At 35.4% G+C, this 64,922-nt stretch overlaps 10 protein-coding genes and 1 pseudogene across 11 annotated transcripts; 6 read left to right on the top strand and 5 right to left on the bottom strand.

Moving 5' to 3' along the window:
* Window positions 1–8,604: 8,604 nt before the first annotated feature.
* LOC107491443 (uncharacterized) lies at window positions 8,605–12,576 on the bottom strand. Its single transcript, XM_016112286.1, has one exon. It carries the CDS (start codon window positions 12,574–12,576, stop codon window positions 8,605–8,607), a length of 3,972 nt encoding a protein of 1,323 aa, XP_015967772.1.
* A 1,319-nt stretch (window positions 12,577–13,895) lies between these two features.
* LOC127739575 (sucrose transport protein SUC8-like) lies at window positions 13,896–15,591 on the top strand. The gene is made up of 3 exons (XM_016112287.3): window positions 13,896–15,125; window positions 15,207–15,314; window positions 15,412–15,591. The coding sequence occupies exons 1-3, from the start codon at window positions 13,896–13,898 to the stop codon at window positions 15,589–15,591; spliced, it is 1,518 nt and encodes a 505-aa protein (XP_015967773.1).
* A 6,645-nt stretch (window positions 15,592–22,236) lies between these two features.
* Window positions 22,237–24,427, top strand: LOC107491543 (sucrose transport protein SUC8-like; annotated as a pseudogene).
* Window positions 24,428–30,316: 5,889 nt separating this feature from the next.
* Window positions 30,317–32,081, top strand: LOC107491541 (sucrose transport protein SUC8-like). Its single transcript, XM_016112400.3, has 3 exons — window positions 30,317–31,551; window positions 31,633–31,740; window positions 31,843–32,081. Exons 1-3 carry the CDS (start codon window positions 30,322–30,324, stop codon window positions 32,020–32,022), a joined length of 1,518 nt encoding a protein of 505 aa, XP_015967886.1. The 5' UTR covers window positions 30,317–30,321; the 3' UTR covers window positions 32,023–32,081.
* A 7,083-nt stretch (window positions 32,082–39,164) lies between these two features.
* LOC107491542 (GRAS family protein RAM1-like) lies at window positions 39,165–40,722 on the top strand. Its single transcript, XM_016112401.3, has one exon. The coding sequence runs from the start codon at window positions 39,285–39,287 to the stop codon at window positions 40,704–40,706; it is 1,422 nt and encodes a 473-aa protein (XP_015967887.1). The 5' UTR covers window positions 39,165–39,284; the 3' UTR covers window positions 40,707–40,722.
* A 2,369-nt stretch (window positions 40,723–43,091) lies between these two features.
* LOC107491544 (protein SENSITIVE TO PROTON RHIZOTOXICITY 1) lies at window positions 43,092–45,409 on the bottom strand. 2 transcript variants are annotated; one of them, XM_016112403.3, is made up of 2 exons: window positions 45,297–45,409; window positions 43,092–44,718 (listed from the first exon to the last, which is right to left on the bottom strand). In XM_016112403.3, the coding sequence occupies exon 2, from the start codon at window positions 44,685–44,687 to the stop codon at window positions 43,179–43,181; it is 1,509 nt and encodes a 502-aa protein (XP_015967889.1). In that variant the 5' UTR covers window positions 44,688–44,718; window positions 45,297–45,409; the 3' UTR covers window positions 43,092–43,178. The 2 variants fall into 2 exon arrangements, with proteins under 2 accessions (XP_015967889.1, XP_020999321.1); XM_021143662.2 differs by lacking the exon at window positions 45,297–45,409 and adding an exon at window positions 45,185–45,275.
* A 1,154-nt stretch (window positions 45,410–46,563) lies between these two features.
* On the bottom strand, window positions 46,564–48,737 carry LOC107491445 (uncharacterized). Its single transcript, XM_052262441.1, is given in 6 exon segments — window positions 46,564–46,843; window positions 47,326–47,548; window positions 47,691–47,743; window positions 47,745–47,935; window positions 48,033–48,204; window positions 48,376–48,737. Coding segments are annotated over 4 exon segments (459 nt in total). The 5' UTR covers window positions 47,903–47,935; window positions 48,033–48,204; window positions 48,376–48,737; the 3' UTR covers window positions 46,564–46,818.
* A 130-nt stretch (window positions 48,738–48,867) lies between these two features.
* On the top strand, window positions 48,868–50,187 carry LOC107491477 (mediator of RNA polymerase II transcription subunit 21). The gene is made up of 4 exons (XM_016112314.3): window positions 48,868–49,176; window positions 49,253–49,330; window positions 49,478–49,529; window positions 49,885–50,187. Exons 1-4 carry the CDS (start codon window positions 48,970–48,972, stop codon window positions 49,959–49,961), a joined length of 414 nt encoding a protein of 137 aa, XP_015967800.1. The 5' UTR covers window positions 48,868–48,969; the 3' UTR covers window positions 49,962–50,187.
* A 518-nt stretch (window positions 50,188–50,705) lies between these two features.
* LOC107491546 (LRR receptor-like serine/threonine-protein kinase GSO1) lies at window positions 50,706–54,389 on the bottom strand. The gene is made up of 2 exons (XM_016112404.3): window positions 51,620–54,389; window positions 50,706–51,307 (listed from the first exon to the last, which is right to left on the bottom strand). Exons 1-2 carry the CDS (start codon window positions 54,195–54,197, stop codon window positions 51,009–51,011), a joined length of 2,877 nt encoding a protein of 958 aa, XP_015967890.1. The 5' UTR covers window positions 54,198–54,389; the 3' UTR covers window positions 50,706–51,008.
* A 6,342-nt stretch (window positions 54,390–60,731) lies between these two features.
* On the top strand, window positions 60,732–61,967 carry LOC107491478 (uncharacterized). The gene has a single exon (XM_016112316.3). It carries the CDS (start codon window positions 61,165–61,167, stop codon window positions 61,678–61,680), a length of 516 nt encoding a protein of 171 aa, XP_015967802.1. The 5' UTR covers window positions 60,732–61,164; the 3' UTR covers window positions 61,681–61,967.
* Window positions 61,968–62,452: 485 nt separating this feature from the next.
* On the bottom strand, window positions 62,453–64,451 carry LOC107491547 (isoliquiritigenin 2'-O-methyltransferase-like). Its single transcript, XM_016112405.3, has 4 exons — window positions 63,619–64,451; window positions 63,068–63,381; window positions 62,922–62,986; window positions 62,453–62,836 (listed from the first exon to the last, which is right to left on the bottom strand). Exons 1-4 carry the CDS (start codon window positions 64,029–64,031, stop codon window positions 62,540–62,542), a joined length of 1,089 nt encoding a protein of 362 aa, XP_015967891.1. The 5' UTR covers window positions 64,032–64,451; the 3' UTR covers window positions 62,453–62,539.
* Window positions 64,452–64,922: the final 471 nt, after the last annotated feature.

The following is a 64,922-nucleotide window of genomic DNA, read 5'->3' as shown; positions in this document are numbered from 1 at the left end:
TTCCCTCTCTCCTCCTCCTCTTCTCTACTCCCTTGCCCTGTCTCTCCTCCTTTATTTTTTTCTCTTCTCTTTCTCTCTCATTCTCTCTCTTGTTTTGGAGAAAAGAAAGGGAGAGAAAGAAGAGAGGAAATAGAGTGAGAGAAAGCTGAGAGAGAAAGAAAAAAGAGAGAAAGGAAGGAGAGAAAGAGAAGAAGGAGAGAGACGAAGGAGAAGAAAGAAAGAGAAAAGGAGAGAGAAAGAAAAGAAGGAGAGAGAGAAATAGGAGAGAGAAAAAAATAAAATTTTCAAGAACTAATTAAGAATTTATTGTTATTCATCATTTAATTTACCTGAATTAATTAAGAATTTATTTAAAAAATGTTTCAAGAATACTTAGCTCGTTATATTTAGCCATAAAAAATAAAATTTTTAGTAATGCAATTAAATACATTTTTGAATATTCTAATTTTAATAAAGTCTTTTGAAATTGATCATTTTATCAACTTTTTTTAACTGTAGTTAGACAAGATAAAATACGCAATTTATTATTATACTAAAATTTTAATTTTTTTCTTATTATTTAATTTTAGCATCACTATATCATCATCATCGTTCTACCTTTTTCATTCTTATTTTAGAATTATTAAAAGCTAACACTATCTTTAAACAAAATCCAAAAATTACAAAACTCTGATTTAAACTAAAATTCAATATGTATAATAATAAAACTAAATTCATAACAATGTGGTATTCGGAGTGATTTAAAAATATTTATTTTTATTTTTACATAAATTCAAATTAAATTTAACGGAAATAAAATTAACAAAAATTTTAATTTTGATGGACATATATGTATTTCGGTGTACTCTTATATTTATATTTTGATTGACATATATATTAAAAATAAATCAAAAACAAACGTTGTTCAGAGACTTTATTAAAAAATGGATCAGATGACGATTAATTAAATAACTAAAGTGTGAAACATGTATTTAAGAGGAAGCTCATATCTTATCTATAACAACAAACTGATGTAAGCAAATATTGGATTTTCTCGTCAACACTGACTCATCGTCATCTCCACCGAAAAATTGCCACAAAAGTTCAAAATTTAAGGAAAAAGAAGGGAGCAAGCCCTTCTTGCTCCACGTTTTTAGTTTCGTTGTTTTGTTGGTCTGTATATATAAATTAAAATTTAAACAATAATCAACGTATATTTCGCATTGTTGTTTTGACTTTTGTGTTACATATACATAACATTATTTAATACTGTCACCAAAATTCAAACCAGAAGTTGCCTAGCCAGCTTAGGAGGAAATTAAACAAGGCTTATCAAAAGAAATTGAATGAATAAATAGGGTAAGAAATTGGCCGAAACTTCTGAAAAAAAAAACTGTCTCAATAACATTCAATAAAAGGTTAAATAATTTATTATTTTTAATTAAATTATTATTTTATTTTACATATGCAGTTAGTTAATTAGTTTGATTCATTTGCAAATGCATTATCTTTGGTGATAGGATTTGAAGAGTATAGTGAAAATCCCAAGTTCTTGTATGGAGAATCCATGTATAAGAGTACCGTCTAAAACCCTTAGTACTTGCGAGAAGATTCCACCCTCTGACTTTCAATGTTTTTTATTAACTAAATCAATATGATGTTCTTATCATTAATTTTATAATTTAAATATTAAAATAAACTTTTAAGCTGTTTCCTTTCTTAAAACACATGTCAAATTAAAAAAAATGTCTAATTTATGCCCTATTAATAATTAATAATGAATAAAGAATAAATATTCTAAACTTATGAAGTTCTGTATTAGCTAGTGCTCTCAGTAAGTAAAAAGTACTATCTTTAAGGCAAAATTCTAGCATTTTGCAATTGCAGATTTATTTTTAGCATTTAACTACAAATTTTATTACGATAAATAAAAAGTAGTCTTTTATAATTTAATTTTATATAAGACTGAGATTGGTAAAAAAAAATCAAATCACACTATCTCTCTAGTAAGTATCCTCTTTTTTTTCGAAGTTGTCAGAATTATTCATAATAAGACATTAGTTACAATAGAAAAGTCTTGTCAATAAAATTTTATTTATCTGAAATCTAAAGATAGGTAGGAATCTATTCAAAAATTGAATTCTTTATCGCGCGAAAAAAAATTCCACAAACAAAAGAATTGTATAATACAAATAGTATGAAATAACGTAAAAAAATGACTCATTAATGAATTTTTTAGCCTACAACCTAAAAGTTGGTTTTTTTTATAAAAAAAATTATTTCGTATAGGTAGTGATAATAATTGTACAATATTAGTGTAGCAATTATAAGAGTATTTAGAGATCAAATATAGACAAATTAATTTCCAATCAACTAAGAACTACAAAATCACACATTTCATAAATACAAAAAAGTAACTAATAGTAAAAAATTAACAACTTATATCACTAGCAGTATTATTAGTTGCATTTGCAATATAACACCTATCCTTTTTACTTTATCCTTGAACTAAATACTCTCTTAGTTACAAGGAAAAAGCTACCAGAACCTTTGGATTACACTGTAATGAAACGGGCAGCGCCTTGAATTCAAAGCCAAACACCAAGATAATCAATAAATATGTTAATTCAATTCCTCTAATAATTCATACATGATTACTACTTTAAGAATATGGTGAAAAATCAATTTGCAGAGAAATTAAAAGTGAAGCTTAATTAAAACTTTGAGAGGTATAAATCATGAATTAAGATTAGTGGCACTATGTAATCAGTTATTGTTACCTAAATCAGTAGTATCCCTCTTTGACAATTCATACTCCTTATAACTCTGTTGAATAAACCCTACAAATTAGGTTCATAAATTACACCCAAAAAAGGCATACTTACTTTCAATCGATGGAAACCAAAAGCAAAAAGACACATCTTTTAATTTACTATCAGTAGTGTCTCTGAAATGCCAAACACATGATTTTTTGTATCCGGAGTTCTCCTGCACACTCATGGGATCTTGAGTGTATTGGATTGCCTGACGAGGAACCTAACATTTCTAGTTTCCTTGTGCATCAGGAACTTCACGGTTCCAGCATTCGCTACTTTTGTTGATTCCCATCTTCCACCAATAGCAACACTTTTGTTTTTCTTGCACGTGAGCAAAGTTAAGACTGTAGGAAGGAGAAGCAACCAGTAGACAATAGCAATGACAACGAGAGATTGGGGGTTGGATTTGAGGGAGAAAACGATATCGATAGCGAGACACACTCAGGAGATCAGATGACACCCACAAAATTGAAGCAAAAAAAATAGAAATTTGATTTGAAAAATTCTAAGAACAAAAATTAAAATAGAGAGAGAATAATCCAACAAAAATAAAAAAGAATGGAGGAAACAATGTAATTTGTTTGGCCGCCCAAATAATTAGTCACGGTGATGATATTCGGGTGGCAAATCGAAAAGTCCAAAGCACAATTCTACCACAGAACCCTTTTTCGTAGCAAATTTCAAGCACGGTAATATAATTTTGTCACTTTAATGCATCGGTGGACATTTTGTCATGACAAATTCTCGTGTTTCTGATAGTGATTTATAGATTTCAATATATATAAACATTGATTTGGATATAGAAATATCTTTTACAGGTATATATTCCCGCCAAATAAAACAATGTCTCGATGACTAAGCAACAATTGGACAAATTAAATTATACCTTGGTGCGGTAAGTTGCAAGAATAATTATTATCTATATTTTATTTATTAATACACGAGGTTAACTTCACTCTCAAGTAACTAACAAATAGAATTGTCTATCAAGTAACTGATTATGTTTAATTTTAGGGAAGCACTACTGTAAAGATTTGTTTTGTACAGATTAAATTTTTGTGGTTAAAAATAACTACACATCTATATCAACAGTGACACTAACATTATTAAATAATAATTTGTTGTACAGAATGTCTCCGGTACGGTTTCAGGAGGAGGATCGGGAACCTGCGGGTCGAGGCGGATGTCGGACAGTCCAAATGGAGCGGAGGGGAGGTACCTGCAAAGATACTCCGACGCTCAAGTCAGAATGGATCTAAGAGGTAGAAAGTGTCAGGGATGAATGAATACCTGGAGGAACTTGGGTCCTTTTATTTATAGGAGATGGGGACCTGTCTTTATCTTATCTTATTTTGGTTAAGAGAAGGGAGGTGTTTGAATTTGAAAGTTGGTTAGGAGCTCCATAGGGCCGGTTTTGGGCCTTTCGGAAGGGGGAGACGGGTTGGTCCGAGGAGTCGGGTTCGGGTCCGGTCTCGGGTCCGGGATCCGTGGGCCGGATCCGTAACAGTTGCCCTCGCAGCGGGAGAGCGAGCAAGGTCGGTTTGTCGCTAGGAGGCGAGGCGTTTTCAATGCATCTTCAGTCTTTCTCGAGTGTCCGTTTGGTGACGAGGTCGGTCTCTTGGTTTCGTTTGGTGAAAGATTCGTCTGACCGTTTTTGGTCTTGACGTGACCTTTCCGTGTCTGCTGCGCCCGTTGCGTCCTTCGAGACGTGATTTATTAGTTTGTTTTTCCAAGGGGGCATTTATTGCGAGAGGGTTTTTTCTCTTTCTTGCCCCTGTGAGTCTTCATTATGCCTAGGGTTAGTTGTGTCTTTTTGCTTTCTTTTGAAACCGTTTTTGCTTTTGTTCCATTTCCCTCGTCCATTTTTTCTTCTAAAGAAAAACTCTTCATTTCTGAAAGGGAACTCCTCATTTCTCTGTGGTTTTTGCTTTCTGGTGCCGCTCTGCTCCTTCTGTCTTCCTAGTTCTCCTCAAGCTTCCTTCTGAATTACCAGGTTGGCATGTTTTGCCTTTTTTCTTCTTTACTTTGTGCATGCTTGTTCTGTTTTTGCCATGCGTTGTTCTGCCTGTTTTCCTCTTTTATTGCTTGTTTATTGTGTTTGGTGTTTTGTTTTTTTGAGTTTTGGGGGAGGGGCTGAGCACCGCCGTGTTTACCTTAATTGTAGTGGTGGGTCATCGCGTCGGGTTGGTAGTGGTGTTAGGTTTTTGTCTTGTTACTGCGTAGAGTTAGTAGGCTGATGGTGGTGCTCCTCCCTGTTTTAGGTATGCAGCGTCGGAGAAATGAGGGTGTGGGAGCCCCAGTAGCCCCTTCCAGGGGCGTTCCCAATCGCTATGGTTGGGTGACCAGCGATGTATGGGGCGTTCCGTCGCGGATGACGGAGGGTGATCTCCAGCGGCTCCGCGATCAGGGGGCAATCTGTGGTGGTGGTGATGAGGAGGGGCGATATGAGCTTGTGCTCCCTGATGCCGACGAGCGCGTCTGTTATTTGAACCTCCATTCGCCGACCGTGCCGGCTTGGCGTGCGGTTCCCGTTTTCGCCGTTTGTCCAGGGTTTGCTTAGTCGGTGTTCCGTAGCGCCGTCTCAGCTTCACCCGAATAGTTGGGCTGCCGTGCGATGCTTTGAGCTGGTGTGCCGGTATCTCGATCTTCCAGCTTCTGTTCCTGTTTTTCTCTTTCTTTCCTTGTGCACTCTTCCGACTAAGGAGGGAAAGCATAAGAAAGGATATATGTCTTTTCGTGCTCAACCTCATCGTCGGATTTTTGGGTTGTTTGAGGATTCTTTTCACGGATTTAAATGGGAGTATTTTAAGGTGCGTCCCGTTCAGGGGCACCATCCGTTTTGGCTTACATTGGAGGGTGAGCGCCAGTTTCTGACGTATTGGAATTTTGGTGCTGGCCCGTCGGTTCTGACTAAAATTTCTTATGATGATTTATCTCGGGAGGATAAGGACATTGCCAGCGTTTTGTGGCATTTGTTTGGCGAGCGTCCGTTGAATCCTCGAGACGTTATGGGGGATCCTGAGGCTTGTCGGACATATATTGGTGTGTTCCCTTTTTTTTTAACTCTTCTCCTGTTTTCTTTCAGTTGAGATGGCTGGTAGCACTAGTCCGGGAGGAGGGGTCGTCGTCTCCATCTACTCCTGTTTCGAATCCGGCTGTGGATTCTCAGGTTGTTTCTCAGGGGGTGGTTTCTTTGGGGGCGCCTACTGGTGCTCAGGTTCCTCCTGGTCCTGCGAGTTCGCCTGAGGTCGTCGTGGTGACGGCTGCTGAGGCTTCTCCGAAGAGGAGTAGGCCTGAGGAGCCGGGCAGTGAGACCTTTGTGGAGGAGGGTTTGGTACCTAGTGTGATGGACCGACGCTTCGATGCCACAGGGTTTATTGATCAGCACTTGATGCCTGGAACGAAGTCATTTTTTGATGGCTGTGATGTCTCGTTCCAGGCCAAGTCGGTTTATCGTGCCCTTCTTCGCTCTGCCGTAGTTGTTCGGAAGGCCGAGCCCGTGATGGCTCAAGTTGGTTTGTTGGAAAAGAAGCTTCGGTAGGCTCAGGCTGAGGTGACTAAGCTGAAGGAGGAGCTTGAGGCTGCCAATGTTGCGAAGGAGAAGGCGGTGAAGTCTTCAGAGGATGCCGGGGCGGAGATTCTCCGACTTGCCGGTGTTGAGACTTTGTTTCTTTCTCAATTGGCAGAGGAGCGGACGCGCGCTTCGGATGCGGGCTCTCAAGCTGCCGTGCTTCTCGCCGAGTCGGAAGCTCTGAAGGCCGGGGTTGAAGCTTTGAAAAAGGAGAAGATGGGGCTGTTGGCTGACGCTAAGGATGCTATCGCTGCTACCGAGGAGACGATGAAGGCGCAGGTTCTGGTGCTGGCGCCTGGCGTGGACGTGTCCGTGATGGGAGCGTTTAAGGTTGTTCGTGATGGTCGGATTGTCGACCTTGAGTAGTTCTCTGTAATTAGTCTTTTGAACTTTGCTTGTTTCTGAATATTTCGAGTGGCTAAGGGCCGTAACTTTGTTTTAATGGTATTTTCGGCCGTCTGGGCCTTTTTGTATGATCCGTCTTTGTGGTGTTTTTGGCCGTTCGGTCCTTCTCGTGTATTCTGAGTTATTCCGTTTGTTTTCTCGTTTTCCTCGACCGTCGTTTGGTCGGTTTTTATGGATATCCGTGTGTTCGGCCTGGGGGTGATCAGTCCTCCAGTGGTGGCCGTGTCTTTTGTTCCGTATATGGGACGTGTTGAGAAGTGGAAATAACTTATAATGGAAATGAAGTGGAAATAACTTGTAATGGAAATTTTATTTGAATGGTTGGGCCTCGTTAAAACCCTTCGTTAGCGAGGGAAAAGAGTACCTGGGGTTAAAAGACGAAAAGAAAAATAAAAATGAAAGAAAAACAAAGGGTGACCTATTTAATTTTGGTTTAAGTGTAGTATCTTCGCAAGTTGGCTGCGTTCCAAGTTCTTGGGACTTCGCTGCCGTTGAGTCGTTCGAGTTTATATGCTCCTTTTCCGATTACGGCCTTGATTCTGTATGGTCCTTCCTATTTGGAGGCGAGTTTCCCTTCCCCTGGGGTCGAAGAACCGATATCGTTTCGTCGTAGGACGAGGTCAATGGTCGCGAACTCCTGTCGGATAACACCGTGATTGTATCTTAGGCTGATTCGTTGTTTGAGTGCTAACTCTTTGATGTGAGCTATGCTTCTTTCTTCGTCAATAAGATCTCGTTCGGCTTCCTCGTCGTTGCTTCCGACTGTTTTCCTGGGGCTGGGGTCCCCGATTTCCACTGGGATGACTGCTTCTACGCCGTATGTTAATCGGAAAGGCGTTTCCCCCGTGCTCGTTTCGGGTGTTGTTCGGTACGACCATAGAACTGACCCTAACTCGTCTGCCCATAGTCCTTTGGCTTCATCGAGCCGTTTCTTGAGTCCTTTAACGATTATTTTGTTTGGGATTCCACCTGTCCGTTTGTTTGGGGGTGTTCTACCGAGCTGAAGCGATGGGATATGCGTAATCCTTCTAGGAATTCTCTGAATTTTTTGTCGGTAAACTGGGTTCCGTTGTCTGAGATGATGACCTCGGGGATTCCGAATCGGGTGATGATCTGTCGCCAGACGAATTTTCGACACTGGGTTGCCGTTATGGAGGCCAGAGGTTCGGCCTCGATCCATTTGGTGTAGTAGTCTATGGCGACAACGAGATATCTGAGTTGGCCGGGCGCTGCGGGGAAGGGTCCGACGAGGTCGATTCCCCAACTGCCGAACGGCCGTTCTGCCGATATGGTATTGAGTTGGTGTGGGGCGGCTTGGTGGATATTGGCGTGTCTTTGGCATTTGTCGCAGCTTTTTGCCAATTGTATGGAATCTCGAATGATTGTAGGCCAGAAGTAGCCAGCCCTGATGATCTTTTGGGCTAGCGTTTTTCCTCCGATGTGGTGACCGCAGCAGCCCTCGTGGATCTTGCAGAGTACGTACTCCGTGTCCCCGGGTTCGATACATTTGAGTAGGGGTTGCGAGAATCCACGTTTGTATAGTTGTCCTGCTATGATGGAGTAGTTGGCGGCTTCCCTTTTTATTCGCCTTCCCTCTTTTGGGTCTGGCGGTAGGGTTTCATCGAGGAGGTACTGTAGGATAGGGTATGTCCAAGACTCCCGGTTTGAGGATGCTAGATGCGCGTTGATTATCGTTGATACGGAAGGCGACCTAACGACCTCCTGAATTAGCGATTTGTTACCGTGTCCTGATTTTGTACTGGCTAGTTTGGAAAGTAGGTCCGCCCTGGCGCTTCGTTTCCTGGGGACGTGTTGTATGGTAATGCTTTCGAATCATTCCTTCAATTCGTTTACTTTGTTGAGGTATTGTTGGAGCAGGGGATCCCGTGTCTGGTAGCTTCCGTTGATTTGGGAGCTGACTACCTGGGAATCGGTATTTACTTCAAGGACCTTTGCACCGACTTCCCGGGCTAGGGTCAGACCTGCTAAGAGGGCCTCGTATTCTGCTTGGTTATTTGATACTGGGAATTCGTATCGTATTGATTGTTCAATTGTGATCCCGTTTTGGTTTTCGAGTATAATTCCGGCGCCTCCGTGAGTGGAGTTTGATGAGCCGTCGACGTGCAGTTTCCATGGTTCGGGGGTGAGCGTAATCGGAGTCATTTCAGCGATGAAATCGGTCAAGGCCTGCACTTTGATGGCGTTTCGAGGTTCGAACCTGATCTGGAATTGGGATAACTCGATGGACCATGCTAGCATTCTTCCTGCTAGGTCGAGTTTTTGTAATACCTGTTTGACCGCTTGGTCGGTTCGGACTGTTATGGGGTGAGCTTGGAAGTATTGTCGCAGCCGACGGGAAGCTGAGAGGAGTGCGAAAGCTAGTTTTTCTAAGCGTGAATAGCGAGCTTCTGTATACTGTAGGACTTTGCTTATGAAGTATATGGGTTTTTGCTCCTTTTTCTCGTTTTCCCGGACGAGTGCTGCTGCGATTGCCTCTTCTGTTATGGAGAGGTACAGGTAAAGTGTTTCCCCTGTTTGGGGTTTGGCGAGGATCGGTGGTTCCGCTAGAACCCTCTTGAAGTGTTGGAACGCTTCTTCGCACTCTGTCTCCCAATTAAAAGGGGTTTCTTTTTTCATTAGTTTGAAGAAAGGGATTGCCTTTTGGGCCGATGCCCCGAGAAACCGGGATAGCGCGGTCAGTCGGCCGGTAAGTTTTTGGATGTCTTTGAGATTTTTGGGGCTTGTCATCTCGAGGACGGCACGGCATTTCTCTGGGTTTGCCTCAACTCCGTGTTGCGTAATCATGAAGCCGAGGAACTTTCCTGCTTCCATTCCGAAGGCGCATTTTGCCGGGTTGAGCCGCATTTGGTGTTTTCGTAGGGTGTTCATTATTACCTTGAGGTCGTCGGTTAGTTGCTCACCGGATTCAGTCTTGGCGAGCATATCGTCTATGTAGACTTCTATTTTGTTTCCGGACAGGTCGCGAAATATCTTGTTAACAAGTCGTTGGTAGGTGGCTCCGGCGTTTTTTAAGCCGAAGGGCATTACTGTGTAGCAGTAGGTTCCGTCCGGGGTGATAAATGCTATTTTTTCTTCGTCTGGTCGGTGCATCGGGATCTGGTTGTAGCCGGAATATGCGTCCATTAAGCTGAGGTATCGGTGGCTGGATGCTGCGTCTACTAGCCCGTCGATGTTTGGTAGGGGGAAGGCGTCCTTCGGGCAGGCTTTGTTGAGGTCTGTGTAGTCGACGCACATTCGCCATTTTCCGTTAGATTTTCTTACTAGTACGACGTTGGCTAGCCAGGTTGTGTAGGGGAGTTCCCGGATGAAGTTGGCTTCGAGTAGGGCTTTAACTTGATTTTTGACCTCGGCGGCTCGGTCTGGTGACATTTTTCGTCTTCTTTGTGCTACTGGCTTAGCTTGGGGATCCACGGCTAGATGGTGAGATATTAGGTCGGGGTTTATTCCCGGCATATCGGCTGGTGTAAATGCGAACAGGTCTCTATTCTGTTTCAAGAGTTGGGAGAGTTCTTCTTTGAGGTCGTACGGGAGGTTTCTGTTAATGAAAGTGTATTCCTCTTTGGTTGGCCCTATTTGTAGCTTTTCCATGTCTCCTTCTGGTTCCGGTCTAGGTTGGCCGTCAAGTCGTGCGTCTAGGTCGGCAAGGAATATTCCGGCCGCGTCCCGGGATTTTTTCCTTAGGGCTAGGCTATTGTTGTCGCATTCGGCTGCGACTTCTCGGTCTCCGTGAATGGTTCCGACGGTACCGTCGTCGGTTCTGAACTTCATGAGGAGGTATTTGGTAAAGATGACTGCAGAGAAGTCGTTGATCGTTTTCCTCCCAAGAATGATGTTATAGGCTGTGGAGTCTTTTAGGACTACGAATTCAGATAGGATTGTCTTTCTCTGATTGCTTGTTCCTATGGTGATGGGGAGGGTAATCGAGCCATCTGGTTTGAGAAAGTTGTCCCCGAGGCCCGTGACGCCGTGGCGGTGTGTTTGGAGGTTGTCGTTGCGGAGCCCGAGTTTGTCGAAGGCTCCTCGGAAGAGGATGTTGGAGTCTGCGCCGGTGTCTACCAGTATTCTTCTTACTAGTCCTGTTCTGATTCGGGCTGAGATGACGAAGGGGGCATCTTCGGCCGAGGTGCCGTGTTGGCATTCCTCCGGTAGGAAAGTTATCGTGTTGTCAGCTGTGGCGACTGGGTCGTGGTGTCTGACGGCCATTATCTTGAGGTCTTTTTTCATTGTTAGTTTTGATTTGCTTGATACGTCATTGCCTGTGATGACGTTTACTATGATGGTCGGGTTTTCTTCGGGGCTTTCCCTGGGGGGTAGCTTTTGAGTTCTCAGGTTGCGCCCTTCTCTTTCTGGCGACTTGTCTCTGTCGGCGCGCCTTGGTTCTCTGATGATTTTGACGAATTCTGGGAGTTTGCCGTCTCGTATGGCCTGTTCGAGAGCGTCTTTAAGGTCAAAACAATCTTGTGTTTTGTGGCCGTAGCCTCGGTGGTAGTCACAGTAGAGGGTTTTGTTGCCTCCTGTCCTTTCCTTGAGTGGTCGGGCTCTGGGGATGACGCCTCGATCTGCTATTTGGTGGTATATCTCTGTAATTGGTGCTGTTAGGGGCGTGTAATTAGAGAATTTTCCTATTCTCGGTGGTCGGTTGGCCGGCCTGAGGTGGTCTTGTTGGTTCTCTTTGGGTGGTGGGTTGTGACGTGGGGCCGGGTTGTCGTGTTGGGTAGCGGCGTGCTGCCGTTTGTTGGCAGCGACGACCTGGCTGACTTCCTCGTCGTTGATGTAGTCCTTGGTGACGTTCTGAATTTCGTGCATGGTCCACATTGGTTTGGTAGTGAGGTGTTTGCGAAAATCTTCATTCATGAGCCCGTTAGTTAGGCAGAGGCTTGCAACGGAGTCCGTAAGTCCGTCGACCGTCAGGCATTCATCGTTGAAGCGGTCGAGGTATTTTCTTGTGGATTCTTCTTGCTTCTGTGTGACCCCTAGCAAGCTGATAGGGTGTTTGGCCTTGGTGATTCTGGTTGTGAATTGGGCCATGAATTTTCGTGCTATGTCGTGGAAGCTGGCTGTGGATCCGTTTGGGAGGGCGTTGAACCATTTGATCGCTGGTCCGGCGAGGGTTACCGGGAAGGCTCTGCATCGGACCGCGTCGGATGCTCCTTCTAAGTTCATTCTGGCCTCGAAGGCCGTTAGATGTTCTTGAGGGTCCTTAGTTCCATCATACTTCATGTCGGTGGGTTTGTCGAAACCTTTGGGGAGTTTTGCTCTTAAGATTCTTTCCGTGAAGGGCGTGGCTCCCATTATGATGTGGTCGTTTCTCGTGCGTTTCGTGTTTCGTCGTCTCGGGTCTTCGTCCGAGTCGTGTTGACGACTTAGATCGTGGGACGCGCTGCGGTGGTGTTTCTTATTGTATCGCCGTTCTGGCGATTTCTCGTGTCGATGGTTACGTAAGGTACTGCGGCCATCTCTCCTATCGTGTCGCCGGGTTGGCGACCTTCCGCGGTGGGATCGTGGCCTGGAAGTTGCCTGGCTTCCGTGCTCGTTGGCGTATTTTCCTCTGTCGGTCAGTTTGCCTTCAAGTTCCTGGACTCGGAGGCAGAGATCCTGGATGATCTGTGCCGCTTTGTCCCTTGCTTTCTCGGGATGTTGTGGGTCCGTGCCTATGTGTTCGTTCGTGCGGTGGATGGTGCTTGCTATCCTTGCTTGGTTCGTGACCTCCTGCTGTTCTGAGGCCGGATGACGTGGTCGGGAGTCGTCCTGGCTTGACGGGTTTTCCTCCAAGATGCCCTCCATCTGGTTCGATTGTCGCAGGTCCCCACAGACGGCGCCAATGTACAGAATGTCTCCGGTACGGTTTCAGGAGGAGGATCGGGAACCTGCGGATCGAGGCGGATGTCGGACAGTCCAAATGGAGCGGAGGGGAGGTACCTGCAAAGATACTCTCAAGTCAGAATGGATCTAAGAGGTAGAAAGTGTCAGGGATGAATGAATACCTGGAGGGACTTGGGTCCTTTTATTTATAGGAGATGGGGACCTGTCTTTATCTTATCTTATTTTGGTTAAGATAAGGGAGGTGTTTGAATTTGAAAGTTTGTTAGGAGCTCCATAGGGCCGGTTTTGGGCCTTTCGGAAGGGGGAGACGGGTTGGTCCGAGGAGCCGGGTTCGGGTCCGGTCTCGGGTTCGGGATCCGTGGGCCGGATCCGTAACATTTGTATAGTTTAAAATGAATATCTGTATGTCTCTGTATGAATTTACATCTATATGCTATAATTCACCTTAATTTTATTAACAGATTCTTAATGAATCTTAGAATTTTGAGTAGCTTTTTCTCTATCAAGTTCAGATATGGGAGAAAATAGAATGAAGTATATATATCTTTATTTAATTAAATAAACTTCAAATGTTAATTATTGATCTAGATTTTTATCTGAATCTCCAAGTATAAAAAATATTAAATAAAAAAAGATAAATATAAAAAAGAGTACTCGATGTTTATTTATTTAATTTGTTGGTAGATTCATTTTTCAATTGATATGACAATGAAAGTATTACAAGTATAATTTATGTCGATCTCTAAAGTGTGTATTGATATATCATCAATAAATATATTTAATTATTTTTATAATTTATATAATTCAATAATAAATAAATAATGGATATATAGTTACGTCTGTTTTTTCTTTTTCTCTCTCCTTGTTATAAGTGAAAAAACATTTTGTAGAGATGGAATTGGTTACTTACGCGAAGACTTATCCAAAAATGGAATATGAACAATTTCACTATTGCTCCGGTTTCGGGTCATATATGATTGAGGAAGACATGGCCAGACTGGTTCAAAGCCAAGCATTGAAAAACGTGATATATGTGTTACCATATTAAGAATTAAGATAAACATTAAGCTATCCTGGATTATCGGTTAACAGCCATTACTTTGGGGTGAGCTTGGAGTTGTCTCTGCAAAGCATAAACTATAAATAAAAGCACTTCTCATTCGTTCTCCATAAGCAACAACTCCGAGTCCTTCTTTGATTCAATTCCGAAGCAATTAATCCATTTTTTGCTTCAAAGGAAAACCAAGAACTGAAGGGAACAGAAGGGACGTGTTTCTAAAATGGAGTCCCCAACGAAGAGCTCACTTCAGCTGGAGACGGCTACAACGACGAATATCACACCCATTTTGAAGATTATTTCAGTTGCATCCGTTGCAGCTGGCATTCAGTTTGGGTGGGCCCTACAACTCTCCCTCCTCACACCATACGTCCAACTGTTGGGGGTTCCACACGTATGGGCCTCCTTCATTTGGCTGTGTGGGCCCATCTCCGGGATGGTAGTCCAGCCTATTGTGGGATACTACAGTGATCGTTGCAACTCAAGACTCGGCCGTCGTAAACCTTTTATCATCACTGGAGCCCTTTCTGTCATCATCGCCGTCTTTCTTATCGGATACGCTGCTGACCTCGGTCACTCCTTCGGCGACGACATTACGAAGAAAACCCGCCCTCGAGCTGTTGCCATATTCGTCATCGGTTTTTGGGTGCTAGATGTGGCCAACAACATGCTCCAAGGGCCTTGCCGCGCCTTCTTGGGCGACCTGTCTGCCGGAGACGAGGGCAAGATCCGAATGGCCAATGCCTTCTTCTCCTTCTTCATGGCGATAGGTAACATCCTCGGCTACGCGGCAGGTTCATATGAAAACCTACACAAAGCATTTCCGTTCTCGAACACGGAGGCATGTGAAAAGTTCTGCGCTAACCTCAAGAGCTGCTTCTTCATCTCCATCCTTCTCCTCCTTACCCTGACCGGCCTCGCCATGTTCTTCGTTGAAGACGTTCCCCTCTCAGAGGCCAAGAAAAATGAAGACATTGAAGGCACTGAGGACTCTTCTCGTTCGGCAGGATGCTTTGGAGAAATCGTTGGGGCGTTGAAGGAGCTGAAGAAGCCAATGTGGATCTTGATGCTTGTAACAGCATTCAACTGGATCGGTTGGTTCCCATTCTTCTTGTTCAACACCGACTGGATGGGGAAGGAGGTGTACGGAGGTAATGTGGGTGACGAGGCCTACGACAAGGGTGTCCGCGCTGGATCGTTGGGTTTGATGATAAACGCCATCGTTTTGGCAGTTATGTCATTGGGGGTTGAACCGGCTAGCAAAATCATGGGTGGAGCAAAGAACCTTTGGGGTATTGTTAACTTCATCCTTTCCGGTGGTTTGCTTTCTACTATTTACATCACCAAGGTCGCTGAGTTTGACCGCCATCTTGCCGGCCATTATGTTCCTCCAGCTACCGGCGTAAGGGTTGGTGCCATGACATTCTTCGCCGTCGTCGGTATTCCACTTGCGGTAATCATCGATCCTACTTTCTCCTTTCATTAATTTATCGAATTCGTTTTAGCTTATGCGGTGGTTTGTTTTTGTTTTCAGATCAATTTCAGCGTTCCATTCGCTCTAGCATCAGTCTACTCAGCTACCAGTGGAGCAGGCCAAGGCTTGTCTCTTGGAGTTCTCAATCTTGCCATTGTGATCCCACAGGTTTGAATATATATATTCTTAATTAATTGGGATTATGGAACTAATTTAATAAGATATTTAATGACTCAAATTTATATTATATAAAATGTGTATGTAGATGATAGTGTCAACAGTAAGTGGACAAGTGGATGCCTGGTTCGGCGGTGGAAACTTGCCTGCATTTGTGATGGGTGCGATAGCGGCTGCTGTGAGTGGTGCAATGGCAATTGTCATGCTTCCGTCCATAAAGAAATCTGATGCAGCCAAAGCTTCTATGGTCGTTGGTGGCGGACACTAATCGTAAAATAGTAGGAAATTCACTACAAGAGACCCTTTTGAATAACACTTCGCATAAGATACAGAATGTTCATCATAAAATACAGAACGTTCATATTAAGATGATTATGTGAGTGCTATCTAGTTTTTTTATGTACATTGAAGTATGTATCACTAAGACAAAAGGTCCAATCTTACTGTTCCCATTATTTCTCTAAATTGAGATGATAGAATAAGTTTTTACGTAATTCATATTCCAAAAGTGTACTTGTGAGATGGATTGAATATACTCAAACGCCTTGCCCCAAAATTTATCTCTTGTGTGTTAAGTTTGGTTGGTCTTGTATGCATTTATTTATTTACTTCTTCAACTTTAACTTCGCAGCAAACATTTGTTGTTTATCTATCACATATACGCATAGGAAAATTTTTAGATTTTAATAGCTCTTGGCCCATTTTTTTTTATTATTATAATTGTGCTCATATATTCCAGTTCATCAATAATTTTGCTTTCCAAAGCCACTAAAAGAGTAGTAATGCTCTAGCAATAAAGAGTTGGATATTGAAAAAAAAAATCTATAAACCCTTCAATCTTAAAGATTTTTTTTGAAATTTATTTTATAATTTTCTCTTTTTCTAAAACAATTACTTAAAAATATTGGAACTAAAATAAAAATGTTAAAAATATTATCTACTGATGAAACTTGAATATTATTCATAACAATATTTTACAAAGGAAAAATACTAATCTACAAGAATCGAATAGAAATTCTATTTATTAACATACTTTTTAAGTGATCTGTCATATAAAAGCTAGTACTAAATTTAGAATTCCGATTTATCATCTAAGATTTTTTTTAACACCAAATATAATCCACTATTATTAGTAATCTTTAATAACAAATGAAGTTTTTAGTAATCTTTTTACTTTTAATATAACTGCTTGTTTGGGTATTATTATTTTAATAAAAAATATTTTTTTAATGAAAAAAGAAGCTTTTATTTTTTATTTTTTAGTGTGTTTAGTAAATTTCTAGTAGTAAAAATAAAGCATTAGAACAATAAAAAAATATTTTTTTCAGAAAGTAATTTTTTATATCTTTTTTAAAAGATTTTTTTAAAAAAATATTTTTCTTATAATAAATAAAAAATACTTTTATATTGTTATATCCAAACATAATTGATAGATAAAAAATTTTTTTTGCATAAGATACCCAAACATAAAATTACTTTTACTTTTCTATAATATCTTTTAAAAAATATAACTCAAAAAGATATTTTCTTAAAAATTCACCCAAACAAACCCTAAGTCATTGTGTACTTAATCTTAATATAGCTCGTCTTTTAACTATTATTTTTTAGGTCTATCTTTAGTAAGCTCAAGTCTTCTGAGCTTTTCAAATATCCACAAGAATCGAATAGAAATTCTATTTATTAATATACTTTTTAAGTGATATGTCATATAGAAATTAGTATTAAATTTAAAATTTCGATTTATCATCTAAGGTTTTTTTTTTAACACCAAATATAATCCACTATTATTAGTAATCTTTAGTAACAAATGGAGTTTTTAGTAATCTTTAATAACAAATGAAGTTTTAGTAATCTTTTTACTTTTAGTAATCTTTAGTTTTTGCTTGAATTGTGTTCACTAAGATGTTGTTCCTGGTTAAATTTACTTTGATGCTTAATTAAAGGCTTTTGCTGATACAATCCATAGGTTCATGCAGAAATAAATGATCATAAAAACATGAGAATATGTTCCACATTGAAGCATGAAAAGTTGTCAGCTGAAGCTGTGAGACATCTTAGTAGGAAAACTTAACTTATTGCTTGAGATTAGTTTACTTGTCAAGCAGATCTGGAAGATTTGAGGACAGGTTCTGTCAGTTAAGCATTGGAGAAATTTCATAATTACAGTGATTTGGAAGATGAAAATCTAACAATGCGGTTAGAAACATCATCAATTCGGACCAATTATTAATGGCAGTCACTAATTTTTTTTACTATTAACGTCTAGAATTTGATGTAGCCATCGTGTCTTTTCTAATATATAGGAATTTCGTTTGTATTTTGATGCTGTTTATTATTACTTCTCAAAAAATGAAATGTACACACTCCATTGATTGTCTATTCAAGAAGTTTATGCATTGTTCACAATAATCATAAATGACTTGCTTACAAGCCCATATGGTATCAGCATATTGCTGGAATCTTTGTTTGAGCAATGCTAGGGCCAGCAATATTTGTGATTGGTAGTTATCAACTAGCTATTAATGATGATTTGATGGTGTGAGATTAGTGTGAGATTTCATCCAATGGCTCATATTTCTTTGCTAGTTACATGCTGGCCAAAATACAATAAAATTGGTGGCCCTAGACTTTTCCTTTTTAATAATATAATTACGAAAAATGAAATTATGCACATTGTAACGTGCATAAGAATCAATACTAAGATGAGGTACTCATACATCTTGTGATATAATTTCTTAGTCTCTGGAATTGAGGAAGTGTACAGCACATACTTTATATTTATCTATTTGGTCATGACTACTGCATGTGTGGAAGCTTCTCTTTTTTCCCATGGTCATGGTCAAAATAAGCAAAGCACTGGAAAACAGGGAACTAATGAACGAATAATACTTTAATGGAGTGAATGGAAGCCAAAGGGAATTATAATGAAGAACATCATTTACAAAATTTTTAGCTGTTATCTTCAATATCTTATGACAAATTTGGTTGTAAGCAATAATGAAGAATCAAATTTTGTGTAAAAGGGTGTTGTTTCTTTTTAGTGATTACTGAGGTAGAAGATGTTCTAAGAGAACTGGGAATTGATAATCCATTGAAGTGCTAAATCAATGAGGGACTAAATAGGCATCTTGATTTTTGAAAACCAACAATTTCAATGTCTTAGTTATCTTTGCATCGGTGATATAACTAATATTATTTGCGAAGTGTAGAACTACTATGATTATGAATAAAAAGGCATTTCTTTTTTAATGAAGTGCATAGGATAGTAATAAAATAATACACTTGGGTGGAGTGATACTGGTAAGTTGAAAACATATAATAGTGGTTCTTTTCAAAAATGCTTCCCAAGACAAGCATTCTTGTTTAAAAATTGGTTTCAATAGATTAAGTATACAGCAAAAATTTATCTATGGTAAATCTAATCATTCTGCAGAATAAATTCTCAATATTCGATCCAAAAAACCACATATATAATGAAAAGGATACTAAAAATGAAAGATCAACGGTTTGATTGTTGCCCTACAAATTAAATATATACACACAATTATTTTGATATTAGAAACACAACACATAAAAGCAATAAATAAATAAATTAATTACATGCCTTGCCTACTGGCTACTGCACCTATACAACAATAAAACCAAAACCTTCCACTAAGTAGATACTGCCATCACATGACACTATATTATCCTATTGTGAATCATGTCTACAGAATATTCATGACCCCTACATATACCTCAATTAACTTTGTATAAATCATCTCTTAATTAATTGGATCAGTTGAAACTTTAAATAATACTAAGTTAAGGGCATCATCTAAATAGTAAATACATAGAAAGTTTTTTCATTGGGTGTGAATCCTGATAATGAAGCACATACTCTAAGGCTATCAAAACACTAATGAAAAAATTCAGCAACAAATCCTGAAGAAAACTTTGTTCTTTCACATTATAATAAATCATCCTATCCTTAATTGTCAAGGGAGAACTTTTATTTCATAATCACTTGAAAGAACAAGCACTCTACTTTCTTGCTAGCGTTTGAAATTTTAAAAAATTGACATCTTCTGTTGTTTTCCTGTAACAAGTGTCTCACATTAGTTCTTCATTTGGTCATAAGGTACTAGAGCTGAAGAAATGGATAGACTTGTCACTTGTCGTACAATTTTCAAAACCTGCCAATACGATAATTCTCTTAGCATATCTTTAACAATAGAAAAACAATCAAATAGCCAATCATCTAGCCCTAAATATAAAAGTGTATAAACTTTTACCACATTCTAAAGTTTATTAACACTTAGGATATCAGGGTTCTGCATAGATAATAATGACATGCGATCCGACTGACTTCCACCTCGTTCAAGGCCAATCTCTTTATCAGCCACAGTTATTGAAGCCACAATCTAAAAAACAAAATCATTATAAAACTAATAACAAAAAATATTAAACAACCACATGAATATAGACAGTATTTGAACAATTTTACCTCATTAAAATCTGGAAATTCAATCTGAGTTAGTGGAGAGTAGATGAGCAGGAAAAGTCATGGCGCGGAGGAGGATTTCGGAAGAACTGAAGAGGCACTGCGTCTGAAACAAATTCAAAGAAATTCGGTGAAATCAGAAGAAAAAAGCATCGAGAATCAAGAGAATTTGGATGAAAACGAGAAATTGGATTTAAACAAGAATGCACCTGGTGCAAAAGAGCGTAGAGCAATAAACACCAAGGTCACGAAGGTCTTCTGGTAGCAAGCAGCAGAATTACAGAAACGAGTTTGGGTTTTAAATTTTATATGGAACAATTTTAAAATATCAAAAGACTTGTTATTTTTTAGTGTAATTCTTAATAAGTTATTTATAAATTAAATTCTAATGATTAGATTATTTATTAATTTAATCTAATGGTTCAAATTTTATAGTACATCAAATAAATTCAAACACTTTGACTGATTTTAGACAAATCTTTTTTTTAGTTTTTAAGTGGAATGAGTTATATATCGACTGTCAAAAAAAAGTGTATAACTATAAAGATATTTTGACGTTTAAGTTAATATATAATTAATAAATTTTTAAAAAATATATATATGATGTTATTTTTTTAAAAAAAAATTCATTGATAAGTGTAGCATGTCACTAGTTATTATCGGTTATGATCACGCTAATAATAAGAAATAAAGACGCTGAGAATGGTTATTAATCGTTGATTTGTAATATTTGAATTCGAATCATGGCGCGTGTAGCTGATCAATAATAGGTTTATCAGTATATAACTTACCAAACTATAAGTTGAATAATAAGTGATAAGAAATGATTTGTAGACACTCAATTAAATTTATTCAAAAATTAAGGTATTTTAAAGCACTTTTCAAATATATGTGTATAATGATTAATGATAGTTGAACATTTATTTTGGATATGCGAGAATAATAAGGAGGGGGTATAGTTGGAATAGTATTGTTAAAAAGACAATAATAATTTAAAATTATATATGTATTATTTCTACTGTTATTTAAAATTATATTTTTATTATCAGGAATGGACCAATAAATAATATTGTGGAAGGCCAATAATATATATAATATTAAAAAATTATGTAAAAAATTATATAATGTAAAATGCATTACAAAAATATACTGATAGAGAATATATTTTAAAGTATAAAAAATATGTATGTACTTTTTATTAACGAAGTGGTCGATTATTCGTTTCATAAAATTCATCGATAATAGAATTTGTGTCAAATTTTTCAACAATTTTCTTTTCAATATAATTAAAAGATAATTAGTAAGAAATTTATCTTTCATTTTATTTTTAAATTATTCTTCACAATATTTATAGCTGAAAAAGAACTCTCAGTTGTAGTAGAGAAAATTAATACCAAATAAATCAAGAAGGACACTCACAAGAAGAAAAAAATATATTTTATGGGATTTAAAAAATTTTATTTAATTAAAAAATATTAATAATAATATCTTTTCATATTTTTTAAATATTATTACTTACTTATTAGATATTAGAAATCATTAATATTTAAGTTAGACTGAATTTTTATTTATATTAAATTAAATACTAAATAAATTTTTAAAAAATTAAAATGATATTTAATAACTTATTACTATTAATTATTTTTTAAAAAAATTGGGAGCCTCCACTAGCTCCGGATAAGTCCTTCCCTGTTTATTACATCTAATATTATATATTTATTTTATAGTAAATTAATAAATATAAAATAAAATAATTTTAGATTCATTTGGACTGATTTTTATTGTCTCTCAAATATTTTTATAGCAATAATATTAAATAGACAATAATCTTAAATTATCTTAATTATTTAACTTAGTATCTATAATTTTATGCATATAACATTTAAAATTGTATATTTATTATATTTAATACTATATATCTATTTTAGAAGTAATTACTAAATATATAATAAAAAAATTTTAGACTGACTTTGACTAATTTGCTAATATGCAAAGTAAGAATATATTTTATGACTAGTTTAAAAAATTTTACTAAAATTGATTAAAAAATATTTTTATATATTTTTATATATGAAATACATCAAGAATTTAAAAAATATTATTATTCTCTTAAAATATGTCTTAAAAAAATAAGTTATTTAACTAATAATAATCCTAAACTGTTGTTTATTCCCTATTTTAAAAATTGGTTGATAGTTTTAAAAAATGAAGTCTTAATGATATAGATTTACACGCTTACAAAAACAAGTTGATAAAAGTATTTTGAACCGAATATGGTATAGAGATGTGGAGTGTAAAAATAAAGGGAGGAGCGACAGTAGACATTAGACAATTGGCAAAAGCTTTATGAAGAGGATTACTCAGCTTTGAATAAATGGATAAGGACGACTTTAATTGGAATTCAATTTCACTTTTCTTTTTATTTTCTTTTTTTGTTTCCTTCAGCCTCTGACGTTTCCATGCAACATAACACACCCCCTCACCCTCTTCATCCGCTTATAAATTCACCAACACTCACTCTGCTCTCTCTCCATTCAAATACTTACCAGTCCTTCCCCATTCTCCTTTCTTTCTTTCTCTTCTATATTTCTCGCCATGAGCTCCTCAAACAAGAGCAGCATTAAGAATGGTGACACCCATAACTCCCTTCAGCTGGAAGCGGGGTCACGAGAACAGCCAAGTCCAATCTGGAAGCTGGTGGCGGTGGCCTCCATCGCTGCTGGAATCCAGTTTGGCTGGGCTCTACAGCTTTCCCTCCTAACACCTTATAGCCAGCTTCTCGGAGTACCTCACCAATGGTCTTCTTTCATCTGGCTTTGTGGCCCCATCTCTGGCATGATTGTCCAGCCAATAGTGGGTTACTACAGCGACAGATGTACATCCAAACTCGGCCGCCGTCGACCTTTTATCCTTGCAGGCGCGGCTGCTGTCGCCATAGCTGTTTTTCTCATTGGCTTTGCCGCCGACATTGGCCACGCCTTTGGGGACAATCTGACCAAGAAAACCCGTCCACGCGCCGTAGCTATTTTTGTGATCGGGTTCTGGATCTTGGATGTGGCGAACAACATGCTCCAAGGCCCCTGTCGAGCGTTTCTTGGTGACCTTGCCGCGGGAGACGAACGGAAAACGAGATTGGCAAATGCGTTCTTTTCATTCTTTATGGCGGTAGGAAGCGTACTGGGTTACGGCGCGGGTTCCATTGACAGCCTCCACAAAGTGTTCCCATTCACGCAAACAAAAGCGTGTGATGTGTTCTGCGCAGACCTGAAAAGCTGCTTCTTCTTCTCGATCCTCTTGCTGCTGGTGTTAACGGGTGTGGCTCTGTTCTATGTGAAGGACAAACAAGTATTACGTGAGAAATCACGTATGGGAGAAGAGGAAGATGAGAGGTCCGTAGTGGTTGCATGCTTCGGAGAAATGTTAGGGGCATTGAAGGGGCTGAAGAAGCCAATGTTATTATTGATGGCAGTTACGGCAATAAACTGGTCGGCGTGGTTCTCATACTTTCTGTACAACACTGATTGGATGGGTAAAGAGGTGTATGGTGGGAAAGTTGGCGATCAAGCGTATAAAGACGGTGTCCAGAAGGGTGCTTTGGGTCTTTTGATAAACTCAGTGGTTTTGGGTGTTATGTCTTTGGGTGTGGAGCCTATTGGACGTGCTGTTGGTGGCGCCAAGAACCTCTGGGGAATTGTCAATTTAATCCTTGCCGCTGGTTTGGCCATGACTGTTTATATCAGTAAGGTAGCTATGCATGAGCGTCATCTTAACCCCCGCTATATTGGTCATCCCTCCACTGGTGTTCAGGCTGGAGCATATTTATTAGGATATACTTTTGTTTTAAATGATTATTTATTTTATTTCATTTCTTACTTTAATTCATATTAATTAATGATATTTTTGTTTGAATTTCAGATAACATTTAGTATTCCATTTGCATTAGCATCCATCTACTCAAGTGAATCGGGTGCAGGACAAGGTATCACACTATACTTCAGTAAAAAAAATAAAATAAAATAAAATTTGTTTATAGATAAACCATAAGCATTAGGCAATATACAAGTCACTAAAATTCTTTACAGAAGAGGTTAAAAACCAATTATTTTTTAGTCAAAACCACCTGATTCATATGGGAAATTGCAGAGAAAAAGAATTGACCCCTTTTTTTGTGTTAAAAATGTTCAGGTTTATCTCTGGGAGTTCTCAATCTTGCAATTGTGATTCCACAGGTTTATTTGGAGGTGGTAATTTGCCGGCGTTTGTAGCAGGTGCGGTGGCGGCTGCCGTGAGTAGCATAATGGCAATTTTTATGTTACCGTCTACGAAGCAATCAGAAGCGGCTAAAGCTGCACTTCCCATGGGCGGTTTCCATTAGGTTGCAATATTTTTGTGAAGATCAGAAGGGAGCATTTAATTTTCAAGGTTCCCTTCTGTTTTTCCTTTTTTGGGGTGGAAGCCATACTTTTTACTGTAATTTTAGATTGCCTTTGGTGCTTTAATTGATTAATTAGGGATTGTGCTTGTTGTAATAATGTAGATAACGCTGTTCTTGCAAGAGTTGTGTTATGTTCATCGCTTGTTTTTGGTCTTTTTTCGGTTCTAATAATGCACCTTATTACCATGTTCTTCTATCCTCTTCTTCGTAATCCTCTTTTTTTGTGTACATTTATGATTAAATAAATTTTATATCTATTTATGAACAAGTTTCAATTTTCAAGATTTTTCAGTAATACAATTCTCCTTTTCAGGTCTTAACAATAATTTTTATTAATTCAGTTGCGAAAAAATTAATGGCAATTCAATTACAAAATTCACATTTCATCATTTTCCCTATTTTAACATTTGACTATTTGGCCACACAAAATTCTAAGAGTAGTTGGCAACTTTTTTATGCCTAAAATAGGGAAAGGCAATTAAATTCATCCCAATCTGTTTATGTGTGAAATATTTTGTTAGGATTAACATTTGACTAAAATCAAAGTAGTAAGTTTTGGTAATTTTAAAATTTTTGTTATACGAGATTTTCCGTATTAATATGAATATATTTTGACAAAAATGGCATAAATTTCCTTTTATAACCAAAGAGTGATAAACGGGGTGAGATGACTGATGAGGTTATGAAATCAAATAATAAAAGCTTTAAAGGTTAACGCGTTTTCTTTATTAGCTAACAAGTAATAACTTACTATATGTAAATACTAAGTCACCAAAAAATATGTGTAAATAGTAGATTAAAGCGCATGCCAGTCAATCAATTTATATTAAAATTTTTGGAGTCCTGTCACCTAATTACTGAGGTCTACAATAGTAATTCAGTTACTAGTTACAAGGGCAGTTATGACAGTATCGCTATATAGTTATCCAATATTCATTGTGGCTAAATATTGGATCGGGTAGGTATGGTGACTGTTAATTTAGCATGTTTATAATTATAAGTAGGATCGTATTAGTGAAAACTCAGTTTAAGGGGAATTGAGATATTTTAAATTTTAAATTTTTATTTTAATGAGTAAAATGTTATTTTTTATTTTTAATTAATTTTTTTAATTTTTTTTTAGTTTCAGTGTCTTATCTATAAAATAAATAATAAGAGATTATACTTTATTCTCTAAAATAAAATTTAAAATTTAAAAGATTCAAATCTGTTGAAGAGGGATCATCAATTATGAAGTGACTTCAGAGATAATTATAAAAATAATTATTTTCATTTTTCAGCACCATGCTTCTTTTTTTTCCCCTTTTACATGCATTTTAGTGCCATGCTTAACTGACTAATATATGCTAGTTTGAATCTCTTTTGTATGTCTAACGTTTCGGAATTTTATTCTCCCTGATTTTATTATTTAATTTTCTGGATTTCATTTTTATCCATAATCATGTTTCAAAAGTGATTATCAATTATCTCACGGATTGAAGCCCATTAACTGAGAAATAGTATTTGTATTATTCTTTGTATATATATACCTTCCTTGTATAGTATATCTTCAAAGTATATTTTAAAAAAAATAACTTCTTATAATTACTTTTAATATTAAAAATAAAAATATAAAAAAGAAATATATACAAAAGATAGCACATATAGCATTAATCCATCTAATTTTATTAGCATTCACATGTTGTGCGAGTTCTTTGCCTCTTATCTGCCATTGTATATATATCTATATCTCTCTGGCTTGTTCTACGTATGGTTGAACCTTATTCATACAACACAAGTGCATATTAAAGAGAATCATGAGTATCTTGTTCCATGCTGACCCCTTACTTTTGCTTTCATTATTGTTCCTACAAAAATATACATAGTATTTTATTTTATATGATTGAAAATCCGCATTTACGTGAGTTAACACAGGAAGGGTAGTCATAAATCATAATCTTATCTTTATATGTAACCACTGTAGAATCACATGTTAGTTTTTCTAATTGCAGCTAGTAAATTTACATTTTTTGTTTTAAGATAATTCCATATTTTATAAGAAGAACCTTTAATTTTTTTCATGTAGATGTATTGAAGTTTGATGCTGCAGACTTGTGGTCATTAAGCTCAGCAACTTTTCTGCATGTGATAGTAAATATTTTTAGGATGTTCTCGTCCTCATCTTTTCCTTTTGCTTTTTCTTCTTTTAATCCAAATTAGGGGCACGGGCGTTTGAGAGGGAAATTAGATGCGAACAAGTCTCATTCACTGTACATGAATTTTATTTTTGTTTATTTTAGAATAAAGTATCGTTTTTGTCTCAACGTTTGGGTAAATTTTATTTGTGTTCCTAACGTCGTTTTTTTTGTATTCCTAACGTTTGTAAAAGTGATTTAATGTTATCTTGCCATTAATTACACATCATAAACACTTTAGTTTGAGTTTTAAAATTTTTTTTAAAATTAAAATATAAATATCTGAGATAGAATTGATGATTCACTGAAAGAACAAACATGTATAATAAGCCCACAGTAGAAACATGAGTTAGGTACATGGGCTTTCTTGGAGAGCGTGTCAATAGAGAGTACAAACATACAAATGCAATTTTCCGATGAATTCTTTGATTTCTTAGTTAAGAAATATAGTGGACAACTAAAATTTTGTTGTGATATTTAATTTTTTTTGTGTTATATCATCACTAATAAAATTTAAAATCTAAAATCATTTTAATACAGTTGATTTTATTATCTAACGGTTTAATTATTTTATTGGTCTTTATAGTTTTGCGAAATTTTTAATTAGATTTTTCTACTTTTTTCTCTTTTAATTAAATCTTTGCACCAATTTTTTTAATTGGGTCCCTACACTTTTTTTTTATTTAGATCCCTGTACTATTTTTGTTTTTATTTGGATCTCTATAAAATTAAGCCAATTACTATCAACAGGGACATAATTAAAAAAAAGTTGGCGCAGGGATCCAATTAAAAGGAAAAAAAATTATAGGGACCTAATTGAAAATTTCGCAAAACTATAGAGACCAACAAAATAATTAAACCTTAAATAAATTGTAACATTTGGCGACGGATTTGTTACTCGCACTTTTATGTGAAAGTATCCTTAACCACCATAAAAATATTTACAAATAGAACTCCATTTTTTTGTTTTTAAAAAAACTAATAATTAAAATTTGCCTCTCTCTTTTTTACTTTTTACACATTCTCCTTCTCTTTATCAAAATTCAAAGAGATGAATCAGTTGTCTCTACTAGGATTTATCATTCATTCTTCATCCTTCCTCCAAATGAGACAATCCTATTTCGCATTGCTCATTCTCCCTTCTCTTTTTACATTTTGTTGCTTTGTTCTTCTTTGTCACTACTAACTCTGATTTCGGTCCTTCTCCTACACTTCTGCCGTATGAACTACTCTTGTAAGGTTTTATTTTTATTTTATTTTATTGTCTTTTTCTATAAAAATTATGTGAATTTAGATACTTTTGTTCTAGTAGAATTTCATGATAAATTTGAGACTCGATGCAAGTATAATTTTACCTAACTCAGTATTTTTATTTATGTAATGATCTATGTAAATAGACAATACTTATGCAGTCAATTGTAGCAAAAGTGAAATCTTTCAATAGACTTTGTAATAATTTTTAAGTATCCATGAATAAATATTTCTGACTAGTAAAGATTGATGCTCTGTTTAAAATTGTTTTTCTTTAGTTAACAATGGCATAAGATGGCAAGCATTTATGAAAAATGCATTTTATGGCTTTCATTTAACCCGTGAAGCATCCACCCTTACATTTGGAACATAAAATTTATCATGCAAAATTTTAATTGGCATTTAAAGTTTCGATAATGTTTGGTAGTATTTATAATACAAATGTTCTAGAAATACCGATTTGAGAAAATCTTTAAGATAAGGTGTGAATTATAGCAAGACACCTAAATTACTTATAAAATTTGTCAAAATTTAGATGTTAGTAAAACAAAAATGATGTTAATATTTTACTTTTAAGATAGTGTAAGATGGTATCTCTTAGTATAAACTTATGTCTATTATGATGAAGTGTGTGAAGAAGTTAGGTTGCGATCCCTATATTTTCTAATTGTAAGAAAGTATCAAGTAGCACTTTGTTTTTTGTTTGCATTTTGGAACTTGTACCTCTTATTTATTCCATTATTATTTTTTTTTTTGTGCTTAATTTGTGACATGCCGTGATTTTCAGGTTTTTTTTAGTTTTGAAATACTAAAGCAAAAAAAATGATTCTTCGGTGTAATAAAAATAGTCTCACAATCTGAATTATATAATAATATTTATTTATCTATTAGTAGTTTTTCATTTTGAATCCATTTATCTGATAAATAAGTTAAATATTACTTTACTGCATTGGACTTCATCTTAAATATTTAAGCCTGTTTTCTTCCTTACTAAGAGTGAATATTAAATACATCTCTACCACATTAAGATGACCGAAAGTTTATTGATTGTGTATAACTAAAAGAAAATGATACGAAAAGAATCCAAAATTAATTAAGATAATTTTTTTGTTATAAGAGATTAAGATTTTTAATTCTCATGAAACATGTTTGATCAATTAATTTTTTATGCAAACACATTATACATTACAAAATAATAATTAATCAATTATTAGGCCTAACAACCCTATAGACAACAAGATTTAACTTCCAATTGATAAAGAAGACCAATTTTACATAATGTATCTCTTAGATTCATGTCTCACATAATGTATTAAGATTGTTTCACAAAAAAGCAAAAAAGCAAGGCAAAGGGATATAAAAAATAAAATAAAATAAAATAAAAATTGTGGTGCGAAGACAGTAAAAAAATCTCTAAATTTTCAAAAATTACCATAAAAAAAGTAATAAAACTAAAAGTAAAATGGAACTTAAGTAGTATGCAAGGACAAAAACAAAACACAACAACACAGAAGAACTGAAAAGTGTGGTGCGAAAGCGATAGAAGGAGTGGTGACAGTACTGAGTGCAGGTAGCGATATAACGGTAGTAACTGCAGAATTGGGAAAAAAATATGAATATTAGTTGAAAAAATCCTAACAAAGGCAATTGATTCATCTCTTTGAAATTTTTATTAAAAGAGAAAGAAAATGTGTAAAAATTAAGAAACAGAGAGGCAAATTTTAATTATTGATTTTTCAAAAACTAAAAATAGGATTTAATTTATAAATATTTTTATGTGGGTTAACCTTACTCCCACGTAAAAGTAGGAGTAAGAAATCCGTAGCCCTAACATTTTGTTATATGGAATATGATCATAATAAAAAGAGAAAATAAAACAAATATTACTCATAAAATTAACCATTTTGAATTTGAAGATAGTTCTGGATCTATCTTGATTTATGCTTTAATTTTATAGAAAAGATTTTGATAAGACAAATGACGTATTTGATACAAGGAATAAAGTCGGAATAAGACAAATATGATATTTAAAATAATAATAAAATCTTGGGAAGGAATAAAAGTTTCTTAAAAACATGAAGAGAAACAAGAATATTCAACAAAGTGAAGAAACTACTAAGACAAAGAAAGCATAAAAGTTTGATTTATGTATGTCACTTTGTTTTCTCATCCCCGTGAGTCTAGTGGAATGTTTATCTCTACAATGCTTGCAATATATTATATTGGCACCCCGTGTTTGATTAATAATTAATTTGACGTTGCAACGAACGGATACAAAGTTTTTTTATTATCCAAAAATGGAATATGAACAATTCAATATTGCTCCGATTTCGGGTCATATATGATTGATGAGGAAGACATGGGCAGACTAGTTCAAGGCTAGGCATTGAAAAACGTGGCATAAGTGTTACCATATTAAGAATTAAGATAATCATTACGCCATCCTGGATAAGCGGTTAACAACCATGACTTTGAGATGTGCTTGGAGTTATCCATGCATGCATAAACTATAAATTAAAGCACTTCTCATTCCTTCTCAATAAGCTAAGCAACATCTCCGAATCCTCCTTTGATTTAATTTTAAACTAATTAATCCATTTTTCGCTTCAAAAGAAAACCAAGAAACGAAGGCAAAACAAGGGACGTGTTTCTAAAATGGAGTCCCCAACAAAGAGCTCACTTCAGCTAGAGACAGCTACAACGACGAATATCACACCCATTTTGAAGATTATTTCAGTTGCATCCGTTGCAGCTGGCATTCAGTTTGGGTGGGCCCTACAACTGTCCTTGCTCACACCATACGTCCAACTGTTGGGGGTTCCACATGTGTGGGCCTCCTTCATTTGGCTGTGTGGGCCCATCTCCGGGATGGTAGTCCAGCCCATTGTGGGATACTACAGTGATCGTTGCACCTCAAGACTCGGTCGCCGTAAACCTTTTATCATCACTGGAGCCCTGTCTGTCATCATCGCCGTCTTCCTCATCGGATACGCTGCTGACCTCGGTCACTCCTTCGGCGACGACATTACGAAGAAAACCCGCCCTCGAGCTGTTGCCATATTCGTCATCGGTTTTTGGGTGCTAGATGTGGCCAACAACATGCTACAAGGGCCTTGCCGCGCCTTCTTAGGCGACCTGTCTGCCGGAGACGAAGGCAAGATCCGAATGGCCAATGCCTTCTTCTCCTTCTTCATGGCGATAGGTAACATCCTCGGCTACGCGGCAGGTTCATATGAAAACCTACACAAAGCTTTTCCGTTCTCGAACACGGAGGCATGTGAAAAGTTCTGCGCTAACCTCAAGAGCTGCTTCTTCATCTCCATCCTTCTCCTCCTTACCCTGACCGGCCTCGCCATGTTCTTCGTTGAAGACGTTCCCCTCTCAGAGGCCAAGAAAAATGAGGACATTGAAGGCACTGAGGACTCTGCTCGTTCGGCAGGATGCTTTGGAGAAATCGTTGGGGCGTTGAAGGAGCTGAAGAAGCCAATGTGGATCTTGATGCTTGTAACAGCAATCAACTGGATCGGTTGGTTCCCATTCTTCTTGTTCAACACCGACTGGATGGGAAAGGAGGTGTACGGAGGTAATGTGGGTGACGAGGCCTACGACAAAGGTGTTCGCGCTGGATCGTTAGGTTTGATGATAAACGCCATCGTTTTGGCAGTTATGTCATTGGGGGTTGAACCGGCTAGCAAAATCATGGGTGGAGCAAAGAACCTTTGGGGTATTGTTAACTTCATCCTTTCCGGTGGTTTGCTTTCTACTATTTACATCACCAAGGTCGCTGAGTTTGACCGCCATCGTGCCGGCCATTATGTTCCTCCAGCTACCGGCGTAAGGGTTGGTGCCATGACATTCTTCGCCGTCGTTGGTATTCCACTTGCGGTAATCATCGATCCTACTTTCTCCTTTCATTAATTTCGCAACTTCCTTTTTGTTTATGCGGTGGTCTGTTTTTGTTTTCAGATCAATTTCAGCGTTCCGTTCGCTCTAGCATCAGTCTACTCAGCCACCAGTGGAGCAGGCCAAGGCTTGTCTCTTGGGGTTCTCAATCTTGCCATTGTGATCCCACAGGTTTGTATATACATTATTTTAATTTAATTAATTGGGGTTATGGAATTAATTTAATAAGGTATGTATTGACTCAAATTTATATTATATAAAATATGTATGTAGATGATAGTGTCAACAGTGAGTGGACAAGTGGATGCCTGGTTCGGCGGTGGAAACTTGCCTGCATTTGTGATGGGTGCGATAGCGGCTGCTGTGAGTGGTGCAATGGCAATTGTCATGCTTCCGTCCATAAAGAAATCTGATGCGGCCAAAGCTTCTATGGTCGTTGGTGGTGGACACTGATCGTAATATAGTAGGAAATTCATTACAAGGGACCCTATTTTTTGTATAACACTTTGCATAAGATACAGAACGTTCATCATAAAGTACAGAACGTTCAAACTAAGATGATTATGTGAGTGTTATCTATTTTGTTTTTATGTATATCAAAATATGTATCACTATCGATTTTAGTGACTATTTTTGATGTAAAAATAATATTTTTAAAAACAAAAGGTCCAGTTTTATTGTTTTTATTTTTATTTTTATTTTTTAAATTTGATGCAACTTTTCTTGCATGTGACAGAAAATATTTTTAGAGAAATTAGATGTGAACAAGTCTCATTTAGTGTACATAAATTTTATTTTTGTTTATTTTATTTTATTTTATTTTTTCGGTTTAGAAAGGGTTCAAAGGCCCAAAACAAAGGAAACTACATTCTAGTGGTTCTTTGGAGCCAAGAGACCCCAACAGAATTACCTAGCAAATAATGACCGAGACTCATAGGCAGAGAGTTTCAGTATTTAATATTATAGTCCTGTTTAAGGCTATTTGTTTACCAAAAGAAGCTGGAGGCTTAGTCTTCAAAAGACTGGATTTGATTATTTTATTTTAGTCCTGCATCTAGTGTATGAGTGTAATGGTAAATTACGCAATAAAATATGTATCCATTAAAAGAACAAAACGAGTTTAAACCCATAGTGGAAACATGAGTTAGGTACATGGGCTTTCTTTAGAGCACGAATAATAATAAATGGGCTTTCTATAGGGCAAAAATATGGTACATGGCTTTCCTGGATTCGATCATGTACCTCCATGGCCCACTTAAAAAGACTAATACATCCTACATTTTTCTCTCAAAACCCAAAAAAAAAAAATCAACCACCCGTCAATGGAGAGTACTAACTACTAAGTACTAACATACAAATAAAATTTTGCGATATTTAATTTCTTTGTGTTATATATGGCTAATAAAATTTAAAATCTAAAAATATTTTAATACAGTTGATCTTATAAACTAAATTTGTAACATTTTGCTATGCAGAATATGATCATAACGGAAGGGAGAGAATAAAACAACGGTTTATCTGCCAACTTTTGTTAACTCTTATTTATAATTGTGTTTCATAGGAATGTGTTTGTAGATGTGTCTAATAAAAATGTCTTTTTTATAACTGTGTTTAATAGAAGTGTCTTTATAGATATATTTTATGGATGTGTCTCTTTATATATATATTTAAAATATATTAATTATTAGACACATCTACGAACACACTTCCATGAAACACAAATATAAATAAGAGTTAGCAGAAGTTGGCAGATAATACGTTGTACCCTATACTTTTTCATAAAACAAATATCACTCATAAAATTAACTATTTTTAGTTTGAAGATAGCTCTGAGAAGCATTTTATCTTGAATTTATGCTTTGATTCTGCAGATAAGATTAGTATTTGATATAGGGAATCAAATTGGAGAAAGACAAATATTATGTCCAAAATAATAATAAAATCTTGTGAAGGAATAGAAGTTTCTTCAAAACATTAAGAGGAACAAGAATATTCAACAAATTACTAAGAAAAACAAAGCATAAATGTTTGATTTATATATGTCACTTTGTTTTCTCAGCCCCGTGTATCTAGTATGAAAGGTTTATCTATACAAGGCTTATAATAATATATTATATTGGCACCCCCTGTTTGATTAATACTTAATAATTTGACGTTGCAACGTACGGATACAAAGTTTTTTTCATTATCTTTCTTAATTAAGAAAAATGCTTCATATATATAATGTGTGAGATTTTGTATCTATTGATTCACATCCTGTCTATTAATATACTCTTATGTCTAATATTTCATTTAATAGTTAAATATAGAAAATAGATAAAGTTATTGACACAGATCAAATTATGAAAGAATTTTAAATATAATATCGATATTTTAATAATTTTAATTGTTGATTTTAATTATAAAAAATATATAATATATATTAATTAAAATTAATCATTAAAATAATTAAAACAATAATATTTTAGATACATTTAAAATTTTTTTCCAAATATTATATTGCAGTCATTGGTGTAGCTAGCATATATACTTCTCGCTTTTTATTTTTTATATGGAGCCCTCGAATGAGTTGAACAACGTTACGGAGGAGGGGGGAGCTTTACTTCTCTGTGGTGTCAGTGAATGTGGAAATCGGACCCAGCTAGTGGAGGAGGGGAACTCGGACCCTCCGAGTTGCATGCACTGAGGCGGACCGTCCGATTTGTGCATAGGAAGGCCACGCGTCGCTAGAAATGTTCCTCCATTAGTGTAAATTAAAAAACAAAATTTCCTCAACCACAAAACGGACCCAACGATTACTTTGACGAACCAAATACATCTCACACAAAGAAATCGGACCCACCGTTTTACTGGGGTCATATCGCACGGTCTGATTTCTCTATTGTTCATGTGCAAAACGGACCCTCCGATTTGCTTGCAAAATTTCCAAAACATAGAAATCGGAGGGTCCAATTACTTCCTTTCCATATCTGACCAAAATCTGTCCCACATTCCGGTGAAGCACCCACTCAATCCATATCCCAGCACAACACCAATCCCTCCTCCATAACCAAAAAAATGACCCTATACTTCTCTAATGATGGAACATACAAAGTAATGTATGTTTTTTTTTATTGATTAATTAGAATATAGTACCAACTGTTTAGAAAGCTAATGCCAGGAATCCTAAAATCAGGAAGATCCCCGTTCCCTATAATATAAATATAGGTACAGTTCATGATGATTACCCCCAAAAAGCTGCCACATAATGATATGCTTAATGAAAATAATAACAGCTATTATTATGCTCAATTCAAATTAAAATAGTATATAAATTAAATAGTTGTTTCTTATATATATAGGGTGCAGACAAAGTAACGTCTAGGTGCTCATGTCCCAATTACGTATAAAAATAAATTAATTAAAGGTATTTACTACACACAAGAAATAAATTAGAAAAAAAACATAGCCAAGATTTCACGGATCGTGTCATGTGGAGGTGCAAGGCCACAAGATTTTATTTCTTTCACTGTTTGTTGCAAAATGTTATAACACACGCACAGATATATACTTTTTAAAATTATTGGATATTATTATTAACGATATATAAAGCTTGTTTTTGAAGAGCTCGCTGGTTGCACACGCGTTTATTTTATTCACCTAAACAGATTTTGTAGACTTGAAAAAGCAAGACACGGATCAAATCTTCCACACACTAAATACAAAGATCAAATCTATTATGTTTATATATATTATCGCAAAAGGAATCATGATTGCATTGCTACTATATTATTAATGATTAAATTAGGAGTGGAATAATATATAAAGAAAAAAGTTAGTAATAAGAGAAGGAAAGGAAAAAGTAGAGTGATTTGAATATGATAATAATGGATGTAAGGAGTGAGTGACATGATTGGAATATAGAAGAGACAAGAGATGGAAGTGGAATCAGATATGAGTATTCAGTGTTCACCCCGTCCACATATTTTTTTGTGAGAAGAGCACGCAAAGGGTATGGTCACGCAAAGTGAATAATTTTGGAAGAGTCTTCTTGTTCTTCTTTCTTCACACTTTGATACGATGGAGGAAGTGAAATAAAGAATCCTCACGTGGGGTTGCATTCTCTGACACCCACATTCATCATCGTCTTTTCCATTCTACTCTACTCTACTCCCCCCTGGCCCTCAATCATAAATTGCCTTCGTTTTTTAGTTAGGAATGGGACTCAAATTTAAAAATTTTAGATGAATATAAAAAAATTATATGTCATTTGAATTAGAGTCTCGGTTTCTAAAAATTACTTCAAAAGAATTACGAGATTTTTGACAAAAAAAAATTATCAACCTCGATTTTTTATTTTTTTTTGGGATTGATTAATTTCTGTATAAAAAAAATAACATTAACTTTTTTTGGATATAAGACTAATCAATTTTAAAAAAAATAAAATTCAAACATTATCAAGGATTTTGTTATCCTTTAAGATAATTGTTAGGATTTGTTTAGGATTTTTTTTTCTTTGTACTATAATTAATTGATAAATTATTTTTAATTTTTAATAAAAAATATATACATATAAAATTTTATCATCACAGTTTTATATATGTATATGAAATTTTAGTCTAAATTTTTGCTAATACTTTTTCATCTATATGTAAGCTTCAAGATGAAGGAAATGATTTTGGATGTTGTGTTTGGTGTGGGATATTGGATAGGGACCTCACGTGGATATGTCTGACACTAACCCCTGTTTTTTCTATCTTTCCCTCATCACTTTCTTTTCCCGTCTTTCCCGTTCTTTTTTTCTAAAATAATTCACTACTTATTTTTTCCATACTTTGACTTATAATTAATTATTGATATTTAAAAATATAAATTAAAACTATATTACTAAATTATTAAATTAAAATAATTAAGTTAATAACTAAAAATACTGAAAAAAATAACAAATTTTATTGACTAAAGATAATATTAAGCTACTTAATTATTAGATATCATATTTTTTAAGATTATATATTATATCTAATTAAGCTACTTAATGAGTTACGTAGTATCTCGATATCTTTTTCTTATTTTCATTCATCGACCACAGAAGACAGAAAGAGATTTCTTGCTTTTGGGTTTAGGTTTTCATAGTCATGCAGAATATATATGGGTCTCATTTTAGGATAAATCACAGAAAATATATTTAAATTATTTTAATATTAATAAAAATATTTTTAAATAATTTAAAAACGTCTCAAAAATATCTAGTTATGATTAAAGACTTGCTATATTCATAAAAAAAAGTAGCTGACTTATTATTTGTTAATATTAAAATCTCACTTATCATTCAAAAAGTTTCATTTACTATATCATTTTTTTCGATTAAAGTAAAACGTCTTAGTTCATAAATATGTATTTTTGTCGTATTTTTAAAAAATTTAAAAATATTTTTATTAAGAATGATTTTGTCAATAATAAAATTTGTCAATGACAAAATAATTTAGATACATTTTAAGTGATGATGATTTTTTTGAGTTCTGAGTTCATTGGTGTTGTTTCTACTTCTACTTTTGTTTTGTTTTTATTTCTGTTCTGCTTTAACTTCTGAGTTCAGCTTCGCTTTTGATTGATTTGGGGAAAAAGGGGAGGGGTATTTTCGTCTGAATAACAATTTTAAAACAAATTAAAATATTTGGAACCATTTTATAACAAAAAAAAAAGTCAAAAACAAAATAAATTTTCGACCTTTATGTTAGAGACTAAAATTGTTATGTCAGGCTTAGATTGCATGAGGCAGCATATAATTGTGTCCTATTTAATATAATTAAGTAGAGCACGCATATTATAATTATGTCCTTGTAGTAGTTTAGTTTAACAAGTTAATTATGTATATGTCCACCATTAGTAGGACAAACCAAGAGTTTAATATAATTAGTACTTTTTTCCATGTTTGAAGTGACGTTATGAGATGCTTATTCATTCACTGCTATATATTCACGACGACTGTTTCAAACATCAACTCCAACGTAACATCTATCTTTCCCAAAAGAAATTTCATATATAAGGAAATTAAAACATTCTTATATTAGATCATTGGATAATATGATTAATCGTATTTTCTGTTCAAATCCATTCTTATGATGAATGTAGTAATGGATAAAACAAATAATCAGATGATGATTTAATTAGTTTTCCAAAGATTATTGAATTGTTGTGTGATAGTGGTAGGGACGAATGAATATATGTATATTATATTGGTGTTTGGTGATGCAATCAAGGCGGCCTATATTCACATTGGGAGATGCTTTCAGGAAAACATCAAACCAATTCTGTCCCTACAATCATATTCCAAGTTTTACCACCAAAATAATTAGAATTGATCAAGCTCAATTAAGCATTATTTAAAATAAGGATGATCCTAGTCTAGTTCACACTTGGGAGTACCCATTTGTCGTGGCATATGATATGACTAGTTAATTAATAGCTTGAATTAAGGTGAATTAATATGTATATATCCTTGCAGAGGATCCCTATGTAAATGAGGGAATATATTCTAACAAGGCCAACAACCTTGTAAGAGGCATTCAATTCTGCCAATTAGCAAACACTTTGAGAACAATAGGGGATCCTAGCTAGTTTCTTCGTTTCCATAAAAAAAAAAGAAGTCTAATCATATTAATTACTTAACATGGATGGCATTGACTTATGTATATTTAGTACGTTTTGAAATGAATTAGCCAAGTTCAATGTATGTATTCACTTGAGATTACCATAGTTATAGGCCAAAATATGGCAAGTTGCAGGCTCTAAAGGAAGTGGTGGAGAAAATTAGGAATATAATAGAATATACTACTAGTATATATAGAAGATGAAGAAGATATAATTAAAGATTCCCCCATTTGACACTGCAGTCTGTTGTCGAATGCATGTGGCATTTTGCAAGCCATCTCAACTACCAACGAAAGTAATACCCCCCAAAACACCACCTTTCCCTTCCCCTTCATCATCATTTTAGTATTATAATAAAGAGTTATTTATACAATATGTATAATAAGTTATATGAATTATAAAATAAATATTACTCATAATATTCAGAAGAACCATCTAGATACTAAGGATAATGAACATTTCATATTATAAAATCACTCATTTCAAAAGTTTAAGCTGATTTTAGGGTTCACCAAAAATCAAATTGTTGACCTTTCAGATCTAAAACTCTAATACCATATCATGATATCACTCATCTCAGAAGTTTATACTGATGGGAAAAAATAACATTAATAGATATATTTCTAATACTCTTTAAACTTCTATTATACTACTCATTGTACAAATATTTCATTGACTCTTTATACTTTTCTTATAATAAAAGGAGTGTTAGGAGTAATAATTTTTGTGATTTGTAACTATTAATAATGTTTTTAATAGTGTGAAATTTCATTCAATAATAAAAAATTACTCAATTTTCCTGATTATATAATAACCACTTTTACCGAGTGACCAAAATTTAATAAAGTTATTCTCTGAACTTTTCTAATAATGAAAACTTCAATGTGTGTGTTTTCCAAGATACTCCCTACAGATACACATGTTAATCTCTCCGTCTTATAATTGCAAACAAAATCTCTCATGTAGCAAATATCTACCTTTATTTCCACCTTGGTTTCTTCTCTCTATATATAAATACAGCATGTGATGAAACATGAAAGGAATTTTTGTGAGTAGTGAGTAGTATTCTTTCTTACACTTTAATTATGGAAGACTACTCAGAGGAAGATTATGAGTTCCTCAACCTTAGCCTTTCAGTTACTACTCCTTCTTCTAGGGAAGCCAAAATCATGAAGAAAAAGAAGAAGAACTATGAAGCCAAGATCTTGAGGCTCCTCCAACTCAGGGAAAACATGCTAAGACAAGATCACCATAACCACCATCACCACCTCCAAAGAAGAAAAGCAGGCACCAACAACAACAACAACAATCTCATCCACTTGCTCCTCACAACGGCCACCGCCATTGATGAAGACAGCAACAACATTGCTGCATCTCTTGACAATCTCACAGATCTGTACCAAACAGTTTCCCTAACAGGTGATTCAGTTGAGCGTGTTGTGGCGTACTTCGCCGATGGCCTCGCCGCGAGGCTCCTCACAAAGAAATCTCCATTCTATGACATGCTCATGGAGGAGCCAACATGTGAAGAAGAGTTTCTTGCATTCACAGATCTCTATAGAGTCTCACCTTACTACCAATTCGCTCATTTCACTGCAAACCAAGCAATCTTAGAAGCCTTTGAGGAAGAAGAAGACAGGAACAACCGTTCAATCCATGTCATTGACTTTGACGTCTCCTACGGATTCCAATGGCCTTCTCTAATCCAATCACTCTCAGAGAAAGCTTCAAGCGGAAACCGCATCTCTCTAAGGATCACCGGATTCGGCACCACTCTGAAGGAGCTTCAAGAAACGGAATCCAGATTGGTGAGCTTCTCCAAAGGCTTCGGTAACCTTGTGTTTGAGTTTCAAGGGTTGTTGAGAGGGTCCAGGATCACGAATCTGAGGAAGAAGAAGAACGAGAGTGTTGCAGTGAACCTTGTTTCATACCTCAACAGTGCGAGCAACAGCAGTTTGTTGATGAATTTCTCTGACACATTGGGATTCGTTCGGTCTCTCAGGCCTTCGGTTGTGGTGTTGGTGAAGCAAGAAGGTAGCAGGAGCATTAGAACGTTCTTGTCTCGGTTCACAGAGTCATTGCATTACTTTGCCGCCATGTTTGATTCCCTTGATGATTGTCTTCCACTGGAGAGCGCAGAGAGGTTGAGGATTGAGAAGAAGCTTCTCGGGAAAGAGATCAAGAGCATGCTCAACTGTGACATGGAGATGGACGGCGTGGATTGTCCCAAGTATGAGAGGATGGAAGCGTGGAAAGCCAGAATGGAGAATCATGGTTTTGTTGCCATGAAGATGAGCTCCAAATCTCTCATGCAAGCTAAGCTTCTTCTCAAGATGAGGACTCATTATTACTATTCTCCACCACTTCAATTTGATGATGATGCCGCCGGCGGCGGTGGTGGTTTCAGGATTTCTGAAAGGGACCAGGGTAGAGCCATTTCTTTGGGGTGGCAGAATAGGTTTCTTCTCACTGTGTCCGCATGGCAATTACCACTTTCATCATCATAATATTCTATTCTATATATCTTCTTATGTCCTAATTAATTAACTTCCTTAATTAATCCTAACCTATATATATATGGTTATATAGTTCATCATTTTGGTAAACAACTTTAATTTTTATTTACATTTCTAAATAATTATCAAGGGCATATAATATAAATAAATAATTGTTGTGTCTTTTAGTATGAACTATGAAGAACCCTAGCTAATAATTCTCTCTTTGTTTTTCATATATTTAGTTGAAAAAGAAATTAAGATTCCTAGCTAGCTATTTAGGTGTTGTTTTACTAGTGATAACTGATGATAAGATACTAATGAAAAGACATCGCAAGTAGAGATGTATATGTTCATGATGATATGAAAATTTGGTTGATTCAAATTTTGAACTAAATAGTGGGCAGCTATGATGTGATGTTATAAGAGAAGAAATGGATCAAAATTCTTAAAAAAATAGTAACATGAGAATTAATTATTTTGATCGTGCAAAAGGCTAGTTAATTCTTTTTGTTTGCCAATGTTAAACTAGAATTTTAATTTCTTTCAAGTAGAGTCAAAGATGCCTTTAGAATTGACCTCATCTACTTGTGCATATGTGTATTATACCATGGATATTGAATATCAGTAGCTACCAATTATGTTACTATATTAAGTGGGTTTGAATCACTGTAATTTCGTGGAACCTTTGGGAAAAAAAGCAATGCTAGGGGTCAGCAATTTTTGTGATTGTTAACCATCAACTAGCCATCAATGATGATTTGATGGTGTGAGATTGGTATGAATTTCATCCAATAGTTCATCTTTTTCTGCTGATTACATGCTGGCCAAAATTTAATAAAATTGTTGGCCTTAAATTTTTTCTTGGGAAAAATAAATAGCAGATCCGCATTGGTCAATACTTATGCACGTATATGTAACACATTATTCATTTATTTTACAAAGAAGATAAAAGAATAGTGCCCGGATAATTGGTTATCTAGCATGATTATGCTTTTAAATGTGCAATATAGAAAATAATGGTATTAGAAAATTTTCAAGCATATCTCAACCAGACAACAACTGTATTATGCACTGTGAAATAAAATATTTTAGAATTAGTACTATTATATTATATATTATATAATTCATCTTTTGTTTAAAAAATCATTGTAAGACTTCATAAACATCTCTTGTTTGGGTCCATGATAGAGCATTTTTTTTATATTTTTTTCATGTTTCGGTTACCAAAATTTATATTGGGCCCAATCCAGTTACGGGCCCACAATGAGAAGCTTGAGAATGTTGGGGAGTTTGGCGAAAATTCAGTAGAAGGGTCTCAGTTGCGGTTGTTGCTGTTGTTGATTCTAATTTTTATAGTTTCAAATTGTAATGCAGATTCAACGATTTCACAAATAGCTTTGAAGTGTACCTAAGTATTTTTTCAACTTAGTACTTGAGTTTAACTAAGAAAAAAGTTAATAAAATAAATTTACTTTTAAAGATTGTCCATGTGGTATCCACTGATTGCCTAAAAAACAAAACATTCAGAGTAACAATTTCTTAGAATGTGTATCCACTGAAGCTGAGTCCTGCGCTATCTTTGACAATATGTGTTTCAAATCAATAGAGAGTACAAACATAGAAATAAAATTTTGCGACCGACTAATCCTTAATCCGTTGGACTGAAAAATGCCATGAATAATAAAAAAAATTTGTGCAATATTTAGTTTCTTTTTGCTATATCATAACTAATAAAATTTAAAATCTAAATTACCAAAAAAAAAATTTAAAATCTAAAATAATTTTAATACAGTTAGTTTTATCAACTAAATTGTAACATTCTCAGCCCAAATAGTCTTAGACTGCATGATCTGGCAAAGAAGAGTATTCTGGAAGAAACTAAATGTTCCGAAAATTCAGAGAGCCTGTTTAGTGCCAACATCTATCCTGTTTCTGCTGCAAAAGGCATTGATGTCAGTAATGATGGACGAATATTTGACAAGCACCTCAACCATATCGTAAGTAGACATAAGGAAAATAATCCATTTATGCTTATTATGATTGATTCAAAAATTTTATTTTAGTGAATGCTTACATTAACAGGATATGGTTGTTGGTCTTGGGATTGAAGCTCATTCTGCTTCACAATTCTCAGTATAGGAAATGCTGCTCAACAGTTTTGTATATTACATATATTATAGTAATTATGTAGTTTTGGTAATCAAATTCAAATGAGTCGATTCAGGTCGAATGTTCCTGCGATTTTATTTTACTTTTTTAAACACCAATCTTAGTTATTTGTTTTTAAGGTACATATCACAGATCTATTGTTATTAATCACAAATCAATTCATGGTAGAGACATTCCTTTATCTTCACAAAAATCTTTGTCAACAAAATGCAAGTACAAAGATAATTAAAGCTATTTCACAAGTAAATTTTATTCCTATCACAATGAAGAACAAAAGAGAGATATTAACTAAACCAACAATAGTACAAATAGTCAAACCACATTATCAGAGCTTGATACTTCTCCAGATTTGAAAGATCCAGGGATGAGAAACGAGAAAGAACCTTCCGAGCCATCATCAAATTGATGTTGAGTGAATTCATTAAAGCCACCAAAGTTAGCTTCAAAGTTCAATGGAGAGAAACAAGTAATAGGATCATCAATGTTTCCTTTTACATCCATGACATTTTGAACTCCATTTTCAGTTGAAGGATTTAATCCAGAACTGAAGCTCATAACTTCTGCTTTGCTATTATCTTGGTCTGGAAGGCCTGTTGTTCTTTTATTGTCTTCCATGGGAATGGCCGGTGTATGGCCTTGGAAAAGAGCAATATGTCCAAAAAGCTTGTCCTTCCTTGAAAATGTTGTGCCACATGAACAAAGCCATTTATCCTTGCCACAGTGCTTTTCATGAGTTTTAAGATCCGCCATGACTGAAAACTTCTTTATGTGGCATCTGCTGCAAGTGTAATTCTTGTCACAGTGTGTTCTTTTGTAATGATTTTTGACACACAATATTGTCTTCAGAGGTTGAAATTTTTTGTGATCCTTGTTACGCTTGCAGCCAGCATAGGGGCAAGAATACCTCTTGATAAGCTTAGGTTGTGACTCAGATTCTTTATGAGGTTTTGCAAGAGCAGCTGCAGTTTTGTACTCATCACCATGGCCTCGCATGTGCATTCGGAGATTTGCATCTCTCTTGAATCCCTTTCCACAAATTGTGCAGAAATGTGTATGTGGGGCAAGGATTTCTTCTTTTTCTAATTGTAAAATCTCATAGGAACCAGGCAGGAGGTTTTCTCCATCATCAGCATCTTCCTCATCCTTCAATTCATGTTCTTCCACATTGTACTTTTGCTCCAGATCACAATTATTTGGTAGACCATTCTTCAGTGAGCTCTCAGATAATTTATCTGCCCCATTATTTTGTGGTTGAACACTACTTTGGCCTGAGCCGGACGCAAAAGGAACCGTAATCCCCTGAAGCTGGCAAAGCTGTTGAACCAATGGACTGGTATTTGTAAGGGTATGTCTGGCAGAAGGGAGAAGACTACCTGCAGAAGAGATCAACTGAACAATAATTGATGTAAGATCAGCAGTAATGAGCTGTTGTTCCTGAGTTAACAGTTCATTAGGCTGTCGAAAAGTTTGGCCCTTTTTACTAACAATCAAGCACACTAACTCCTGAAGTTGATGAACCTTTTTTTCCAAGAAGGAAAGATTATTTAACATCACACTGGCATCCCAATTTTGGAGTATACTGGTTTGAGATGAGTCATTTGGTGGACAGTTTTCTTGATCAGCAATCTTAATGACATTCTTGGAAAGTAGAGACTGCATTTGAGAGGGTTGGTTAAAATCTTTGAAAGGTGCTTCTACCCTTTCCCCATAATCTGAAATTGAAGGATCAGGGGACAAGTTTGTCTGCAATCCATTTCCCCAATTAGTTAAGGAAGACGGCTCTGTCCAGGTGTTAGTACAAAGGCTTTCTTTCCTATCCATTTTAAACTATATATCTCTGTAATCAAGATCCCTGTAAATAAAATGTAAAGGAAGTGATGAAGTAGTGCATCAATTATTTTAGATTAAGTAGCAAAGATCCAACCAGAAGCTACAAGCCTATCTCTAAGGTAAAGTTTGGGATGACTAAAAGGGAAGATCAATAAAAAACAAGTTAGAAATAGAATGATCTCCATTATCCAGTCCTAAGAAATTTACTATTCCACATAAATGTCCATAAGATTACAAAAATTGCATACCAATTGAAAATTGAAAGTACTAACAGTAATCAGTTCAAAGAAAGGAAAGTACTAGTAGTATTAATGACTAAAAGATCACCCTTCTTCAATTCTAGTGATCAACAAGTACCCAATATTTTTATACGGTAAAAATGGCTTCAGATAAACACAAAATCAGATTTTTCTCCAAGAAACAAAATCTCGATTCAGAGAGAACCCATTAAAGTATACATAGGAAAAAAATCAGTAAAGGTACTTAACCAACAAAAGAAAGAAGGCATGCTTCTGAACAAGCTTAGAACATGGAAATAGTAGCAGAAATCCATAGAAAAAAATAAAAAATAAAAATCAGGCTAAGGATGAAAGCACTTACAGGTTCAAAACTCGATGGATGCTCTAAGTTCTAAGCTGAAAGCTCCATTTTTTATTTTACTATTTTAGAGAGAGAACCAGTTAAAGATAAACAAATAAATAAAACTATAAAAGAGAGCAAAAACAAAATTAAGAGAAAAAAAAACGGAAATGAATCCTTTCTAATTTTTTTAACATTGAACAAAATACAGTATAATTTCTCATTTTTAATTCTATAAATAAGACCAGAAATAAATAAAAAAAATAATCAACAATTAAATTAAACACTGAATATTATTTATTTATTTTTTTTAATTGAAAAAAATTCACTCCCAAAAAAATGGTAAACTAAAAAACAAAGTTTGCATTTAGTCAAACCCCCAATTATGACCCTTTATTTGTGGGTCAACTTATCCATCATCAATCACAACCGTTTATGGCTTGGGTGTATTTTAACGGGAGTGGATCTTTTCTTATAAAAAAAAAAATAGATAATATTATTATAATAGTAAAGTAAAATGAAAATGACATTGATGTGTTAAAGAAAGTTAAAATATCACATATAAATAAATTACACAATCTTATGTGATAATTTTTACTTATAGACAGATAATAATATGTACTTAAGTAATTTTAAATTAGAAATTTTAGTATTTAATAAATTTTGATCTTTATATAAGAAGATTAATTTGTCTAATGATATTTTTTGAAATCTAATAATCTTAAAATTGAGTTTGTTGAAAAATTATTTGTTTATCAAACATATTTTAATAATTTTATTAAACAAATATAAAACGAATTTATCTAACAAAGAAAAATATCTTTAAAGGCCAATGTGAATATATCCTAAAAGATCCATTGCTTTGTTTGTCCCATACAACTTGGATGATTTTCTTACATTTTCACCGAAAGAGCAGAGATTCTTCTGCACGTTTTTTTCTATATTTCCTTTTAATTAGTTCATCTACTTATATTTAATGGAAAGGACTATCAGAAATCAAGTGGGTTTATCTTTGTCCATTATTAAGGTTTACTTTAATTTTATCTAAATCTTTTTTTTTTAAGCGTTAGAAAAATGAATACATGTTAAATTAAATTATTTACTAAATTGCAATTATAAAGCCAAATATTTCTTTGTATTATTACTTTAGAGGACTTTTAAGTTATTTTGGATTGTCCCCTCTTCTAAGCATAGTCTCCCATGCATAACTATTATATTACGAGCTTATATGATTGGCTATTCATATTCCTTTATATATAAATTAAAAAAAAAAAAGTAAACTGAAAAACATGTAATACCCACTGAAAATGGAAATGTCTCGACTCTTCAATGAATCATGTTTACTGTTTAGTGTTGTCTAAATAATAGCCTCCAATTCTTCCCTATTACTTGAATATTGTTCATTGATATGGTGGTAATGGATCAATCTTGTGCAAGACAATGTGACTCAATCTTTCTCCACTGAAGTTTAGCTGGCCCTTTGCTAACTTAACACAGCTTTGATCTCATTTGCATAGATTGGAGTCCCTCTAACTATGCAACATTAAATTTTTGGCATGTCAATTCTTCTGCAAAACATAGGTGTCACATTAAATTATTAATAAAATCTTATATATGTCTCAGTAATTTTATTATGTTATATCTACTAGCGCGAAAGTGAATAGTATTAATACTACTATAAACCAATTCTTTGGCCCAGAGTAAGAAAAAATATGAATCTGAAAGTAGATATTCTGAAGCACATATCTGCAAAGATTCAGCGGTTGAGTTGGTTATTGTGAGTTACTCTTTACTTCTTTTCAAATATTTCAAAAAGGTGGATGGTGCAATTTTATGATTGTTTGTGTTTTGTCAACTAACCACTCTTCCAAAAGATGAACATTTACATCTCTGTAACAAAACGTGATCTTTGGTCGTCAAAAAGGATGAAAGTGAGGATGTTTGAAGATAGGAGGAGAGGATGTATATGCATGAATTATCCTTATCATTCAAACTAAGAAAGCAACATTCCTATGTGAACAAAAGATTTAGAAGGAAACAGCAGTGGCACCTTTTCAAGGCAAGAACTTGATAGTTTCGGCCTAAGTAATCGGCATACTTTGTAAGGGCATCTTGTGCATATGGGTTGCCCACAGTCCCTATTGCAGCTGCACTTAATAATTTTTCCAATGATCCATGCTTCTTAACAAGTTTCACAGCAGTCTTTCGACCAAAACTAGGGACCACGTGTTGGATACCAGGAACACCATCTACTTCATCACCTACTATACATCCTACAAAGCGAGAGCACACATTAATAACAATATTAGACATAATGACAGTAAGATTTATCACCAGTTACAAGAACTTCACATATTGTCAATGAATATATATGTCAAACATATCAAACGATGGCTAAGTGTATGTTGTACTCACTAAGACTCAGAGCAGATTGGGGGTCATAATTATACTGATCTTTGTAGTGTTTCAGTGTAGAAGGACCACCTTCTTAACTCTGGCAATGCCATAACTATTTGCACATCTTCAGAGATAAGCTGCTTGAAATCCTTATCAGGGGAGGCTATCACCACTCGAAATCCTTTATTGAGAACTTGTCCCGCAAGTGTCGCCACAACATCATCGGCCATCGACTTTTATAATCGACATGCTTTCATCTTGCACTAATGAATAATGTGATTGAATCAAAGTAAAGTAAATAATGAAACACTAAGGCATATATAGACACAAAGCATATTGTTCATGAGAATAAAAACTCACAGGCACATTGCATTTTCGAAGAACATCGCTGATAGCTTGATAGGACTTGCCAACATATCCTTTTGAAAGTCTCTGAAGATGATAAGTGTCTCATGAACTTTGTTCTCTGTGCTTTATAACAAGGTAGTAACTGTCTACAATGCTCACTACCTCTTTCTCCATCAACAACCTGCTTAATCATGAGATAAATCTCAAAGGGTTGTCACAATTGGATTAACGAATTTTGTTCAAGTACTTTTAACTTTATACACAAATATTGAAACAAATCATAATCAATTCAATCCAATGGGGACAACAGCAGAATCAAAATATAAGGCAGAAAGAGAATGTTAGAGAGTCTTACAGCAATGACAGGGTCAGCATGGCTGACTTGGGAGAGGAAAAGAGAGAGCCATCGAAGAAAAAAGTTCAAGCTGGGTTGCTTCCTTCCTAACAGAGTGGATTAACATCTAAAAAGAACACTCTTTTCTTCTTCTCCTTGTTGTGCCCACCAACTGTTTGATTCAATGAGTCTGAAAGAATTAAGCTTCGTTTTCTTGGTAGTTAGTGCTGTGGCAGGCTTCTGAATTTTACGTGATACTACCGACAATGAAACTGTGGGATTGAAGTTGCAGCTGCACCAAAAACAGGATTGAGCAAGGTAAAACCCTGCCAGCAACCTTTTTTCAGGTGATCTCATGTTCGGAACAGACAACATAGTAGTAGTAACCATTTCTTCCCACTCTCTCCCCAATGTTTTTACAGTTAGATGAATAGTTGAAAAAACCGTTTCGGAATTTTTTTTTTTTAATCCCCCCTCCTAAACGACGCCGTTTGACGTTTTTAATTTCCGTGTGCTCGCGTCTCGCCGCGCAGCCCTCCGCCAGTGAGTGCTCGAGCTGTGCGTGGTTGTCTCTGTTCGATTCTGCCAGATCTTAAATTTTGCTCCTCGGCTTTAATGGATATAATTTCTCAATTACAAGAACAAGTTAATTTAATTGCACATCTTGCTTTCAATACCATTGGGACCTTGCAGAGGGATGCTCCTCCTAATCGGCTCTCCCCACATTACCCTGAACCACCTCCACATCCTACGGAGGATGGCTCAAACTTTTCTGAACAGCCCAAGCTGATGAGTGCTGGTTTGGTGAAGGCTGCTAAACAGGTCTGCACCATTTTAGCTAAAGCACAGGCTTCTTTGCTGCCCTAATCTTGAAACGTTTTTGCTATCTTTTCTGCAGTTTGATGCATTGGTTGCGGCACTTCCAATATCTGAGGGAGGTGAAGAAGCACAGATTAAAAGGATTGCTGACCTACAGGTGTCGACCTAATTGCTTTTTAGTCTCATCTTTTTTTTTATTTTAGGGTTTTTGCTGTGCTTAATAATGTAAAGCCTCATCCGAAGAGGGAATTAGTTGGTAGTTGTTACATTGGGATTCTGCTTATATTTGTACTTCACATTACAGGCTGAGAATGATGCTATAGGCCAAGAACTACAGAAGCAACTCGAAGCTGCAGGTTATCTCCAATTTCAATCTTTTCATCCAAGTTTTCTGCTTAATTTCTATTCAGATCGTACTAACATGTAAATTTAGGTTGATTACTAAGATATGATTAGGAGAGATCTCTAGCTAGTAAAGTTGTTAACTAGAGGCCTTATTGAACAGCAATTGTTTAATCTTGAATAGAAGTTATCTAATAAGATGTTTTGAATGGTTAGCCATATGTGCAATTTATTTTGAACGATGAACTGGTTTCAAGCTACTTTAGCAATTTTTTTTTCTTGTTCTTTTGTTTATTCGGGTAAACTCACATTGCTCTATAATTTGAACAAGGTTGTTAGCTAACATTCTTGCCTGCTTCTTGATTTCAGAGAAGGAATTAAATCAAGTTCAGGATTTGTTTAAACAAGCGTCAGATAACTGTTTGAATTTGAAGAAACCTGAATGAAGAAACTGGAATGGTTCCATTGACAGGGGAGATTGGCACTATGATAGCCACAACTTTATCTCCAGTTTGACATGAATCATGATCTGCAGTATAATCTTTTAGAAGCCTTTGTTAGGTTATTAGATTCTTCACCTGGATGAGGCTGTTGTAGCCACTCTATCAAATTGACATTTAATTATGTTGTGTTAGAAGTTGGTAATGTTAATATTATTATAGGGATTTGTTATGAGACATGTTACAAAATTATACCGATCTCCCCTCTCTCTCCTCTTGATCGTCCTCTCCCTCTACCAGTTATTAAAACCCCTAAATAAGTTGGTAAAATAGTTAAATTAACTGACTAATCAAGATTGACAGTTAACAATTCTCTCTAACAACTAGACTTGTGGAGTTGCTTACTTCTACTATACGAGACACTTAAAAGTTTTGCTTAACAAAAATGTAGTATGGAATTGTTCCACATTTTTCTTAATTGGAAATTAAATACAAATATCTTGTCAATAAACTTTACCAAACACACATTTATTATCACAGAAAAATATTTCTAATTGTTTAATATTTTTCTATCAAAAATCTTAACATTAAGTCCTTTTTTGTGAAGTCTTACACAGTTATACCAAATTAGTATTATGATAAAAATATATATTTAACGATCATTTTCGTTTTCCTTTAAAAAATGCAACGCAGGCAAAAACACCCAATATGACATTGAATAATTTGGAGCATGAGCAAAACACTGTAATAGAAAATAACATTGCTATCATAGTATTAATATGTATATAAAATCCTTGATAAAGTTTAGATCCTTCTTAAAATTTTCCTCTGGAATGGGAGGATCTAGAATCCAACACCTTAAACTAAATGACATCAACACTTGTATGTATGATCTAATATGATTTCACTATACAAAAATAGCATACTAAGCAAAATCTGTGCTATCAGATATTCTATCTTTCATCTGTAAATTCTATGCTAGAAAAGAAAAGTTCCTACTTAGAAGATTTATTTCATTGCAACCTTGCAGAACAAATACTATGATGACTTCATCTATCTAGCATTAAGAAGCATTCTTAGCACACTCTTCATCTTTGGTCTTGTTTCTGGGGATGTACTAACACAAACAAGAGCAATCTGCAGAATTGCTAGCATCTGGTTTCTCACCGCTTGAGATGTTTTGCTAACATTGGAATCAAGAATGTAATCTTTGTTCATCGAATTATGCAAAACCCACTTCACCAATTCGGTTCCCTCTGTCACTGCAGGCTTTCCAGTCAGCAGTTCAAGCAGGATGACCCCAAAGCTATATACATTCCCAGCCACTGTTACTGTCATTGTGTATGCATACTCTGCCAATCAACCAACCAACAAACAAAGCAAGTTAAGGTACATGCATGAGTTGAATGCACTTTCAAGGTCCTGTGCACATCTAGTATTTGGTGAATTTACTCAAATTCTCTTTGTAATTTGAATTAGGCAGAAGCAGTCGAGCAAATAAGATCATGACTAATACTATGTGAATATTGGTTAAGGAATAACTTTGTTAATAAGTAGCACTCAAAATTAAAGGTTGATCCAAAATTTGACATTCTCCTACATTATATATTATTATTCTAACTAATGAAAAACTAATCGGAATCAAACGTAGGAGAGTTTCTTACCTGGAGGAACATAGCCAACAGAACCAGCAAGAGCAGAAAAATTTCCTGTACTTTTGGAAGGATCAATGACCTTGTAGTGTTCAATATCTCCAACCAGAGGCTCCTTGAGGGACTTGAGCATAATACTTTTACTTGACAGATCAAGAAGTAGTAATGGACTTGAGGTGATGCCATGAAGAAAAGAGAGACCTTGAGCCACACCAACTGATATACTATATCTGCTAGCCCAATCCAAAGAGTTTCCCATGCTTCCATGATGAAGAACATCAAAGAGGGAACCATTTGAGACAAACTCATATAATGTGTAAGCTGCATCACTGGACAAAACATAGGCTAAAGGAGTCATGACATTTGAATTGTTCAATTTCGCCAAGGCCTCCATCTCTTTCCCAATTCTAACATGGCTGCTCGCTGGCAATGCCCTTTCAGTTGAATTCATCTTCTTGACAAAATAGATTGATCCAGATGGCATGATGGCCTTGTAATAAGTTGAAAACCTGGTCTTCAAAGTAACATTGGATGTTTCAGCAACTGCTTCCATGGCCTTGGAGAAGTCAATGTTTGATCTGTGGAGACCATTAAGAGTTAACAAATGACTTTGGACAACCTGAGGAAGGCGATGATCTTCGCCTGAATGTATATTCTCATCGTTAACCTTCGAATAGTGTCGTGACACAAGTACAAGCAGCAGAGTGACAAGGCCAACAAGAAACACGGCTGCTGCAATTGCAACAAGGATTGCCACAACAACAGATGATCCCTTCTTTCTAGATCCCGGGTAATAGCTTGGTGTTGGGTTGTCCGATGTAGGAGCCAGTACTAAACTGGTTCCATTGTATTCAACTTGAACAAAATGGGTAAATTTTGGAAGAACACCAGAAAGCTGATTGTTGTTAGTAAGTAACAACTCTGTCAAAGATGACATTCCGGCTAGATCACCAGGAACTCCACCAGAGAATTTGTTATACGAGAGATCCAATATTTCCAGGTTATCCAAACTACTCAAACTGCTGGGAATGGATCCACTAAAGTTGTTGTGACTAAGATTCACGGCAACCTGTAGAGATATTGGCATACTTGGGATAGCACCACTTAGTTGGTTTCCACCTAGTTGAAGATCCAGAAGGCTTTTTGAGATGCCAATGGATGGAGGTATGGAACCACTCAGGTTGTTCATTTGCAAGTTCAGGAACTTAAGGTTGCTCAAGCTTGATATCTGGGATGGAATCGATCCGGTCAAAGAGTTCTGGCTCAAATTCAGTGTTAACAACTTTTGTAGTTGGCCAATTTGAAATGGAGTTGTGATTGTGCCATTAAACTTGTTCATTTGAAGTTTTAAGACTTGAAGATTGCGAAGATTTCCAAGCTCTGGTGGCAATGTCCCACTCAAATGATTCTGAGACAAATCCAGCAATGCCAGGTTGAGGCAAGAACCCAATATAGCTGGAATTGCTCCTGTCAGTGCATTACTTTCCAGCTCCAAGTATGTCAAATTCTGAGCTTTTGCAAAAGCATCTGAGGGAATGTCTCCCTTCAGCAAATTGTTCCCTAATCTCAACCTGATCATGCTAGGAGAAATACTTGTGAGTAACAATGTTCCACTCAAAGTATTATTGGACAAATCCACAACCTCCATTTTTGGTGAAGATAAAATGTTTTTTGGAATGGGACCAGACAAATTATTGCCACTAAGATCCAAACTGATAAGATTATTTGAAATGTCAGAAGGTAAAGAACCACTGAAACGGTTCAGGTTTGCAGCAAATCTTACAAGGGTTGTGATGTTCAGGATTGAGATTGGAATTGGACCACTGAGGTGATTAGAGGAAAGAATCAAAGTTTGCAACTTAGATAGCTGTACAATATGGGTAGGAATTGCACCTGAAAGGGTATTTCCCCCGAGATCAATCGAAGTCAAGTTTTCATAACTAAACAGTTCTTCAGGGATTTCTCCTTGAAATTGGTTGTTAGAGAGCACAAGTTGCTCCAGAACCATGGACTTGCCCAATTTGGTGGGAAGAGTACCATTGAAGTTGTTGTGAGTAAGGTTCAAACTCTTGAGCCTAATCATTTCATCTAACTGAATATCAATACTACTTCCCAATACATTGAAAGACATGTCCAGGTATTCAAGTGCATCAAAACCAAGGAAAGTAGGTAAAGAACCTGATAAGAGGTTTCTACTGAAATTCAGCAGCTTTAAGTACTTCATCTTTCCGCATTCAGTAATGAACTCATCAGGGATTGAGGCGAGACTGTTGTTGGATACATCAAGATGCTGCAGGGTTTCAAGTTGGCAAAGAACAGGAAGGAAGTCACTGGAAGAGAGAGAGTTCCCAGATAGAGAAATCATGATGACATGGGATTTGGTAGAGTCACAAGTGACTCCATTCCATGAACATGGATTTGAATGATTGCCACTATTCCATGGAGCAGAGGTACCAAGTAGCTTGGAGAGATTGGCCATGGTGCTAGTTTGGTTTTGAGATAGCTGAGACATCACCATGATGGGGCAGTAGCAGCAATAGAGAAGAAAAACACAAAGGAAAGAGGTGTACATGTACTCATACCTGGCCATGTTTTATTGGAGTGTGTGTGTGATATTTTATTGTGGATTCAAGTGAACATGGATAACTGAGAATATGTGAGTATGTGTGTAAGATAGTGTATTGCAGATTAATAAAATGGGTGTGTTTTAATTTAGTTATTGAATTTGAAGGTGTGGAAGGTGGAAGGAAAAGCGTGCAAGCGTATGTATTGGGACTTGGGAGTAGCAGTGGAGTTGACTCACATTGCCGGGTCTCTCACTCACTCATCTCTGTGACATGCACTGCAATTACACACACAATGTTCAAAGTTCAAACACATTGACCTTGACCAACACTTTTTTATTTAAAATAATATGTATGTTCATACCTCATCATAAATTTATTTAAAATCATTTTGATAGTAATACACATTTAGCTAAATAAACTAAATTATTCATGCATAAAAGGATAAATTTCAATTAGTATGATGAAGTTCAGAGGAGTTTGACTAAGGAGAGTGGCATGATGATGGGATTGGATGTTTTGGAATTAGAAAAGTGAAAAAGTGGAAAATGTGTTGTAGTTGTTGCAGAACTGAATGCTGCTGATTTATTCAAAGACGCGTATCTGCAACTTAAACCACACGGAATGCGAGGACTCACAACTCACAAAGTCCTTCTACTAAAGACCAATCTTGCAAAATTTCATAATTTAATAACTATACACAATTAAAATTTGAAAAGAAGGTAATTGTTCAATAACTTAACTAATAATTATTAGATGATTAGTAATATATTTCTCATCCTTTACTACATTTTAAATTCACAAATATAAAATAATTTCCAATTAGATCCACATTTAAATAATTTTTCATGTGTCTTTTGATAAATTGATTTGATATTTCTATTAAGATATCCAAGAGGGAAAAAGCATATAAAATAAAAATTATCATGATCCATCTATAATATATAGTTTTATAAATTTTGGGGTGAAAATTAAATTTGTCTTTGACTTTTTTTATTATTAAAATCATCTTTAACATTTACAAACACTTTAAAATCATCCTCCCCTTCATTAATGAATTTTTTCAAACACTTTTACCCTTTAAATTGTTACCGGTAGTTGATACCTTTAGATTAAAAAAATAAGTTATTTTTTTATAACTGATTGGAGAGATAGAGATTAAATCAAAATCTCACCACCAACCAAAATAATAGAATGTCTGTTAGGGTTCCAGAGGTTGCAGTGCAGTCATGGCTTTGGAGAGCTCAAGGTCGTCACGGAGTCGTTCGTCTGCGCAGAAGATAGAGCTTCTTTGTAGGCATGGTGAGAGACCTGTGCTGTGAATTTTGGGAACGAAAAACAACCTTGATCAACGAAAAATTTTCCCCAAGTTCTTGGAGAAAGTTTTGCCATCAACCTTAAGTTTCTTGGAGACACATGTAGTGCAATGTTGTGATTGATGGAGACATTCTTGACTGGTTGGCTTGAGCTAGATGCATCCTTCTCCTTAGGCACTAATGGTGATTGTGTTGAGCTTCTGATGGACTTTATCTTGGGCTTACGGTGGAGAGTAGCTACTGCTGGTGTGTTAGGCTTAGATGATGGTGATGTGGGCTTGGACTTAGGTTGGGATGACTTAGACCTGGTTGTGGATGATGTACTGGTGGCTGGTTGGGGTTGTGATGATAATTTTTGTTGCAGATTGGACCTCTTCCTCTTTCTAGTAGCAGATTGGACAGCAGGCTGTAATGATGACTTAGACCTGATTGTGGGTGTTGAAGATGAACTCTTCCTCCCTCCATTGGTTTTCTTGACAGTAGGTTACTTAGGTGGTTGGGCCTGAAATATAGCAAACATTACATTTAATCAACCATTGGAATATAACCCTAACATGCATATTGTAAATACACTTACAGGGAGAAGTGGCTTCTTGCATCCTCCCCTTTTATGGCCTGATTCACTACAGTTTGAGCACCTCTGAATCTGCCCCCTCCTAGACAAGTAAGATTGGCTTCTATCCTCAGCTTCATCAGGTCCTCTATTCCTCTTTTTCACTGGTCTGTGACTAGGCTTCCGATAGGGTGCTAGCATCACATCATCAAAGTCAGTCTTCTCCCATGAATCTGAGCCATTTAGAGGGTTGATTACCGAATCATAGCACCTGACATAGGCCTCTTTCTTGTAGCAGTCATCAACATATGCATCCATATTAAGACCTTTAAAGTTGATGCAGCTGATGGCATGTGTGCATGGAATGCCACTGAGCTGCCACTTCCAACAAGAACACTCACGAGCAAACAACTCATCAGCATATTTGTCTAACCTATTTACAACCTCATATGTCTGAGAAGCAGACTAATAAGGCCTCCACTCACCAGCTAACCTGCCCCTCTTCTCTACCTTCTTCCTAATTCGAGGTAAAATTGTACCATTAAACTTTTAAATTTTTTCTCTATTAACAGCCCATCTACTAATCAAATTAATCCTAATTTCTTCCAACATAGTAATAGTAGGCTTTTTCTTGGACTCTACTATTGCACCATTAAAGCTTTCACACATGTTGTTTATAAGAGTGTCGTATTTAGAATGAAAGTTAAACCTGGACCTGCTCCAAAATCTATAAGGAATAACATTCAGATGCCTGTGAGCCTCCACATTGACCTTTTGGATGATTGACATCTCTCTCTCCCACTCCTTTCAGTGTGTAGCCTTTGCACACCTCCACATCAATTACTTCAAGTGCAGTTTAGGAAAAAATTTTTCTGAAGTTGTTGTACATATGGCAGACACAAAACCTGTAGTCTACACCTGGGATGACTTCGTCAAAAGCGGGCATTAGACCCTAACAAAGGAGGTAAACAGTTGTGTTATAAAAATATTATTAATCAGAGTTAAATGATTCAATAAATAGAAGTTAACACAATAATTGTTTACCTTCTGCTGATCAGACATGAAGGTTGATCTACCAATTGTCTCAGACCTAAAATCATCAATTAGCAGCTGGAGAAACCATTTCCAGGTGTCTTTAGTCTCTGACTCGACGATGGCATACGCAATTGGAAGCATTTGATCATTAGGGTCCCAACCTATCCCAGTCAACAACTGCCCCTGTGGTATCTTGAGAAAACAGTCATCCAACCCAATAAATCTCCTATAGTGCAAAAAACACTTTTTGCAAGTATCTAAACATACATATATTCTTTGAAATATGCAGAAGTTGTTCAATGAAAAGTGCTGCACCTCAATCTCAAAATCAGGGGACCTTTGTACCTTGAGCTTCACTGTTAATCCTAGATTAGCCCGTAACAACTCTGAGCAGTAATTAGCGATCCTCTTAGACTGCTTCTTATAAGTTTCTTGTATTTCATCCAATGTAGCTTGTCTTGACCTAGCTGTCATTAACGTTGTCACAGTCATATTTCACTTCTTTTGTGTCTTGTTCACCAATTCCTTTATCTTCACCTTTGATTTATGTTCCACATTCTTCTTAAAAACTCTACTCAGCCACGAAGTATGCATTATCACAACCCTATGTAACTGACCACAAGTATGCTTAAGGTTCATAGACAAGTTGTTTCCTCAATCATTTTTGTAGCATATAACCAAAAAAGGACAACCCGACTGACAAACAGCCCTCACTCTAACCAAGTCAAGCTTGGCATACCTGATCCCCTTTCTTGTTTGTACTGCATATGCTGTTACAATATCTTTAAATTCCTCTCTTGAAGTAAATACAGTTTCCACCTCTCACTTATAACTCGTCATGTCTTTAACATCCTTATGAATTGGATACCTCTTTGTGTCATAGTTATCTTCCTCTTATCTATCCTCCTTATCTGAACCACCACCAACTTCATAATCCAAATCTATTTCATCACTATTGAAGTCTTCTTCATCACTAAAATCACCATTCACAACTCCTTTTTCTTTATCAACCTGATCACCATCTTTAGCACTTGTCAGTTCTTCAAACCCACTCTCATCATCATACTCCTCTTCATTATCTGTAAAATGAACGTCATCTGCACTGTCAACCTCAAGATCAGACGGAATAACTCCTCATCATCACCATCATCATCACTGTTCGATTCATCCCGTGCATTTTCGGCAGCCACATGTGGGTGCAAGTTATCTCCTTCGTTAACTTGTTCCATATTATCATTTTTCACCTGTTGACCTTGTTCACCCTCATAAACTACCAACTAATTCCTAGGATTTTTCTCTATTTTGCCTCCAACATCAATATACTCAACTTCAGGAAAATCGTCAGCATCCTCAACCTCATGCACCACAAACATCTCAACATGACTCCTCAACTCTACTATTCTACACATCTTAAGTGCATCTCTATCAGCAGCAAATAACTTCAGATCTTTCTCTAACCATTCAGTTGTTGGATCTTTATATCACAAAGCTGATATATTCTTCTTTGTGTACCCAAACTGTCTTGACTCTGCATATGCCTCAAATACAAACCAACAATCACTCTCAATGTCTTGAGTGTCTTTTGTCTCCCTATATACTGCAATATCCCATTATCATATCCAAATTGACCCCATGGTAGACACTCAAATTAAAGCTTCACATCCCCTAAAACGAAGAAACAAAAAAAACTTTAAATCAAATGCTAGCAGTTTTAGAAAAATAACGGAATCCATTACAATATTATTATGTTCAAGCTCCACAAAACCAAAACCAATGGTGCATACATACCTGAATCGAGATGACAACAGCAGAACGGCCTCCTTCCACACTCTTGCTAACGTAGTCCAAATGCAGTAACGATACTCTTCAGGTGACGATGAACCTCTTTTAGGGTATCATTGAAAGTGAAACATCAGTTTTCTATTGTGTAATGTAAATGAGACACTGAATACTTTTCGCAGGAATGAAAACGAAGCGTTAACGACTTCAAGGGTAAAAGTGTCTGAAAAAATTCGTTAATTGAGGGGAGGATGATTTTAAAATGTTTGTAAAAGTTGAGAATAATTTTAATAATAAAAAAATGTTGGGGATAAATTTGATTTTTATCCCAAACTTTAGGGACGAAAAAAGTATTTAACCCATTTAATAACTCTACACAATTAAAATTTGAAAAGAAGGTAAATGTTTGATAACTTAACCAATATTTATTAGATTATTAGTAACATATTTCTCATCCTTTACTACATTTTGAACTCACATATATAAAATAATTTCCGATTAGATCGACATTTAAATAATTTCTCATGTGTCTTTTGATAAATAAATTAATTTGATATTTCTTTTAAGATATCCAAAAGGGAAAAAGCATACAAAATAAAAGTTATCATGATCTATGATATATAGTTTCATAATCTTAGTTTTAATTACTTTGAATTTTATAAGTTAATACAATATTCAATTCAATTATTATATTTAATTAAAAAAATTCAATAAAAATTTTCTAGTATAAAACAAATTATCAATCAATTCTCTAATTTCATTTTCTCGTTTCAAAAAGCCATACTAGAAAATATATTCTATGAATGCCCTATCCAATAATCTGAAGATAATGATCTTCAGAGTATTTAACTCATAAATTTTATTTTATTTTATTTTATTTTTTCCAAAAGCTATTTGAAGATTTTGAGGAAAAAAAAGGGGAGAGGTTAAAGGAGGATTGTTCTAATAGGTGCAGCCCATTTTATTAAGTGCAATTGCAATTTTTTTTTTATCAATCTTGAACAAATATCACTAGTTTAATTAGCTCCATATGTATATCTGTTAGTAAAAAACTAAAAATTGAATTGAAATAGAGAATTTATTTGTAAGTATATATTAACAAGGTGGATAATAGAATAGAAAGTAAATCAAGAAAGATAATACATCGAGAGTCTAATTTAACAAATTTTTTTTTTAATAGAGCTTTAAGTACTTGAAAATGACAAGGAGAACTAAATTAAGCCTGAAGCAATTTACCAACAAATTGACTCATCAACATTTATAGGGTCATATGAAAATAAGAACAGTTAATTTACACATTTATTCTTTCATTCATATTATTCATCAAGACTCTAAAAAAAGAAAACGTTATAAAGAGAAAAACACATGGTGGGATTAATTAAGGCACCCACAAGAGTGCCACTTGAGGATGTCAAGTAAATAATGCACAATATTAGTTTTTTGGTTGAAAAATTAAGTTTATTTATGTCAATTTATATAGTCTAATTAACAGCAGTTCAGCACTCAACAAGTTCCAATAACACAAATAAAAGAGTATAAATGAGGTGCACCATTTAACTGTATTTTTGTTGTCCCTAACAAATAATAAATATAATGCAAAAGAAAATTGCAAACTCTTCATAATAACGTCCATAATTGTATATCACCATCGAAATTATAAAGAGACAACTAAGACAAGTGTCCATTGTGGAGCCCCAATACTAAGACAAGCTATATAGAGATTGAACCAATATCCCTTTCATGGCTCCAATAGTCAACACCAATATTTGGAAAAATTACTACCTTAATGAATGACTTCTCCCCTACCAATCCGGCGATAATGAGCATAATAATCCCCCTTTGGCTGCTCTTAAAAGAATACGATTCTTATGTACATAAATCTTAAACACCATACTATTGTTCTCATACATTGTTATTAAGGTACCCTTTTGCATAAATATGGGAAAAATACATCTTTTATTGATTCTTACTTCACTTTCTTTTATAGATATATTGTGTATCAATTATTGTTTTCAACAAATTTAAGCAAAGGAAATGAGTGGTTGCCTTTTGTTATGTTTAGACATCTATGGCCCTGGCCTACTTATGAGTGGCCATAAACTTGCTTGAAAGACTTGTGTAATGAGATAGTTAGTAAACAAGATCATAGAGAGAGAAAGCACACATATCATTCTTGCTTTGGTTTTTGCAGCAGTTGAACTAAAAGTCTAAAACCCCTCCCTAAACAACTTCAAGGTCCACCTTCACAAACCTAATCAAAATCCATTCATAATTTCTTTTCAATCTTTTAGAGTTCTGATTATCCAAGCCATGGATACAGATGAATTCAGTTTCCCTAGAATCAGTGATACTCATGCACATGCCATTGATTCACCTCCTTTGTGGAATCTATCACCAGCAGCATCTCCTAATCCATACCAAAGAAACAAAGGAGAAGAAGATTGTGATTTCTTTGGAGCAAAACTGATATCTCAGGTTCAGAGGAAGAGCTTCTCATCAGTTGAGACCAGAATTCAACAACGAACTTTGTTGGATGATGATGAGGAAGAAGAGAAAATGGACTTGTTGTGGGAGGATTTCAATGAGGAGTTGATGTGCTCTTCAACAACAGGTTCTTCTGCTACATCTTCTTCAAGAGAAGTTGATGAATTCAGATGTGCTACTCCAGCTTCATCAAGATTTGCCAATAATAATAATAATAATGGTGCACTAGTTCCAGCAACTAAGAATATCAATAGGCCTAGCATGGTGGTGATTGTGAAGGTCTTGAAGAAGCTCTTCTCTGTTAACAACTATCAAAAGCAACCAAGAAGGAGAGTAAGATAATGATCCTTTTCCTGTGGTGATTTATGTCAATCAGGTATAAAATTAGAAAGCCTTTTATTAGTCTATGGTGAGGGGCTTAATCCTTATCACTGGAGAGCTATGCCTCATCAAATGCAATGTAGATATAAATTATAGAGAGAAATTTTCTTTCATTCATTGTTACATGTCACATATGTTCCTATTGGTTCTGTTCTAATCTTTTTTAGCCAAGCCAATTAGATGAAGTTTTAGGCTTTTAAAGTGGCACTATAATCTTCTTGTTTTGGTAGAGGAAGGAAAATAAGCACAATAATCTAATTTCCATTATTCATTTTTTGTTTATTATTATGATAAATCCTTTTTCCCCCTATCATTCCTTGCATTATTGTATGAACATGATAGCTGGAAACAGGACACTTTACCTGCCTATTGGACCAAGCTTGTCCATGGGCTCTACATTTTGTTTTAATCCTATTTTGTATAGTATATGTATAGAAAGGGGTGATGATGTGAGCAGAATTTGATATTAAAAGTAGATAGCTGTAAAATAAAGCAAACAATGTTCTTAATCTGTGTAGGTTTCTTATACAGATAGAAGGAGTGAGACATTGTTATAGCCTGAAGAAATGTAATTAATAATATCAAAAGCAGCAGGGTTAGGTTTCTGTTTCAACAATATCAAAAGTTTAAAATGGTGATGCCTAACACATGCTCTCATATGTAAGGGTTGGAATAGGTCCAAAAGCAAAAAGGAATGTTACATAACAAATATTTATTTATAAAATATAGATGAGGAGAAAGTTATAAGTAAACAAAAGGAGTCACACTATATATATCACGTTCTAAATGAGAAATAGAACATGTATTTGATCCTTGTATTTTATTTATAAAATTCTATGACTCCGAAAACAGAAAGAGTACGGCAAACAACTTGGTAAGTGGTGAATCCAGTGTCTTTGCATAGCTTCCCAAATTCTTTCTCTGTTCTCTCCTTGCCTCCAGCATGAAGCAACATTGAATTGTCAACAACAGAGACAAGCTTAGAGGCATTGCTTGAATCTGGTTCTTCAGGCATAATCATCTCAAAGATAATCACTTTCCCATTCTCTTCAAGTGCTTTATAACAGTTTTTCAGCACTGTTACACACTTCTCATCTGACCAATTATGACAAACAGCCTGCCACAATTTTATCATTAATCATTGTAAAATGATAGTTGAAATATAGTCAAACAAATTAAAATAAAGCTTTTATTTAAACTACCTTAATCATGATGGCATCCCCCTTTGGAATAGTTTCATGCATGTTTCCTCCAACGTGCACAATACCTTGAGACATAAAAGGAAAGGTTATATGTGCTTAATTGAGATCCATGCTAAGAAGGAAGAGTATACTAATGAATAATATACCTGGATAGGGTGGGGCATGTTGAATGACTTGAGGCAAATCAAAGTTAATACCCTTAATATTAGGGTACTTGGAGAGGATCATTTTGAGGCAGTGTCCAGTACCTCCTCCAACATCAACCAGCGTTGACACTCCTTCAAATCCATCATATGCTTCCAAGTATTTCTTCATATGTGTGGCAGACATTCCTGCCATTGCTTTGTTGAAAGTGTCACTCAGTTCTGCATCCTTCACCATGTACTCCCACACTGACATCCCATTAACCTTCTTGAAAACCTCTATTCCTCCATCAACAATTGCATCCTTAATGTTTACCCTAATTAATTAAAATTCAATAATATATTAGTGCAGCTCAATCAGATTAATTAATTAAAGAGAAATAATAGGGGCATCAGAATTTATTGCTTCTGGCCATTACTTAGCTATCAACTCAATTTCGTTAGTCTAATTCTTTTAGTCTAATAATCCAACAACATATTTTATCCCATACTCTTAAAAAACAATAAGTTCTAACGGCCCTCTAGCATTTCTCTTAATTAAATTACTCACTCACCAAACCCTTGTTAGAGCTGGGTGGCAGTTGAGATTTGAGAAAAAAGCTAGATTATGACTCTGATTTTTGAGAAAATATTTAGCAGCATGTGAGAGACTATAAAGCCTCTCAACCTTGTCGCCGTCGACGACGACGGCACTCGAATTGAGAAGTGAGAAACTGGCAAGCACACGAAGCATTCTGTCCAGCCTGTTGTGGAGTTGAGGGTGCTGTGAAGGAAGCTTTGAAGCGATTTCGGAAACCGATGAGTATGCACCGTTGGGGGCTAACTCAGACAATATCTCAAACAGGTTGAGTTCAACAGCAGCATTCAATATGAAAGGGAACACTTGAAAAGTTGACAACAACAACGCATACATGCATGCATCGTCGTCATCATATTCTTCTTCCTTTCTTGCTGATGAACTCATCATTTGGTTTCCTTGCTTTAATCACTTTTCTTCAGGCAAGACACTGCATCTGTGTGTTTGTGAACATTTCTTTTGTATATTTCTCATTTTACAAGATAAAAATATCTCTTATATATATTATATAAAAAGAAGAAATACGTGTGCATATTAAATTCTGCAAATAAAGGCACATTCATTGTTAGTCTATTTTTCATTCTTAAAACATGAATTTCTTCATGGGATTAGTTTAGTTAATGCTGCTACGTTTGAAGACGTACGAAAAGCCGAAAAGGGATCAGTTGACGCAGCAATTTTTGTCATATGCAGGATTTTGTTACAGTCTTACGTATAGGTTCCAAGAATTTTTCCTTCCTATATGTTGATCTTTTAGTTTTGTTATATTTCTCCACTCATGTTTCTAGATGGTTGCTAAAGGTGCAGCTTTAATTTCGTCTTTATTGATTTAATGATAAATCAGTATGTATTTTTCTAAACAATATAATAATGTTTCGCCAACTACTCAATCAAAAAACTACTAGATATGTATGAGGAGAAAGAGAGAAAGAGAGAGACGTGTATTTGTATTTTGTAATGAAAAAAAATATGATCTGTGGGTAATTTTATGGAACTAATTCAATTTTTATGTGTATCGAGTTAGTTTAAATATTTTGAGGTTAAAATGTAAACATTTAAATTTATTTTATAATAAAAAATAATAACTTATTCTAAAAATTTGGAATTGGAAAAAAGGTTAGTTTCTTCCGTTTGCAACTTGCTCAAATCATTAAAATATAATCTGTCCAGAGTCCACAACTCCACCTAAGGGGTGTCTTTTCTTCCTTTTTTTTTTACTTTTTTTGGCACATGTCATGTTCAAAATTGCTAAACATCTTACTTCTTTAAATGATTTAGAAT

This window comes from Arachis duranensis, chromosome 5, assembly GCF_000817695.3.
Source record: "Arachis duranensis cultivar V14167 chromosome 5, aradu.V14167.gnm2.J7QH, whole genome shotgun sequence".
Taxonomy (NCBI): Eukaryota; Viridiplantae; Streptophyta; class Magnoliopsida; order Fabales; family Fabaceae; genus Arachis; species Arachis duranensis.
Note: the sequence above shows the minus strand (reverse complement) of the source record. Positions and strands in the feature narration are given on the sequence as shown.

Excerpts from the sequence above, each read along its gene's own strand:
- LOC107491443 (XM_016112286.1), bottom strand. The coding sequence starts at position 12,576 with ATGGAGGGCATCTTGGAGGAAAACCCGTCAAGCCAGGACGACTCCCGA.
- LOC127739575 (XM_016112287.3), top strand. The coding sequence starts at position 13,896 with ATGGAGTCCCCAACGAAGAGCTCACTTCAGCTGGAGACGGCTACAACG. Across the intron at positions 15,126-15,206 it reads TCGTCGGTATTCCACTTGCG|ATCAATTTCAGCGTTCCATT; the intron begins GTAATCATCGAT and ends TTTTGTTTTCAG. Across the intron at positions 15,315-15,411 it reads TTGCCATTGTGATCCCACAG|ATGATAGTGTCAACAGTAAG; the intron begins GTTTGAATATAT and ends ATGTGTATGTAG.
- LOC107491541 (XM_016112400.3), top strand. The coding sequence starts at position 30,322 with ATGGAGTCCCCAACAAAGAGCTCACTTCAGCTAGAGACAGCTACAACG. Across the intron at positions 31,552-31,632 it reads TCGTTGGTATTCCACTTGCG|ATCAATTTCAGCGTTCCGTT; the intron begins GTAATCATCGAT and ends TTTTGTTTTCAG. Across the intron at positions 31,741-31,842 it reads TTGCCATTGTGATCCCACAG|ATGATAGTGTCAACAGTGAG; the intron begins GTTTGTATATAC and ends ATATGTATGTAG.
- LOC107491542 (XM_016112401.3), top strand. The coding sequence starts at position 39,285 with ATGGAAGACTACTCAGAGGAAGATTATGAGTTCCTCAACCTTAGCCTT.
- LOC107491544 (XM_016112403.3), bottom strand. The coding sequence starts at position 44,687 with ATGGATAGGAAAGAAAGCCTTTGTACTAACACCTGGACAGAGCCGTCT.
- LOC107491477 (XM_016112314.3), top strand. The coding sequence starts at position 48,970 with ATGGATATAATTTCTCAATTACAAGAACAAGTTAATTTAATTGCACAT. Across the intron at positions 49,177-49,252 it reads TGGTGAAGGCTGCTAAACAG|TTTGATGCATTGGTTGCGGC; the intron begins GTCTGCACCATT and ends TCTTTTCTGCAG. Across the intron at positions 49,530-49,884 it reads GAAGCAACTCGAAGCTGCAG|AGAAGGAATTAAATCAAGTT; the intron begins GTTATCTCCAAT and ends TCTTGATTTCAG.
- LOC107491546 (XM_016112404.3), bottom strand. The coding sequence starts at position 54,197 with ATGGCCAGGTATGAGTACATGTACACCTCTTTCCTTTGTGTTTTTCTT. Across the intron at positions 51,308-51,619 it reads TGTTGGCTATGTTCCTCCAG|AGTATGCATACACAATGACA; the intron begins GTAAGAAACTCT and ends GTTGATTGGCAG.
- LOC107491478 (XM_016112316.3), top strand. The coding sequence starts at position 61,165 with ATGGATACAGATGAATTCAGTTTCCCTAGAATCAGTGATACTCATGCA.
- LOC107491547 (XM_016112405.3), bottom strand. The coding sequence starts at position 64,031 with ATGATGAGTTCATCAGCAAGAAAGGAAGAAGAATATGATGACGACGAT. Across the intron at positions 62,987-63,067 it reads ACATGCCCCACCCTATCCAG|GTATTGTGCACGTTGGAGGA; the intron begins GTATATTATTCA and ends TTATGTCTCAAG. Across the intron at positions 62,837-62,921 it reads GGGATGCCATCATGATTAAG|GCTGTTTGTCATAATTGGTC; the intron begins GTAGTTTAAATA and ends AAATTGTGGCAG.